This window comes from Amphiura filiformis, chromosome 18 (genome assembly GCF_039555335.1).
Source record: "Amphiura filiformis chromosome 18, Afil_fr2py, whole genome shotgun sequence".
Taxonomy (NCBI): Eukaryota; Metazoa; Echinodermata; class Ophiuroidea; order Amphilepidida; family Amphiuridae; genus Amphiura; species Amphiura filiformis.
The window spans coordinates 9,805,727-9,877,815 of NC_092645.1; the positions used below are offsets into that span (position 1 = coordinate 9,805,727).

A 72,089-nucleotide genomic window follows, 5' to 3' on the forward strand; every position below is an offset into this window, starting at 1 on the left:
AAGACGTCTGCCATGAGTGCCGTCCCTGACTGGGTCGCCCAATCTCGAGTTCAACAGAATGCGTAGAATAATTTTTTGGCGTAGTGATAAAGAACAAACCCTGGGGAACAAACCAATGGGGTTCTTTGGCCAAGAAAATGGTTCTTTGTAGAACTTAAACTTGAAGAATCTTTAAGGAACCCTTAATAAAGAACCCTTCAAGGGTTCTCAATAGAACCGAAAAAGGGCTCCCAAGAAAAATAATGATATTTAGAGCCAACAAGGGTGAGTCCCTGAATTAATGAGTTTAAAAGTTCCTATATAGGCATATAGGTTCTATATAGAACTTTTAAAGGTTCTTTATAGAGCCTTAGGGTGGTACAAGGCAATTGGACAAAGGTTCTAAATTGCGCCTCTTTTCAAAGAGTGTATAAAGGTCATGAAAACATTTGATTACGAGCGAAACACTACAACAATATTTTTATGTTGTCAAAAATTAATGTTATTGCAAAATATCTTCTTGCAAACAGAAATGCGCAATTTTTCTAACACTTGAAAATTATGTTAGAATGTTCTGAAGCAGGTTTTCAAAGATGTTTTTGAACGTTATTAAAATGTATACCCTTTATAGGCCTATAACCCGACATTTAAATGTTTTGGCAACATTTTGTTAACCCTTTTGCGAGTGTTTTTTCGAAAACGCCTGAGTATGTTGGGCGCGCTTGAACATTTTGGTTCAATAAGACCCAGGCGAGTTTTTTTTTTTTGGGGGGGTTAATTATAACTCCATCTATTTACTTTTATACACTAATTTGGTCATTTTTCTCAGTTGCCTTACTTGCATCTACACTTTAATTTCGTACAATTAATATTTTTTCAATAGAATCCCTAATGCATTTATTTTTGATCCCGTAACTTGTCATTTTGATGCGACTGCTCATTTTGATTATGTATATTACCACTATGATCCGACAATCTTATCAAAATGAATAGTTTCCGTTTTATTTTAACAAATAAATATTCAATTTGACAAATTCTCCCACTCATTATTTGACAAGATTAGGCCTACCCATTTCATTTTGACAAGATTCTAATAAGTCCCTCTCTGACGAGACAAACTATTCAAATTTGATTTTTGGAATTATTTTTGACAAGTCAAACTACTCAAAAATTATTTGATGACAAAGAATCTATTCATTTTTTAGAATAACAAGACATTGTTATCAAATTTGATAAGTTTCTTGTTATTTTGATGAAAATATCCGATTTATTTTGACGTGAAATCTGTTATGCCCGCATCTGAATAGTGTGCCTTCTTAAATATGACAAGTGTTTATTCAACAATGAGCAGATCCTTTTATGAGTATGCAAAACCGATCTAACATTGCCTCTGATTGGTCAATTACATGATATCTTCATTTTAATCACCAATCAGAATGGAGCTTCATAAATCATTCACCCAAATTTTTTGTGTGGTGAAATTATTCTAACAATGTTGCTGATTGGTCCAATTGATAATGATAACTTCTTTTTGGCCAATCGGCAGGTAGTTCTCATGGGGTTAAGGTGGTTCAATAAGACCCATGCCCCACCCTTTTACCTCATTGAACAAAGTTTAGATTTTATCATCAAAATACTTGCAATAACTTTTACACACACTAATTTAGCCATAATAAAAGTTTGTTTCATTTTTGAATACCAGGAATGTCCTTAGGCCTATATCAAATAATTTTGATCTTTCAGTGAAATTCGAGATATAGTACACATTTTATGACAAATTATTAAAAAACAATAAGTAAAAAGTAATATGTTTGTCCCTTTTCTTCCTAACCTGCCAATTTCCCGCTTATTTAACAGTATTTTACCTTAAAGTACAATAACACATAATGGGAAATGACTTTAAATTAAAAACACAATAATTGTTATACCAATCTAGTGATTTTTGCTGCTTGCATCTAGCCCTGTCAGCACCAGTCGGTAGCGTGATATACCGCCCTCTCATATTTTCGCGATAAAAGGAATTGGTATTTTAGCTACTCACACTGCTCCGCTCACAAAACTGGCATAGCGCCCTCTTGCCAAGTGAAGTTCAGGATTTGGTGCAAGCGAATTCTCTTCTTTTTTTTTGGATGGCTTTTTGGCCTACCTTTACTGAAACTATTCGTGCTCTTAGTACAGCCTGTTTATATACTCGGGAAACTACAGAAGCGATACCGGTAGTGTACATTGACATTTATAGATCCGATATTTAAAAAGTACAATAAAACCATCGTATCATCATGCAGCAATGCGTGTTCATTAAAATTACTCGGCTGACAAAAACATGAAAAAAAGTTGCATTTTTGACATTTCATGAGTTTAAAATAAATGGGACCCGCTCTGGCAAAACCAGGAACACTGAGTCGCATTTTTGACATTTCATGATTTGAATAAAAATGTAAGCACTATACATGTAGACAAGAAATTATATGAATAGCATCAATACTTTTCAAAATATATAATTTTGTAAACGATATTTTCATATTTTTGCCAAATTGCTATTCTGAGTAATGGGCTAATTAGAGTAGTTTCCTGCCTTACACAGGAGGCATTATCATAGTTCAACTGTTAGTTATTGATTAAATAAACCTCTTTTCAAGGATTTTGAAAGTCCACTTAATCCCACAGTCAAATACAATGAATGAAATTAAGAATTTCAAAATTAGATTTTTTTTCATGGGAATGTCATCTTTAGAAGCATGCTACTCAAAACATGTCTGACGACTTGTTCCTGGTTTTGATGGAGTGGGTCACCGGTATCAAATCTTGCAGCAAAACATTTCCCCCTAGCTACGCCGCTGCTTAGTGCTTTTAGGCCTTTATAAATCATCGGGAGAGCTTCCCCAGCACTCATGTTCATGATTTGTAAAAGAAATGGAATCAAATCTCTGATTTTTGTTGAAAATGAATTTTCAAAGGGATCAGAATTGTAAGGTCCCGCTGGCCTGGTATTAAAATGACTTTACTGAAACAAATGAAGCACGAGGAAAATTCGCATTTTTAATGCTAAAATAAGCCCAAAATGGGGTTAATTCAGGTCAAAAACAGACCAAATATAAATGCTAATCGCAAATGTTTGTAGATTTTGTCTCAGTATTTCGAGCCGGGACGCACCCCCCCCGAGATATAGAAAACACGAAAAACATTCTGCGAAGACTATACTTTTGAGTCAAGCCAAATATTCCTATCAGCTCCAGACTAAATTGGTGACAAAGTTTATAGGAATTACCACAAACCCCAATAATAACATAAAAATGTTGCATAGAGTCCGAAATTTTGTCCCCGAAAAGCTCAAATTCCAGCCTCCCTAAATCCGCCATCTTATGTAAATTTACTACATTATGAGCACCATAATGCACTCCATATTTTGTGCACATGTATAATAATTATGTTGTAAAGTGAGAATTGAGGGATGCATGCGGGGGGGTTGCGTATACAAACGTAGAATATTTGTGGGGTGGGCGTGTTAAGTGTACTAGATGTACTAGTGTTAAATTTAGCTTGTAAATTTTGTTTAAGTGTATTATCCTTTTTACGTAAGACATTTGTATATAAGCATAAGTATGTTTCTTTTTGTTTTTTTATTGATGTTCTATGTAATTGTATTTTTATGTTGGATGCACTGCACATGAGTGCATGTGCCACTGTTACAAAAGTGATTCCAATAAATTGATTGATTGATTGATTGATTGATTGTAAACTCATGGAAAGCACATTAAACAATTATTTTATACCAACTCCCGACACATTCCAATTAATATATTAAGCCCGTGTGGTTTGCGAAAAAACATTCAATATTAATGTCAAGTCTGTATTATTGTTTAAAATATAGGTACTAGATAGGGTGTCCAAGAATGTACCCTTGTGGTACACCTCAACTTTGACAATTTAATAACAATTCATTTACAATTTTCCTTATATGTCGGCGTATCATCGTAAGGACAACATGTTGTTGTTTCTTGAATAGGTTTTCATTTAAAATGTCAATTCACTTGTTGAAAGTACACCTACACACGCCTGGTTCACTAATAACCGGTTAACGGTGTTATGCTTTATGAACTATTAATGAGAAATGTTGTGCTAAACGTTTTCAAAAATGTTTTAGAAAGGTAAACGTAAATTCATTTATTGACTTATCATTATTTTTGATTACCTGCAGCTCGATGAAAGTACACTCCAGGTTCACTAATGTCATTATTCAAGTTCATTGTATTATGTTTATAAGGGTGCAAACACTGCACAATTGCATAAAATGCACACTGGTGAGTGGTGCCTACAATATTGGAGGCATTTTGGAAGTGCTCTGTTCATGTTGTAAACAGATTAATTGAGTAGGGCAAAGCACACTTATCAATATGCCTTTTATATGAAGCTAATCGGACATACGGTTTCTGAAATATATCAATTTATATTTGCTTTGTATCTTATTGTTTTTTTTATCAATAATCAATAAAGTTGATGAGCTAAAATGACTGGAAAAGCTCATTATATGTAATTTTTGCTAATATTTTGCTAAAAATCCATGCATAAATGTTCAGGGTACTTTTATTTTGCATACTATTGCCTTGAAACTTGGTCAAAGTGTTTCTAATATGTTCTAATGTATTATAATTATAGTGATTTATAATAATTTGCATATTTGCATAATTAAGTAGCATTTATGCAAATTAGTTCATTAATTATGCAAATATGCAAATTAGATGGCGGCTTCACTATATTTACATTAGAACATATTACAAACACTTTGACCAAGTTTCAAGGCAAAATTATGCAAACATATTACCTTGAACATTTATGCATGGGTTTTTAGCAAAATATTGGCAAAACTTACATAATATTGAGCCTTTACTGTCATTTTAGCCCATTAACTACATCGATTATTGATAAAACAATAAGATATAGAAAATATAAATTGATATATTTTGAAAATCGTATACCCGATTTGCTTCAAACAAAAGGTATATTGGTCAGTACTTTGCCTTACTCTTTTAAGCTGTTTAAAACATGCTCAGACCATTTTCTAATTTCCAGAAAATGCCTCCAATACCACCTTAATGAAATTGCAATCTGTGTATAATCAGTAAAATAATATAAGATGCCAATCATATAATAGAATGATCGCCTTTTTACAACTCGAAGAAAGTACACAGCTGGTTTACTGAGTTATTAAGTTAAAAGTTAAACGGTATGTTAAAAAAATTATGAAAATGAAAGATGCATACAAACTCTATATTATATGATGCATAAAATGTCCCTACAATATCTTAAAGGTCGCGCATTTTTATAGCGTAAAATTCTCAAAATGTGATTCTGTAAATTTCGCAAAGGTGCATAGTTCAGCAAAGTTGCATACGAATTTCATTACAAAAGATAATTAAACACACTGTTTATGAACTAAACGACTGTATAGTGCTTAAACACAAAGATGTTTAGTTCATAAACAGGGTGTTTATTTTCTACAAACAATATATAAAACTATACGTTTAATACCCAAATGATTTGATGTGTTTATCATAAGTGTTTAGTTTAGCGTTGAAATTGTTTAATTTAGTAGTTACCTCTATGTCTTTACCGTATAAACACCAAGAAGAGTTTAAAAAAGCGTTACAAGTAGCCTAAACATTATTGATGTTTTAAAGTATACACAAATATACTTATTATCAATGAGCCTAAGCCTTCCCCTAGCCCTGGCAAAGTTGGCCATGATTTGCTCACAAATTGCGCGCAATAGCGAGAACAAATCCGGGGAACAAATTTGCTCATTATTGAAGGGAACGTTCATAATGCTTGAAATAGAATTATTTGTTTATTTAATTGTTAAAAATTATTATATATTTATTTATATTTATAACATTCGGCCGAAGCCAGGCTAATCCCAATAGTGCTCAGAGGCTACTAAATTTAAGGGACGCCATCCGGATATGATGGGACAGGGATATGGGAAGAGGTCCGATTTTAGATGCAGGAGGAAAACCGGAGCACCCGGAGAAAAACCTGCGAGGACGAGCATGGATCGGCAACCAAACTCACATGTGGCGCCGCGGGGAATTGAACCCCGGCCACAGTGGTGAGAAGCGAGTGAGAAGACCACTACACTAACCCGCCCGCCCAAGTCTGCAAGCCGTTACAGGCTGTGCCCTTGCTTTTTGACTGTTTCCCCAGTGGCATATCAGGGGTGGGCAGCGATGAAAATGTTCCTGGTGCAAGGTCATAATCTTCCGCCCGTTTTTCTGGATAGTAGGCCTATAATATAGCTTATTATAAAGGTGATATTATGTTGTGTTAATACATTTACATTTACATTTACATTTACAGGCATTTATGGCGCCATTCACAAAGATACCATGGCGCTTACAAAAATATACACAAAAGTCAAATAACAAGAGAACAGTTCAAGAAAACAAATGAGTCTTTAGCATAGACTTGAACGCGGATGTGGTCGCAGCAGATTTTATGTCCACGGGTAGTGAATTCCATGCGGTAGCGGCTGCAATGTGAAATCTGTTTTCGCCAGTTATTCTGTGGCTGCGTCTTGGAATAGCAAGCCGGTTAGTGTCAGAAGACGATCGCAACGTACGAGGAGGAACATAAACGGTAAAGTAGTCTGAAATGTAGTTTACAGGGCAATTTACGGTAAAACACTATTTTGCCCCAAATTAAGGTGTTTAGTGGTCTAAAAAAAGAGGCTCCACAGGGTAATTCAGGTCTATTTGTGTCCGGTAGATGGAGCTGGATAGTCCCGGGTGTTGCCAGGCGTTGTGATGGAGCTGGATAGTCCCGGGTGTTGCCAGGCGTTGTGATGGAGCTGGATAGTCCCGGGTGTTGCCAGGCGTTGTGATGGAGCTGGATAGTCCCGGGTGTTGCCAGGCGTTGTGATGGAGCTGGATAGTCCCGGGTGTTGCCAGGCGTTGTGACTGATTACCACAAACTAGTCCTTTTTTACATAATGGATTTTCCGACTCGATCAGCCTTACTTAAGGGATCTAGAATGAGCGTTTATGGCGTTTCGACAGTATTTTTTGTGGGACATGAGAGCACCTCAGACCTATCGAATTGCATTCTGAATACGAAGCATGTCTTTCTGATATCAAATAATTTTCATTTTTGAAAATCACAATATAATACAAATTTTATGACAAATTATAAAAATTTGATATTTGTCAAATTTTTGATATATAACAGTCCTCGAAGTAAATTATTTAAATCTAATGATATATTCTTAAAGTGTATGTAACTGGGAGGAAAAAGCCGACGGTCAATTGAAAATTTTGACCTTTCATATTGAAGATATGGATTTTTTCCCAAAAAGACCTTTTTTTGTGTGTGTGTTTTTGGAAAAAAAATCCATATATTCAATACGAAAGGTCAAAATTTTCAATTGATCGTCGGCTTTTCATCCCACCTACATACACTTTAAGTATAAATCATCAGATTTATAAAGTTTACTTCAAGTACTGTTAAATATCAAAAATATCAATTTTAATGATTTGCCATAAAATGTGTATTAAATTGCGAATTTCAAAAATCAAAATTATTTGATATCAGAAGGCCATTCTTCGTATTCAGAATGCAATTGATATGCCTGATGTGCTCTAATGTCCCACAATAAATACTGTCCAAACGTTCATACCCCACCCCTTAAAGGCACATATAAAATTAACAGATGTGGAAATAGGAGTATAAACTGACCAGCAGATAACAGTTGTAGTCCTACTAATTCATGGCATATTGGATGGCCTAGGGGAAATTTAGCCCATATTAGCAAGACTATCTTCGCCTTCAAGGTGAAACAAACCTAGTCATGTTACCCTCTGGCCATGGGCTGGCCTGGTGTCAGATCTTACCCAGGGAAAGATGACATTCCAATATACCGTATGCCTTTAAGGAACTTCATTTGTCGGGCTGAAATATGTTAAGCACGGGTTTTTAATTCTCACTACACGGACTTTTATTCTCACTGCACGAACGTGCTATAGGAGGCACATTAAAATAGCCCATGAGCTAGACCCCCGTGGCTAGGGAGGCCCGTGCACGGGTGTGGCACCCGAGAGGTCAGGGGTTCAAAACCGCACCCGAGAAAAAGTTTTCTCTTCTTCTTCTTGGCTGGCTACGCTCCTGGGTGGATAACCCTTTCATTTTCATTGAAATTATCGGAACGACGTATAAATACACCTTAATTTTTACGGTAGAATACCTGGCAACTAAGTTGCCAGCATTCTACCGTAAAAACGACGATTTTACAAGTATTTCACCGTATAATTGGCATATCTACGGTATATTGCCGTAAAAGTACCGCAGAATGCCCATAATCCTGTATGAAATACGGTTAAAGTTAGTGTTAAATCAATTCCCAAGCCTTTCGGCCCATTGGGCGGCGCCTATCTCCGTGTTTTCATACAAAACGTCCTAAAAACATTTCCATGACCTTAGTATAACCCGACATTTAATGTTATTGAACGAAAAACAAAATTTAGCCTGTTAAAACGTTTTAAAAACGTATTGTGTTTGCTGGGTACACATTGTATTTTCCTCTAATAAAACATCTCCCACGTGATTTTCTCAATTCAATGACTTTACTATAGATTTAGTAGAATGTGATTCACTTCGTATTACTATACATGTTTTTCTGCTATCTTCAGTAGACGAAATTAGAGCCTACAACACATTATGCATACTTCTTTTGTTATCAATAGAAACTGCGGCGAATTGGTCTATTCGATTTGTTGTTGTTTAATGTTATCAAACTGGTTAAAACGTTTTACTAAAAAAAACTAAACAAAAAAACCAACTAAACAAACAAAAAACTTAAACCTGTTTAATACGTTTTGTGTTTGCTGGGGACACACTGTATCATCCTATAGTATTTACATCTCCCACACGATTTTCTCAATTCAAAAACTTTACTAGATTTAGTAGAATGCCTCATTTCAAATATATAGTTTTAGTTTTGGTTTTGGTATTGGTCACGTGGTTTCCTATTGTCCTGCCTAACCACTTGAATCACAAGATATCGATCTCTTTGTTTCTACCTTTTGTTTAAAACTAAACATTTGTGACAGGTAGTTTCGGTTTTGGTTTCAGTTTCTTATAAGTGGTGTGACGAATAAAATTACAGGATTTTCGAGTTACCTGATCTAAGTATACAAAAGAAATGTTTAAATTTCGCAGTGCAATATTCACGAGCAGAGAAGTCGAACAAAACAGTCTACATTTGAAAGCATTGATTTAATTTGAAAGCATTGGCTTGAGACTACGAAATAGCCTAAGCTAATTTCACTGTGAAAATATATAGACCATCGAAATATTTGCATTCGACATTACAAAAGGGCCACTACTGTAATTGTATAGGTGCTATAAACAAAATCGATTCATGTCCTTAATCCCATGTACCAGAATCGATGAAAGGCCATTATATGACCTCTAATAACCTAATGACTTTTACTGAAGCAATTTTACTGCAAAAAGTAGAAGATAGAGGGAAGAAGATTAGGGTGTGTGTGTGGGGGGGGGTTGAAGGGCAAGGGGATATGGGCCGGGAGAGAGAGAAACATATGAGAGAGAGCATTGGAAGTGAAAGAGAAGGGGAGGAGAGCTCGAGATGAAGATATCGAATGTAGGGGAGGAGGAGGGGAAAGGGGTAATTTAGGAAAGAGGTGGTTATATAGGGAGGGAGCCCCCTCTTAAAGAGGTATGGGTTGTGCTTCCCGGGGATAATAAACTAATTCATAATCAAATCATCTCCATGCATCGTTTATGTTTCATACAAACAAACAAATTCCCCAACCCCACCCCATCATTCAGTATACGCGCATGTATATGATTTCTAGGCCTAGAACACGTGAGTGTAATATGCCACCTACCTTCGACAGAAAGCATCAACTGTCGTCCGCGGGATAGATTTCCGATATCAATCATGATAATAATTATGTTAGCACAATAGGCTATTGTATACTTCTGGTTATATACCCTATACTGTGTCCTCCCAGCATAATAGTGTTATTTTTGCAGATCAGATCAGCTCTACTTTTTAATCCCTTGATTTTTGGTTTCTGAACAAAAGAGAAACCAAAACTATATATTTGAAATGAGGGAATGTGATAAATGTTTTTCTGCTATCTTCAGTAGACAAAATTACAGCCTACAGCACATTATGTATACTTCTTTTGTTATCAAAAGAAACTGCGCCGGATTAGTCTATTCGATTTGTTGTTGTTCAACAAAAAACAACAACAAAAAGATTAACCTGTTCAAAACGTTTTGTGTTTGCTGGGAACACACTGTAATTTCCTATCGTATTCACACCTCTCACATGAATTCTCAATTCAAAAACTTTACTAGATTTAGTAGAATGTGATTCACTTCGTTATTACATGTATTTCTGCTATATTCAGTAGACAAAATTATAGCCTACAGCACATTAAGCATTCTTCTTTTGTAGAAACTGCGGCGAATTGGTCTGTTCGATTTGTTGTTGCTTAATGTTATTAAACTGGTTAAAAAAACGTTTTATCAAAAACAAAAAGCAAAACTTAACCTGTTTTAAAAACGTTTTGTGTTTGCTGGGGACACACTGTAATTTCCTATAGTATTCACATCTCCCACGTGATTTTCTCAATTCAAAAACTTTACTAGATTTAGTAGAATGTGATTCACTTCGTTATTACTATTACCAATTTACCATGATTACTATACATGTTTTTCTGCTATCTTCAGTAGACGAAATTACATATACAACACATTATGTATACTTTAAATTGTTATCAAATGAAACTGCGCCAGGATATTCGATTTGTTGTTGTTGTTGTTGTTGTTGTTTAATGTTGTTAAACTGGTTAAAACGTTTTACCAAAACAAAACAGAAACAAAAACGTAACCTGTATAAAACGTTTTAAAAACTTTTTGTTTTTGCTGGGGACACAATGTATTTTCTTATAGTATTCACATCTACGATTTTCTCAATTCAAAAACTTTACTAGATTTAGTAGAACGTGATTCACTTCGTTATTACATGTTTTTCTGCTATCTTCAGTAGACAAATTATAGCCTACAACACATTATGCATTCTTCTTTTGTAGAAACTGCGACGAATTGGTCTATTCGATTTGTTGTTGTTTAAGGTGGTACTACACCCCTTGATAAATTTGTGACTATTTTTGCATTTTCTCAAAAAATAATAACACACTGCAAAAGTTATGTATATTATAGGGGCAAGGAATCCAGTTACTACAATGGAATTTCAATGACTCAGGACAAGCGGTAGGCCTACGTTATTAATGATACGAAAAGAGGTAGGCCTGCCGCCATTTCTTAATATAATGAACCACTTGTCTTGAATCGATGAAATTTCAGTGAAGTAATTGGATTCCTTGCCCCTAATATACATAGCTTTTGTTACAAGTGTGTAGTTATTTTTTGAGAAAAATGCAAAATTGTCACAAATTTTATCAGGGGGTGTAGTACCACCTTAATGTCATTAAATTGGTTAAAAAACGTTTTATCAAAAACAAAAAGCAAAACTTAACCTGTTTTAAACACACTATGCATTCTTCTTTTGTAGAAACTACGACGAATTGGACTATTCGATTTGTTGTTGTTTAAGGTGGTACTACACAATAAATTTGTGACTATTTTTGCATTTTTCTCAAAAAATAATAACACACTGGTAACAAAAGTTATGTATATTATAGGGGCAAGGAATGCAGTTACTACAATGGAATTTCAGTGACTCAAGACAAGCGGTACATTATTTATGATAAGAAAAAAGGGACCGCTAGAATGTACCTCATTTCTTAACATATATAATGAACCACTTGTCTTGAATCGATGAAAATTCAGTAAAGTAATTGAATTCCTTGCCCCTATAATATAGGCCCTACATAACTTTTGTTACAGGTGAATAGTTATTTTTTTGAGAAAAATACAAAATTAGTGTAGTACCACCTTAATGTCATTAAATTGGTTGAAATAATGTTTTATCAAAAACAAAAAGCAAAATTTAACCTGTTTTAAAAACGTTTTTTTTTGTGTGTGTTTGATGTGGACACACTGTATTTGTCTATAGTATTCACATCTCGCACAAGATTTTCTAAATTCAAAAACTCAACTACAGGGTGTATCAAAATGATTGGTACCGAAGACTTCTCATTTTTTGCCTAATTTTTTTACTATTTTTTGTGCCAGTTTGGGGTTAATTGTTTAAATATTTGTAATTATAGTAGTTTTATCTTCTCTAAGAATTTTAGATCATAAAGATAGCACATTCTATTCAGAAGTTACATGATTCTAAAGGAAAGTAGCGTTTTTACACTTTTCATCGTAACGCTGGATCAGTAGCGCACCATTTTCAAAGCTCTATTTTACTGCAAATACCTTGTGAGGATGATATGTTGAAAATCATGGAAATATTTAATATTTTCCTTGCCTATTTCTTCATTCATAATATAAATAAATGTTATAATCAATATTTATTGCTTGAGAGTAATATTATTGACTTGAATAATTTAGGTGGGATGAAAGAAGTTTGTGTATCAACACCATCCAGAGCGGTAATTTAAATTGTATTATTGATATTACTAAGTAGATGGTGTGGCAGAATGGCTATAGACTGTAGACAGTATAGGTTAGTTTAGACCTGGTAAAAGTTATTGGAATGGCTCCACAGTATTCCACACTACAGTGTGCATTCATAGTTAAGAATCACTGGTCGACACGAAGCTATGGAGAAGTGCAGAAAAGATTTAGGAGACAGTTTCTAAGAGCAAGGCGTATCCCATGCAAACATGCTATAACTTGCAATGCTTCAAAATTTGATATGGGCAGTTACAGAATGGACCCATCCCAGGTGTTAAGTTCTTTCAAGATAGGGCTTCACCTCACACTGCCAGAGTCGTAAGGCAGGTACATCAGAAACTATCTTTCTAAAAGCATGCGTAAAGCAATTTTATGTTATGTATACTGAGGTGAGATATTGAAGAGTACGTATGCAATAAATGGTTCAAGCAGTGAACCTATTCATCTTGTGTTGTGTAAGTCAAACCATGATTACGTCGATCTTCGTTTAAATGACAATAGCTCCCAGATGCATCAACCTATCAACTTCAGATTAATAGATCAATAAGTTAACATATGCCCCTTTCTATTTATAGTACAAAAACTATATTAATTATCAATTTTATATTTTTGATATATTTTTGAAAATGTCACATAGCCCGGTACCAATCATTTTGATACACCCTGTAGATTTAGTAGAATGTGATTGACTTCGTTATTACTATTACTATACATGTTTTTCTGCTATCTTCAGTAGACGAAATTACATAGCCTACAACACATTATGTATACTTTTGTTATAAAAAAAAAATGCGCCGAATTGGTCTAGATTCGATCTGCCATACCCCTACTGTACCTGTGGAAGAAAAGTCTTCTACAGAGGGAGTATATTTTTCAAATAATTTTCTAGGGTTAATTATAATTGAAATCCATGCCCCCTGTAATATGGTTTTAATTATATCTTCCACAACTGAAGTGAGCATTTCAAATGGAAGTTACCCAATTGTCTATTATATTTGAAAAATTTGACCTTTTATGTTGAAGATATACATCCCCACGACCTATTGTTTTGGTGTTTTGGGGAAAAATCCATATCTTCAATACGAAAGGTCAAAATTTTCAATTGATCGTCGGCTTTTCATCCCAGCTACATACACTTTAAGTATATCATTAGCTTTATAAAGTTTACTCCGAGAACTGTTAAATATCAACAATATCAATTTCAATATCAATCGTCCCATTTTACAGGTTCTTTGTCCGAACACTAATATCTTATAAAACATAATCCTTATCATCACCATGATCATATTTGCCCTAATCCTAACCCTAAAAATAACCCTTTAACCCTAACACGCAACATAACCCTGACTCTAACTCTGACCCTAACCATATCCTATAAGTCCTAACACTAACCCTAATCCTAACCTATACCTAAACCCTAAATTTAACCATTTTTGGACCAATGACCCATTGGACTATAATCGACCTGTATTAAACACATTTTGCAACAAAATGGTCATTCCAAGTGGAATTTTGTTTATATTGGCTAAATAATGTTGGCCTTTGTGTGTTGTATTTCTACCCCCCCAGGTCTGGTCCTTGCGGAAGGACGGGGGAGCATTTTAAGTTTATAATTTATTTTCCATCAACTTGTCATACAAAATACAATAATAGGCAAACAATAGTCAAAATATTTGGCCACCCTAGAACAATGAAAAATTGTAGTGCAAAGAAACAAAGGACAAGTCACTCGAGACAAATATGGCAGCTCATGGCATATGACCTACAATCACAATTTAGTATTTTCGTAAAATCCAAATTGCATTAATTTACCAGTGGATCTAGTAATTGGCTATTATGATAATTAATTTACAGCTCATATATAACCAACTCATTAATTATAAAGATATAACCAACTCATTAACTAGGGGCCTATAAAGAAGTAGGCCTAGACTAAGTAAAGTCATATCCATTTTACTTCATCAAGTTCATGCGAGTCACACATGTGTCCAGTGTATATAATATCGGAAAGAAGGAACCTACTACATCATAGGCCTAAGCTAGACTATACAAGTAGAATATAAATCGCGTTATTTTTGCAACACGCATGACCTCGACCCGGCAACCGATGACACGGCTCGTTTCTACTGCGCAGATTACACGCTTTGACCGGCATGATCCACCTCAAGAGGTGGATCACGAAAGGCGAGCACATGACCCGGCATGACACGGCAACCGATTACCCCAAGTCGTTTCTACTGGGCTCGTTACCCGGCACGGCACGGCACGGCACGGCATGGCCCGGAATTTTACCCTCAGTAGAAACACGCAGTATAACGGTAGAGTTTTAAGTTTGGTAAACAAGGGTGGTATACGTGCAAGGAAATGCAGTACATAAACGAATAATTCTCTTTTGTTTGATATGGATGGAATCCAAATTACAATAATTGTTACGGTCAGCCCAAATTAAATTACAGCATTGAATGTGATGCAAAACTATAGAGGTTATATCAAATTACACTTGTTACGGTCAGCCCAAATTAAATTACAATTACAAAAAACATTTTGCCTGTGAAAATTCGAAATAGTGCAGTTATCGATGACGATGCTAATATCTTGATATTTTACTAAATCTCTTTTTGAAAATGATGAAATTTGATTTATTGACATTGAGAGATAACTTATTAGCTTTAAATCAAACTGAGATCTTTGCAAGTTCATTGTTGACAGCGTTAAGGGCTCGGATAGCAACGTTTGTACAGTAATTTTTTCTGGGACATGAGAGCACATCAGATAGGCCTATATCGAATTGCATTCTGAGTACAAGGAATAGAGGTTATCCACTTCACTCATGTGTGACTTCTAACAAAAGGCGCCGATTCCCGTAGTATTCCTTATTCAAAACAAATCAATTCATGACATCGGAGTTACCTGCATGACTCTTGGCGGGCTATTTTGAAACAGTCATGGTTGCACATGCAGGTACTTCTTTTGAAAGTTGTAAACAAGGTATAGCAGTCGTTGATAGGATATGCAGCTTATAGAACACGGCTAACCTCTATATCCTTCTGATATCAAATAATTCTGATTTTTTGAAATTCGTGATATGATACAAATTTGATATTTTTTTATTGTTGATATTTAATAGTCCTCGAAGTAAACTTAATCAATCTAATGACATCACTGTAAACAACAACGGATAACACTTAATAAACACTATAACGCGTTTATATTTATATTCTATACGTAAAAGTATATACGATTAGCAGCTGATATGGACACCACTGACACCATGATGAAAAAGCGCGCCAAGTTGAACCACGTGTACCAAGTTTCGGACAAAATTTTCTAGAAACTTTTATACTTTTGTTCAAAACGGTTAAGCCCTTAAGGTAAACAATACCATCATTCATTTCTTGCTTGGTGAGTTCTCTTATTTGGTTCGTTGTCATGACATTCTTTCTGATCGCATTTGTCTATATTTTATAATTATCTTTTATTTTATTTATCCTTTTCTGTATTTTCAGTTTTGATTTCGAAATGTGTGACTTTTATATTTGTTTTCAATTCTTTATGTATTATTTAACTTTGTAATTGCTATTCTATTTGTTTGACACGTTATATAACTAATTTTTAATAAATAAAATAAAATAAAATAAAATACATTGCAATAAAATACAATACAATACGGTAAAATAAAATAAAATGAAATAAAAAAAATGAAATGAAATGATATGAAACGAAACGAAACGAAATGAAATGCAACGAAACGAAATGAAATGAAACAATATAAAATAAAATGAAATAATAACAATGACAGCAAACTTTATAGTTTAACAAAGTCAACTGTCATTCACATTACTGAAGTCTCCTAAAAATACCATATCACCTCAAACTTGCCCCTTCCCCTCAAAAATCATTTTTGTTCTAAATATTACATACAAATCACTTAATTATGTAGCAGCTGAAACAGAGGGAACAATGAAAAAATAATGAAAGTAAAGGCAAGTTGGACTAACTTGACAATCGGCAAATTTCGCGCCAAAATTGTGCGCATCACCATTGTGTATCATGCTAGGCAGGGGCGCAGCTGGACCAAGACCATAAACACCCACCCTTCACTCCAAGACCATTGTCCCTTTTTAATGATATGCACAAATTGGGATCATGATGTACAAAATATGAGCTCCAGAATCTGAAAATAAAGACATTTGGTAGGGTTTGTTTGTTTGAACGAAATTTCGGTTATGTTGAGTATGATGTTAAAATTTGAAAGCTAAAATTTATTTAAAATTACGTTACAAGGATATTTTAAGAAAAATAATGGTTAAGAAGCACACATGGAAATAATGAAACCTTAATTAATTTTAGGAACATTAATTTGAAAATAAAAGAATATTATTTGTGTGTGTAACGTTAATTTTAAGTTTCAAGCATGAAAAATAAATAAAAGCTATAACAATAGGAAACAAACGTTAATTGTGTCAAGTTGTCTTAGGCCTATATTTTGTATTTCATCAAAAACCTACATAAATAAAAATACAAATAAAAATACAAAAATGAAATACTTTAGGCCCTCAACAATTTCGATTTTTACCACACAAAAATTTTTTATTTTATTAAAACAGATTTTGGGTTAAAAGTATCAGTCTTAGCTTATTTAGTTAATTTTATTTTGCAAATTATAGGATTTTAATTTTTTTTTGCCATTTTTTCATATTGGTTTACAGGATTAACCTATCACAATATAATATGAAAAATGTCAAAATTAATAATAATCATATATATACATATATTTTACAAAGATCTGTAAAAAAAAATTGGGAGAAAAAATGACAACCGGAACAAAGAAAGGGACATTGTCTTTTTTCCTAAATAAAGATTATTATAGCAAATAGGCTTGTTACAAAAATAAAGCATATACGGCCTACACATTGTTTTTAAACATATTTTAAATTCCATTCAGTTAGTTCTAGAAAAATCCTCGATCACAAATCTCAGTTAGGACCCAGGTTTTCTTGTTGGGGAATATCCCTTAGCCTTTATGTTATTTATAGAACCTATTCACATTACAGATGAGTGGGTTTGAATAAAGTAACCCCTAGTAAACAAAGGGCATCCCCGCTAGCAATAATCATATCATTAAAACAAAGCAGGATTTATTTATCAATTTTTATCCTAAAACTAATTTAAACCCCACAATCCTTCAACATGCAGTCTTGATAATATTTCTTCACATGCATGATATCATCAGACAAATTTTAGGTAAATTTGGAGCTATTTTTGAGTTTAAAACGATAATATATATAGTATGATGCATCGATACCAGGGTCCACATATCCCAGGGGGAGGGGTTCTCTTTGTATTACAATATACAGACCAGAACTACTCATGCATTTCTTTGTAAATTTACACACTTAGAAACGTCAAATTCTATAAAATACAATTGCACTAAATATAAAAAATATATAGATAAAATATCTTACCATTTTAATTCTTTAAAGTGTAAAATATAGCTAAATATCTTGTAAATCCACCATAGTATATAATTCCACATGGTACGGGATTCCGGAGTTGACCGCGACCAAAGATCGGGGAAACCCGGAAGTGCATTGTTACTATCCATAACAATGGAGTCGAAGTCGTCTGCTATATAATTATGATCGTAAACAAAGCACTTTTGTTACAAACTTTGTTAATAAAATCAGCAAATATATCCACTTTTATCCATTTCTGAACAATAATGACATATAGGAAGATGTGGTACCGTACATATATATCCAAGGTAAAGAAATATGTAAAAATTTCACAAAATATGTTATTCCTTCGATGATACGTTTTGAAAACACATCAATCCATGGTGTTCAATGCCTCGTCTTTCAAAACAAATCCATACAAAATATAATCCAAGTTTAAAAATCCACATGTAGTACATAAAAATGTAATATTCCACGTTATAATATCCATAAAGAGTATTTTCCTGCACCAATATTTGTTATAAATCCAGTTAAAATCCACGTCAGTAGCCTTTGATCGTATAGTGGAGGGGTATCCCCAATGCGTGTTTACATGGGAGTGTACTACAGAGAACTCCACGTGCTTTTTGTTGTGTATTGTTGTTAAGTTTCCATAAACCGGTGTTGCTATATTGTTTTGTTACTGAGGTGTGGTTTGAGAGGTTAATAAAAGCGCCCAATTTTCACATTGGTTTTATATTCGAAGAAAGACCTTGTATTTTCCAAAAATGCTTGCCATTTCAAATACTTCATTAACGACATTCTTCGACAACAGTTTTATTTTCTAAACTTTGCAATATTTTGTTCTAAAGGCTCTAAACGTGTTTTGGTTTTTAATTCTTTCAACTCCTAATATGATCACGTTATTTTATTTTTCGCAGACGTTAACATTTTTATGTTTCAACATCCTCATTTGATACTTTAGTAATTCTTATGGATTTATTATTTGTTTGAAATATTTTTCAAGTAAATAAAAATGGTATTCACTGAAAACTTATATTGGTCAGCTTGACTAACGTAAAGTTAGTCCAGATGGTGCCCATCTTGACTAACGTAAGGCTAGTCAAGCCTGCTTGACTAACGTGCTTGACTAACTTTGACGTTAGTCGAGCAGGCTTGACTAACCTGCCTGACTAGCTTGGACGTTAGTCAAGCCTGCTTGACTAGCCTTACGTTAGTCGCTCGACTAGTTTATGACTAACTTTACGTTAGTCCAGATGGTGTCCATTTTGACTAACCTAACGTTAGTCAAGCAGTCCTAAGCTAGTCAGGCAGCTGCTTGACTAGCTTGCTTGACTAGCGTGCTGCAAAGCACGTTACTGGTAAAAAAAGGGGAAAAAAAGAGACAAATGTGGAATTTTATCTTGTCTGGTGGGATTTATTCCCATAATTTTGCGTTTTGAAGCTGATATATTACTTGAAGAAAATCCTCTTACCTGGTTATCATGATTACAACAAATTTATGAAAACTTACCTTCTTTGGGAATTGAACTCGGACCTGGAGATTACAAACCCTCTACACTCACCACTAGACCACGGAGGCACTTACTACTCGTGAAACTTATTATCAGTACTTATCATGTTAAGTATGCTTACCTTAGATTTTAAACTCTGTATCGTTTGTGAATATCCAAAATATCCCTAAATTACATTAAAAACCATCAGAAAACTCTTACAAATAATAAACAGTATAATGTTGTTAAACAATAATGCTAGTGCCAGGTTGTCAATCCTAAACTTTCCATTCCGACAATATTTTTAACTATAACAAGACAACTACGTACAATGGGGCAGTCACTTCAAAGCAATTTCCTATGTGTTGAACATGCATGTTCAAAGCGGTTGCGCAATTTAGTATTGCGAAATGAAAGTTACGAAAGTCATTGGCTTGACCAACCTAAGGTTAGTCAAGCCGGCTTGACTAACCTAAAGCTAGTCAAGCCGGCTTGACTAACCTAAAGCTAGTCAAGCCGGTTTGCATCTTCAAGTTAGTCAAGCCATCGATATTGTAAGTTAGTCAAGCACCGCATTACACGTTAGTCAAGCAGGCTTGACTAGCTTATCAAAATTTCAAGTTAGTCCAGCAGGCTTGACTAGCTTGAGATACGGGCTTGACTAACGTTAGGTTGGTCAGGCGGGCTGGACTAACCTGCTTGACTAGCTTTAAGTTAGTCAAGCAACTGCCTGACTAGTTTAAGTTTTCAGTGTTTATAGGTCTAAGATACTCTCTAAAAGAGAAGGCAAAAAAGAGTGAGAGAGTGAAATGGAGGACAACCCCTTTTTGAGTGGAAAATTTTTACTCTAAAAGGATTGAAAAAAGTATCATCTCAAAAGTGAATAAGTTGCCTATAGCAAATACGTACTTTCTTTCATTTTAGAGTGTTTTCCACTCAAAAACGGGCTGTCCTTCGTTCAACTCCTTGAAAGAGTGGAAATTCACTCTTTTACATTTAGAGACCATTAAAACAATGATAAAACAATAATTTCTTTTCCGATAATCCTACCTACCTCATTGACGATCAATCGTATTGTGATCGTAAACTGACACAGCATTTGTTAGTATATCCTCCAATTCAGCGCTTATCCAACAGTACCGGCAACATTGAGTGAAAAGGGCTTCCCCAAAATCATTCCACAAAGAAACTCCCGCGTTTTTCTCTGTTATCCTTTGTCTCTGTATTTCCCCGCGAAAACTTGCTCGCTGATTGGTTGAACGACTCAATGAAGCTGTACAAAGGCCTTCTGATTGGATAAGTACGATACTATTATTTCGCTACCCTAGTTAAGTATGGTAATTGTTGTAGTAAACCGAATTAAAAGTTTTTATAAACCGGTTGTAGGTGGTGTTTGTCGTTCAACAGACAATGAGAATTAGCTCTTAAATGAAACAATGGGATTCATGTTCATTAACTCTATTTTTTGTTGTTTAAATAATCCATATTATTTTGTTGTCATCGTAGTGTAGGGATTTTGGTGGATAAGGAAACATATCAACTGCATATCATCTTTACCATGTTTAACCTTATTTCCAATTTAGATTGATATGTTGCTGGGTTTAAAAAAGTGTTTAGCCCTATAGAAATTATATTTGTTGTTGTTCTTATTAATTCAGTTTATATTACAACTAACATGGGCGTATGATGATGATGATGATGATGATGATGATGATGATATTAATGATGATGATGATGATGATGATGATGATAATAATAATACTTATAATGAAAGAAATAATAATAATATAATAATAATAATAATAATAATAATAATAATAATAATAATAATAATAATAATAATAATAATAATAATATTAACAATAATAATAATAATAATAATAATAATAATAATAATAATAATAAAAATAATTTCGGGTGAACTATTTTTTCCAAATTCAGAAAATCCAGTTGAATTAATCACGCTCAGGCCCGTAACCAAATCCCGAAATGCCAAAAAAGTCCTCCTTTTTGACCCAAAAAGTCCCATTTGCGAACGTATCAAGCGAAAAAAAGGGGGTTTCAAAAAAGTCAAAAAGGTCCAAATTGTTTTGGGGTTTTTTTTTTTTGGGGAAGTCCACAAGTTTTTCAAAATCCGCCCTAGTCCAAAAAGGTCCACTTTTTCAAAATCAGCCCCCTCAATAAATCCCGGTTACGGGCCTGATCACGCTATACATTTCTATCATCTAGTCTCTTTTACCTGAAGTGAAAATAAAGCCAAAGCTATTTTGGTACAGTCGTGCAAACCCCGGGGTGTATGTAGACATACGCATCATTTATTGGAATCTTGCATTTCTTATCTAAATTATTCTCGAAATTTACATGGCAAGTTTTACAAAAATTCAATGTAATGTTAAACCTTGGTCGGAAACTTACTCCTTTGAAAACTTTATGTAGATCAATCAACCAATCAATGGATGGATCAATCAATCAATCAATCAATATATAAATCAATATATCAATCAACATATTAATTAATCAATCAATATATCAATCAATCAAAATATCAAAATCATTGTCAATCAATCAAGCAACACCAGGTTCTCCCTGCATTTTATGCGCAAATAGTGCCTTCTTGTTTTTCGCAATTTTCTATCAATTTTGGGTCAAGCCTGCGCGGCAGGCGTATCGAATCTAAAAGGCGTTATATAACGCACATCGCCGAGATCGAGGGCGATTACGGGCTCGGAGTACGGGGGTAATGAACACACGGACCCCTTTTTTGCCGAATAGAATTGTTAATTGACCCCAATTTGTTTTCTCCAGGGCGCTCGAGATTGCTTTTACGCTACTACTTTTTCTTATAGCTCTTGTAAGGGCTTCCTTAGACTTTTTTCTATATACGGCCCATTAAGGGTTCCAAAATGAGCGTTTATTGCGTTTCGACAGTATTTTTTGTGGGACATGAGAGCACCTCAGACCTATCGAATTGCATTCTGAATACGAAGCATGTCTTTCTGATATCAAATAATTTTCTTTTTTTGAAAATCACAATATAAGGCAAAATAAAAAAATAAACATGTTTCACGTCCCCTCCCGCTTCCTTTTTTGAGGTTTCCTCAAATATATTTTTATTTTTTGAAATTCAGTTATAACTTTTCAAAAAATATGTCTAGGAAGTTGGAATGCTTTCTATAGCCTTGTTAAGATACAAGAAACATTTTAGGAAGGTTTTGTGATCATTGGAGGGTGTAACTCTCAGAACAACAAATAAAAAAGGGCCTCCTCCTTTTTCCAGGCATTATTGCATACGCTAAAACAGCTCTAAATATGGGTATTTACATCAATTTTGCGATAAAAAATAGAAAATAAAAAGCCCCCTCCTCCTCCTTTTTTTCGAAAACCCGGACGTGAAACATGTTTTATTTTTTACTTGGCCTAATACAAATTTTATGACAAATTATAAAAATTTGATATTTTTCAAATTTTTGATATATAACAGTCCTCGAAGTAAATTATATAAATCTAATGATATATTCTTAAAGTGTATGTAGCAGGGAGGAAAAGCCGACGGTCAAGTGAAAATTTTGACCTTTCATATTGAAGATATGGATTTTTTTCCCAAAAGGACCAATTTTTTGTTTGTGTTTTGGGAAAAAAAATCCATATCTTTAATACGAAAGGTCAAAATTTTCAATTGATCGTCGGCTTTTCATCCCACCTACATACACTTTAAGTATAAATCATCAGATTTATAAAGTTTACTTCAAGTACTGTTAAATATCAAAAATATAAATTTTAATCATTTGCCATAAAATGTGTATTAAATTGCGAATTTCAAAAATCAAAATTATTTGATAACAGAATGACATTCTTCGTATTCAGAATGCAATTCGATATGTCTGATGTGCTCTCATGTCCCAAAATAAATACTGTCCAAACGTTCATACCCCAGCCCTTAAGGGTGGTCTTAACCCTGGAATTATGGAAAATTGATGGAAACCTTTGGGCCTCATAACTTCTAAATTATTGGTCTAAAGTATATAAAAGTATATAGATTTCGAATGAAAAATGACTTGATAACTCCATCTGTGAGGCCGAATTTGGGCAAAAATAATCAGTTTGGGAGAAAAAAAAAAAACCAAAAACCAAAAAACAAAAACATGCGTTTTTTGGCCCAATTGTTTTCGGTCACCGTAAAAAAACTTCTTAAAAACCACATAAAAATATCTAGGACCCGTTGTTTTTATTTATTTATTTTTAAATTTGACCAACTTTGAGAAATTTGCACCAAAAATAGTTTCAAAATGCTCAATTTTGCCCAAAAATCATTAAAAAAAGTCTGATTTTCACCCGGTACCCACCCCCCCAAAAAACGGTCCTAAATATTTTATCTAGTTTTTAAAAATTAATTAACTTAACCGATTTTGTTCTTCAAAACTCTGCATTTTTTTTTTTTTTTTACCTCACAGATGGATTCATCAAGTCATTTCCATTATAAATATGTTTGTTTGTTAAACGGTCGCTCCGCATGGAGACACGCTTGGGTCCTGGTGGGACAGAGGCCTTGAGTAAGTTTTGGGGACCGGGCCCAGGACCAGGATTTTAGGGGTTCCGTAAAGTAAAGAAAAATGAAAAAAGTGGTCTTATGATTCCAGGGTTAAGACCACCCTTAAGGCATTTTTCTTTACTTTTTTTACGAAACCCCTAAAATCCTGGTCCTGGGCCCGGTCCCCAAAACATACTCAAGGCCTCTGTCGGCAGAACCACAGGCACACACAACACGCACGTTATAGGGGAGGGGTAGAACTCTCATTTTGAGATGACCGTATAGCAAAGGCTGGCGGCTGGCACATCAGTTGTAAAAAACTTGAATGATTCCAATGAATCGTTACTTTTACGTTATTTTTGATAAATATTGATGTTTTATCGATAAAGGAAATGTAAATCGACCATTCATGGCATGGCGGATGCACTTGTGAGGGTAAACAATGTCTTAACATCTCATTAATCAAAAATAGCTAATTTTAATTATGAAATAAATTTCATATGCATAGTTTATATATTATTTATCATTATTTTGCTTTATAGTGGCCCAGTTAAATATTATATTAGAACCGACCCTATTGAATACATTTCAATAATATATATGATACAGCTATTAATATTATTATTTATTATTCATCACTTGCTACATACAATACGGTATGCATTCTAACATCAAATTGTACTATGGGGTTGGTATGGGGTGGGTCGTGTATGTGGATGAAATTTGATTAAATAAATTGTAAGATTTCCTTAAGGGCTCGCTCACCCACCTTTGTACATTTCGGGGTGGGGACCTGAGAGCACATCTAACACACCAAATTGCATGCTGAATACGAGGAATGTCATTCTCATAACAAATGATTTTGATTTTGTGAAAATGCAGTTTAATTTGTACATCAAATGAAACCTAAAATTATCTCTGCAGCTGAAATGGGATCGCCCTCGTGAGGTCACGCGATGTTTTCATGGGGAGCCAATTGGGTGCCTTGTTTGGTATCAGGAGGGCCAATCACGGGCATCCTTGCTCGGAGCCGTCGGTCGCCATTTTGTTGGCTAAGGCCATTCTCTGTCAGTTTTTCAGTAAGAACGGATGCAGAATTTTTTTATCCCACCCACCACTCCCCATATGTCATATTTGATATATGTTTAAAATTGATTTCAAGAGTTTGATAGTGTGTCATAAAATTTGAGTCTCGCAGTAGTGAGACAAATACATATAAAGTGTCGGTCTTCAAATTAAAAGGTAATTAGGAATGAGATGAAATACGAAAGAGAAATTAAAATATATTCGATTGAGAGTTCTCCGAATTTGAATAATATTCTAATTACATTGAGGTTTTTGAGTTAGATAGTAGTATGACTATTGTATACGGGTGTGAGAGTGTGCGTGGGTAGATCACTTTTCAATTTCTATCTCAGCAACACATTCTATTCTGTTGCGCAGTTGTATTTTTTAAAATTCTATTTTGTATAGGCGTGTTCACTCTAGTGTGTCTTCAGAAGCATTAACAAAATCGATACAATTGGTACCACTTTCAGTCTTAGGTGGTAATGCCCTTCAGTCTTAGGTCGAGTAATTTTATTTATAGCAGGAAGGAAGGAATTAACACCAGGTTGGCATGGGATAGCTAGACAGGGGCCAAGTACTATGCCCTCAGATTTTCTTGATCATCAAAGTATAAATAAAAATGAAATATTGGGTTCAAGTTTTTATGAGGTTGCGCAGCCGGCTGGTTATCGCGTTAATTTCTGTTAAAGGCTGCCTTTTGTATTAGACATGGTATCCTAGTTATGTATTCGAATTCATAAATGTGCAGAGCATGACACTGTGTTTGCTTGGCGTTGGCAGCGAAAAATAACGGGTTTTGCCATTAACTCTTTCAACATGTTCAAACAAAAAAATCGGGTTAATGGTCCACTGTGGTGAAGAGGCCTCAACCGTAAAATTCAGAGGCTCTTCAAATAATCACAAGTGTGGATCTTGCGGTATTTACTAGCAAAGGAAATGAGGGGATCAGAAATAGCTTATTCCATGGTACAGGGTACGGATGTTAACAAGTAGTCCTTGTGGCAGTTTTTGGATCATTTTTCTAAAATTATCGATTTAATGTACAGAATTATACATGTACTACATTAATAAATTCTATTTAGTAGTTCCAATATCCGTAGGCATCTACCTACTGGGTATTTGGCATGGGTATATTTACCGATGTCCACTATGTAATCTGAATATGAATATAATAGGAAAATGAGAAAGGTATCAGCCATTTAATTTCTTTTGACGCGCTAGATGAATGCCTAGGGAATTCATGTAAGTCCGCGGCTTTTTATATTCTCTCCATTGGTATTATGGAGCTTTTTATTTCCTCCTCCGAGGAGATGATCGTGTAGAGGATTGCCTAGCGAATTATTTGTCCATTGGTATATGGAGCTTTTCCTCCTCGATAAGGAGTTGATCGCTAGATGAGTGCCTAGCGAAATAGTTCCCAGTGTGTTAAGGGGAACTCTTGGGTTATAGGCGCAACTAGCTTCCCAGTAATTGTTGGGATGCTCGGTCGGGTATTTACTTCGGGCGAAAAAGTTGTCCAGAAATCATTATTATTTGGCTGATTCCAGGGAATTTTCTAAAAACATTGCTTGAATAAATTATGCGTTCTTTCTGAATGGCTGACCAGAGGCCCAAATTTTGGTGTAAGTGCTTTCGTCATTTCAGTGTCTGGGGATAATTCGAGATTACAAATTTTAAAGCAAATAAAAAAAAAAATATTTTTGAAATTTAACAGTCCTGGGAGTTTGGACCAGGCGAACTTTTTTTTTTCGCTACCAAAGTCGGCGAATTCTTCATCTTTTTTTATATTTTATTTTATATTATTTTATATTTTATAATTTTTACTCATCAGTGATGCAAAATTGTAACTCCCATGCCCCTGGAAATCAAATGGTACGACCTTAACAAGGCAAGTGTGAGAATTACATTAACATTTCATGAAGAAAAACACATGTATTTTAATTGCTGTGTTCCATGAAACAAAAAGGTGTAAAAACATCTTAATCATTAATAAGAATGAGAATGTGAACCAAACGAATGCAAATTGTTTTTATCACAAAAACTGCAGTGTTTGTGACAAGCATTATACGTGTATTATAGGAAAAGTAGTTGCAGTAGATCAAGACACACTGTTCTTGAATTTTATCGCCTGCTGTTAACAGCAGCTGATTTAGCTGAATTTGTGTGAAGTCACCATGTATAGGCAGTTGCGTGGATTGGTCGTTCTTGTCACATTTTCCTTCACTTATTTTGAAACAACAAAATCAGGTATGTTATTTAAAATGCATTACTCATAATCGTCGTCGCAATCATCATCATCATCATCATCACCATCATCATCATCATCATCATCATCATCATCATCATCATCATCATCATCATCATCATCATCATCATCATCATCATCATTTTCCGGTTATCCCGTAATTAGAACAAATAAGGGATAACCGGAAAATTTGCTGCCAGGAGTTTTCCCGTGATTTTACGGGTACCAGTAAAATTACGGAATTTAAATTTTACTTTTTTAGTGTGTTTAAGCAGGATTAAGGGATCTGGAATGAGCGTTTTGACAGTATTTTTTTGTGGGACATGAGAGCACATCAGACATCATTGAATTGCATTCTGAATACGAAGAATGTCTTTCTGATATCAAATAATTTTCATTTTTGAAATTCACGATATAATACAAATTTTATGACAAATTATTAAAATTTGATATTTTCACATTTTGAAATAACAGTCTCGAAGTAAATTTTATAAATCTAATGACATATTCTTAAAGTGTATGTAGCTGGGAGAGAAAACCGACGATCAATTGAAAATTTTGACCTTTCGTATTGAAGATATGGATTTTCCCCAAAACACCTAAATTTTTTTTGGTGTTTTGGGAAAAAATCCATATCTTCAATACGAAAGGTCAAAATTTTCAATTGATCGTCGGCTTTTCATCCCACCTACATACACTTTAAGTATAAATCATCAGATTTATAAAGTTTACTTCGAGTACTGTTAAATATCAAAAATATAAATTTTTATTGATTTGCCATGTGTATTACATTGCGAATTTCAAAAAAGCAAAATTATTTGAGATCAGAAGGACATTCTTCGTATTCAGAATGCAATTCGATATGTCTGATGTTCTCTAATGTCCCACAATAAAATACTGTCCAAACGTTCATACCCACCCCTTAAGAGGGAGTTATGGATACACATGGATTTGTAGTATTACATGTTGGTGTGTGGGCGAGAGTAGAGGTAGGTAGGTGGTTCTGATCCCAAAAATCAAGTTTTTACGGTAGTCTGTTCGACAGTCTTGATTCTACCTCTGGGTAATGGAGCAATTATACATTGACCTACTATATAAAACTCAAAAGTAACCCTCACTTCTCTCCAATATACGCTAATGCATTATGCAGTCCTAGCAAAATAATATTGAGTTAACGTCTGCACTATATGCTCCTGTATCACTGTGTGGTGACGATAACTCAATTAGTCTACTCGTACTACTTCCAGTAATGACCCGGTAATAGAACTAAAACCTCGCAATATTAGATCAGGAATTCCTTTTTTTCTGAGAACCTATCAATCGTAGAGATACTGGCAACATAATGTTATCTAACCTGTTATGGAAAGCTGTGACTTACAGGGTGCACACCAGTAAATAGCCCCCATTGATTTTCTGTACAAACAGGCTCCGAGAAAATGTCTATTTCGTGACTCCAGAGCTACGCAGTTCTTCAAAACTTACCCTTTTTGCAAGTCGAAGGTCAGATGAAAACATCTATTGTAGAAATTATATACGGAGTCCAGCATTTTTTTCCAGAAAAATGCCGACTAGATCACCCTATAGTCTTTACAGCTTACGACACCTCACAAATAGCTTGGTGTTTCTAAAATGTAACTCATTTTGAAAGCTGAGCCAAATCGTCATTAAGGCGGATCCTGCTCATTTTACACAGACAATCTATTACCCAGGCCTAAATTAGGATTAAATATGAATCAAAAGTTGGGTTTTAAGCCTGTTCTAATGTATTAAATTAAGTCGTGTTGTACGTTTCCTCGTTTGAAACACTGATTTTTTCCTCCCATCAGGGTGTAGGACACTTGTAGGCCTATTTACTAGCGTGCACTCTACAGCTAGTGACACCTTACCTTGGTTTCCAAAAAGAAATACTATTCAAGACCAAAATCTTACTTCTTGGTTTATATGTGATATTCAAAACTATGAACATCTAAGCAAAAAGACTTTTCCAATCATTTCTGTCTTTTTGTAAAGTCTGGTGGCTCTGAAAAGAGCCGTTCATTCTTTGATTTGAAAACCGTTTTCTGTCTCTTTTATAGAAACTGAGTGGCTTTTAAAAGCGCCGTTACAATTGTGGTTAAAATCTATTTAACTTTAAGCAAGGCGAAGAGAATTTGCATAAATATTTACTTATTTATTTACTTTAGATTAAGTTAACTACTTAAAAGGGCCGTGCTGACCTTCTCAACCACAGACATAAGTGAGGTGTTTATACAAAAATAGCCAATTTAAAAAAAAATTGGATAATGACATTTTTTACAATCTAGTATAAAGAATTTGACAATTTGTAAACATGTTTGAATAAAGAAAAAGAAAGAAAAGACCAAAAGGTCGAATTTTATGAGTGTTTTTGGGTTTGCTCTGTATTGGTGACAGAGATTACTCATTAGAGAATGAATTTGGAGAGAATCTTCTGATAATTTCAAACATTCGCTGAGCAGCAAGACCTTCACTCTATGCTTTTAATCCGATAAGCTGATAATCTATTTGTTTTCATGAATTGGAAGACAATCTTTGATGTATTACTGAGCTCAATCGTCTGAAATTACTGGAGCGTTATCCACCCAGGCTGGTGGCTCAGCATAGTATTTTATTAACAGAAGGTTTTCTCCAAATTCATTTCCTAATGTATATACTAATCTGTCACTTTCAAGGAGGTATTTGATGAGGTACCCTGTTCAATTCTAAGCAAAGTAATGCTGTATTGGTGGATCGGAGATTTATTTGCCCTGCAAACACAAAAATGTTTTTAAAACGTTTTAAACAACGTATTTTTTGGGGTTCGGTTTTGGCAAAAACGTTTTAATAACATTAAAATGTCGGGTTACTATATGAAGGTCATGAAAACGTTTTAAAACGTTTTGTATGAAAACACACTATAACAATATTTTCAAAATATTTTCAAAATGTCATTGTAAACTATTTTTTGCAAACATTTTTTGCCAAATATTTTGTCACCTCTTAAATAACATTAGGCCTATGTTAAAATATTTGCAGTAGGTTATCAAAAACGTTTTTAATGTTATGAAAACGTTTTATACCCTTTATATAACCCGCCATTTAAAAAACGTTTTCTTACAAGTTTTTATAACCTTTTGCGAATGATGTCGAAAACGTTTTGTGTTTGCTGGGTGCTCTATTGCGTTCAAACCCACGAACCTCCTCTCACATTGAATGTAATTTGTCCTGCTTGACGTTATTAGGTGTCACCGTAGCTGGAACCAGGGAACTTTTAATTATGGGAAGGGTGACTGGAATTCAAACTTTTGGGCCTCACAACTGCTATATTGTTGGTCTAAAGTATATAAAAGTATACATATTTAGAAAGGCAAAGACTTGTGAGGTCAAATTTGGCCCAAAATCCCCCAAAACGGGTTTTTGGCCCACTTCTTTTTCGTTTAAGGGGAGGGGTATGAACGTTTGGACAGTATTTATTATGGGACATTAGAGCACGTCAGACATATCGAATTGCATTCTGAATACGAAGAATGGCTTTCTGATATCAAAGAAATTTGACATTCGCAATGTAATACACATTTTATGGCAAATCATTAAAATTGATATTTTTGATATTTAACAGTACTCGAAGTAAACTTTATAAATCTGATGATTTCTACCTAAAGTGTATGTAGGTGGGATGAAAAGCCGACGATCAATTGAAAATTTTGACCTTTCGTATTGAAGATATGGATTTTTTCCCAAAACACCAAAAAAAATAGGTCTTTTTGAGAAATAAAATCCATATCTTCAATATGAAAGGTCAAAATTTTCAATTGATCGTCGGCTTTTCCTCCCAGCTACATACCGGTACACTTTAAGACTATGTCATTAAATTTATAAAATTTATTTCGAGAGTTACGCATGTTTACAAAACAATTACAAGAAAGTAATTTATCTGCAGACACTGTTTTTGCAGTGTTTGATTCTATTCACTAGCTAATATAATGATGGTAGTTAAATACATAATTTCAAATTATGGAAAGCAGCTTTTGATTGTTATTTTCATAAAATTACAAATTGATTATTTGAAAAAAGAAGATAAATTCACAATCCTTTTCAAACAAGGTGCATTTCTTTTATCATTGAAATTGGCAACTAAGAAAAGGCAATTTTGTTGGTGGAGGACAAGCAAACAATCTTTTTTCTTTTTTTGCCTAACATGGAGTTAGCGCAAGAAGAGGTCTTCAGCTGCTAGGTCATATTGTTAGATGTCGTCGGCTGTATTCCATAGTGGCATATAGTGGGGCACCGCAAATTAACAACTTTCCGAGAAAAACAGGTTTAATAGAGTTGTGCAAATCAGACTTTCATTACATTTTGTAATTGATGTGAAATTTCTGTAGTAAAATAAATAGATTTTATCTTAAATTTAAAAAAATAAAGGCACATTATTACTGGTGAATTTAAAACAATAAGTACAAAACTATGGAAAACATGCCAAATTCAATACCAACCTTACCCCACCCTGGTCACCGTGTAATCCCTACGACGTTACTTTTTGTCGGCTTCATTCCCGATATGTCAGAGGTCAAAGTGTCCCAAAACTGCTCTCAAAAACCGGAAGTTAGAATGGCGATTGGGCTTATTTTTATCAAGGGTTTTGTGCATAGATTGCCCTATGTGTAATAGCTGCCAGGTGTAGATGTGTACAATATAGAATGACAAATGTCTATAGGGCAGCTATTGCAGATAGGGCCTTCTTGAATCAACCTTTTGTTAATTTTCTACAAACACATGCATTAGCCAAATATACATGCTTTAAATTTAATCAGATATCTTTGTGAATTTTTCCTGCTATTTCTTTATTTTCCTGGACTATATAGGTCATATAATGACACAGCATTGTTTTGATTGGTATTACCATAGTCCCCTTCATAGTAATCAAAGTCATCCTCCTCGCCGTATTCCCCGTTTCTAAGCGCATACCAGAGTCGTTGCATACCAGTTTGAGCATCACCTGTATCGCCTTCTAAATAGTGCTCATCTTCAAGTCTATGCGGTCCTGCTCCTGCTGCTGCTCCGGCTCCACCTGCTGGGTTACCCACTGGTGGGTGTCCTGAAAATGTTTCTTTAATCTTGGGGTTCCAACCTCGTCTGGTACCTTCACCACCATAGTAGGAGTATGCATCGTGGGGCCAGCTTTGATACACTGTACGGAACCAAAGTCTCTGAACTGGACGGAAGTTATTAGTGAGTCGACGGTGCAATTCTGGGCCAGCTCCGGGTCCATATGGGGTGTTTGGAATTTCGACAGTTGACGTAACTTTGCAATTTGAGCGCGGGATATGGGTATTTCATTGTCAAATACAGTCCAGATTACAGTCTCATAGCAACCAGGAGTTGTTAGCGATCCGGCATAACGATAAAATCTTGAGAGATCACTTGGAATAAGCGTGTTCAGTGGAAAAGTGGTGGTGAAAATGTGCGGATTGTTTGCATATTTTACCGCTTGCAAGTTATTAATGATGGGGTCCCAGGCCGCATTATGCCGACCCAACGTAAACCAAAATCCAAGCATAGCTAGTCCGTTTGGTTTTGAAAGGGCCTCGCCAATATTACGATATAACGTGTTATAACTTATGATATGCATCTCAGCTGGATAGGCATTGCCATTTTTGGTATGTTCAGATCCTTTTGAGTTATCACCACCCCAGTGCAGATTAAACTCAACCGCTTTATACTTATTTGGTAAACCTCCACCGGTTATGAAATGGTTCCCTAACGTCACAGATAACGTAGTGCCAGTGTTCTCCATTCGAAGAGCCCCTCCTACGGGCCCTCCTCCACGATTGGCAGCACCTCCTGCACGATTGGCAGCCCCCGGGTTGGCAGCCCCTACTGCACGATTGGCAGCCCCCGGGTTGGCAGCACCTCCTCCTGCATGATTGGCAGAACCACCTGCACGATTGACACCACCTCCTGCATGATTGGCACCACCTCCTGCACGATTGGCACCAAAGCCTTGAAGAACGAAAGGTGCAAAGTTTTGCTGACCTGTTTCAAAAGTGTTAATGTTAATCGGTGATTGCTTTCTACCGAGACATGCTGATGCTCCGGGTATCTTACCCCAGTTGGATGGTCCTGTAGGGCCGCTGTAACTCCAGCTCACCTTTCCTTCAACTTGGCTGGTGAACAATACAATGAAAAGATACACACCAAACACCATCGTGGTGTTGCTTGAGTTGAAATCACCAGTCTTGAAATTCTTCAAGTCCGTTAAACTAAAAACTTTCTCTACTCTCTTTGTATTAAAGAGACACCAACTCGGAGGTCTGAACTTGGTGGTTTCTAATGAAGGAGTGATCATGATCAAGGTAAAAGGGGTTAGTTGCCCGGGGTTTAATAGTTGACACTTTTGTTTTTTCTTATTGATTCATTGATTGATGCCCTTCAACCCTCCAGAGACCTTGGTTGCATTATTGTTTCGTACTATGAAAGACTCATTGTTTTGTCCCAAGTTGACCGGGAAGAAAGGACAAACCTCAAACCTCAAGTCTGATTGCCAATTAATCTTGGTCTGTATTATTGATTTACATTGACTTTGTGGTCAGAGTTGCCAACCCTGTAATTTAGTAGCCCAATTAGGTGGTTTTGAAAATTTGCCCTGTAGTTTTTGCCCATTTTTGGTATTAGAAAAACCAATGGTTTTAAGAAATTGGGTGACTTTTCTAAATTGTCTCCTGGAACTTATAGTAGTTTCCTATCCCGTAGACACTGATGGTGGATCGTGGATAGATAAATTGGGTGACATTTTGATTAGTTCAGCCACGATATGGGATGAAATTGTTTGGGCAACCCTGTATGTTGTTTGTAAGAAACAGGTGAAAAGAGGCAGGCTATTTCGTGTTCTTCAATACAAATTATATTTATATTGTTGGGTTTAATCACAGACCCTAGAAAAAGAGGTTCTAGGGTCTGTGGTTTAATGCTCTGGTTAAAAGGCTTTAATTGATAATAGAAGGTCCACAGTCTCTTTCACTCGGTCAGCTGGTATTATGAACGTTTTGAAGCTAAGGCAAAAAAAATCCCTTTAAAAAGGGATGTGCTGGGACATGGTTGTTCACATTGAGTAACTTTATATCGGCAACCCAGCACAAAAAAAGTGTTTGTTTACCCAGACATGGGTAGAAAGGAGTGGGTGGGTAGGTCGATTTTATTTTTTTTTTAAATATCTGTACACGTGTTGCAGCAAGTGTGGTAAGAGAAAATATACGACATTCAGCCTTACATTTTGTACTTGTGTCTAACTTTAATTATAGGTTAATGAATGTGAGAAACTAAGACAAAAATAATGCAAGGGCGCTGATGCGTTTAATTTCGGGGCGTGCGCATTAGACGCATCAACATCAGCACAAGTGCCTTGTTTTCTCAAGCAACAAGTAATAAAGGTTCATTTAAAATCTATTTCATACACCGAGAAGAAAAAAAAACACCACAAAAAAGTCATACTTTTTGCTGTTTTCATAACAAAATTTATCACTAAAAATGTTAGAAAATAGGACCAAATATAAATGCATCAAAAAATTCAACACCTCTGCTATATATGGTATTTCACGATATAACAAAGAAAAGTGCAAATGTTTTTCGTGTTTCACATCGGGCAAGTGACAAACTCTAATGACGTCACGACGTAAACAATGTACGGGTTATATAATTAATTAGGTATGCCCAAATATGGACGTATGGGAGGTATGCTAATTTAACGTTTAAAGTTTAACGAATCAGAATACGACCCTGGTATCCAAAATTATGCAAATGAGTTGAAGGAGGTTACGTGAATATGTATAGTATTTCTTCTTTTGTTTATTTGACCTCTGTGCTAAGGTCAAACAATGGCGTGTGACCTGGGCACCGACATTGCCCTTATGACCTATCACCCTCCTGCTGAGAACGTATAGTATAAATAAACGACTGTCAGGAAAGTTTTGTTGTCATTTTAAGCCAAACTATTAATTAAGGTGAAAAAAACCCCACTTAGGCCTACTATTTTCCCAGCAAACACACAAACGTTTTAAACATGTTATATTTTGGGCATTGGTTTAGATAAAACGTTTTAATAACGTAAAATGTCGGATTATATAAATGTCATGAAAACGTTTTAAAACATTTTTTTTTGATAATAGACTACAACAATAAGTTTTATGTTAAAATGTTTTGCAAACATTTTTGACAAACATTTTATCATCATAATATTGTATTAGAATATTTGCAGTAGGTTATCAACAAATGTTTTTTAATGTTAAGAAAACGTTTTAGACCTTTTATATGCCCTTTATATAACCCGACATTTCTGACAACCTTTTATAACCTTTTGCGGATGATGTCGAAAAAACGTTTTGTGTTTGCTGAGTTAGCTGAAATGCATGAAATGCACCAACATTTCACTTGCTGCGATATTTGATTACTGAGAAAACTCTGTTTTAGAGAACAACTTTATACGTCTTTTATACGTTTTTTATACGTTTCTTCGTGTAACCTTAACTGTGGTGTTTTATTGGAATTTAAAGTAATTAAGACTTTGATATTAAATAAAACTTGCTCTGTTGCCCTAAATATACAATGTATTTGGCTGACTCCAATTAGCATGATTAGGAGTAAGTTGGGACATGTGCAGACATTGGAAATATGCCAACAAAATTAAGTTTGAAAAAATGACCATAATCATTTGTGACACGATCTGGTCCATGGGGGCCAAAGGCGGTAAATTTGAAACTGAGATAGAGGCAAAAATATGGAGTCAAAAAACAATAAAATACATAAGAAAATAGACATCAAAAAACTTCATAACTTTAGAACCAAGTATGATACTAGACCTTTGGTGTTTTCAGTAAATGATAACCTATTGTATGTATAATGTAATAATTAAATTAATTAAAGGAACTCAATTTCCAAAAATGCCTCCTTTGGCCCCATGGACCAGATCATGTCACATTAAAAAAAATCGTTCAATATGACTTTAAATTTAGGTCGTAGTCATTTTCCATGGAAGATTTAATGCTTATAATAGGCTTCAACATAAAAAGTCCCAGAACCAATACTAGGCTTGTTTGTACTCATTTTAATGCATTTTTGTTCACGGGAGTGAACATTTCCCCCACTTGAACCCATATCTCATATGCACAGTTTATCCCTTACATACATGTACACTGTGTCTTGAATAACTAGCCCATCAACCTTGTGATATCATGCGCGTATTTTTTTGGGGGGCTTTGGGGGCGCCAGCCCCCCGGGGTAAAAGTAGGGGGCGGCAAAAGGGGCGGCGGAAGAAGAAAGGGCGGCAAAATTAGGGGCGGCAAAAACGAGGGGGCGGCAAAACGAATTAGCAAAGAAAAAAGGGCGCAAAAATTTGAAAAAGCATAAACATTTTTTTTTTAAATGTTGCTTTTATGGGCGCTCGCACCTAAAATCCTTTTTTGTTTTTGTTTGCTCTCCACCTATTCAAACGACCGTGAAAAAATTTGGGTCAACCTTTTCGGGCTGTTAAGGAAGGGGTGGCAAAATTGTTTCTTCTTCAGCCCCCGGGGTTGGGGCGGCCACGGTACGCCACTGGATATGAGGCTAGGAAATAATTCCCAACAATGCCTCATACCCAGGTTTGTATCCCTTTATCTAATCCGGCCCCACATGACAAGGACTTTTTAGCACATCTTATCTTGTATTGAGACAATGGCAGCCAGGACTATTTTTCGCCTTTATTCTTACCATGTTTACTATTGGATTGAGCCATCACATGATCATAATAGGCTTTACTGATTGGTGGGTAATGTGCTATTGTTTATTTTGTGATAAGGCTGCGCATATTACTGCATATATGAAAAATACACTGCTATTTTGATACAGGCGATTTACTCAATTCCTTCCAACTGACAAAACTTAATTCCTGTTATCTACCCAGTAATGTTTGCTTATCTTAAGGGCTGGGGTATGAACGTTTGGACAGTATTTATTGTGGGACATTAGAGCACATCAGACATATCGAATTGCATTCAGAATACGAAGAATGTCCTTCTGATATCAAATAATTTTGATTTTTTGAAATTCACAATGTAATACACATTTTATGGCAAATCATTAAAATTGATATTTTTGATATTTAACAGTACTTGAAGTAAACTTTATAAATCTGATGATTTATACTTAAAGTTTATGTAGGTGGGATGAAAAAGCCGACGATCAATTGAAAATTTTGACCTTTCGTATTGAAGATATGGATTTTTTCCCAAAACACCAAAAAAAATTAGGTCTTTTTGGGAAAAAATCCATATCTTCAATATGAAAGGTCAAAATTTTCAATTGACCGTCGGCTTTTCCTCCCTGCTACATACACTTTAAGAATATATCATTAGATTTAGCTAATTTACTTCGAGGACTGTTATATATCAAAATTTGAAAAATATCAAATTTTTATAATTTGTCATAAAATTTGTATTATATTGTGATTTTCAAAAATGAAAATTATTTGATATCAGAAAGACATAATGCTTCGTATTCAGAATGCAATTCGATAGGTCTGAGGTGCTCTCATGTCCCACAAAATACTGTCGAAACGCAATAAACGCTCATTTTAGATCCCTTAATTGGATCCCTAATAATTATTGGACCAAGGGTATTATCTGCATGGTGTATTAATTGAATTTCAATAAGCCTATGATAGTGATAATGAGTTTCTTGCTGGATGGAGAGTTATATAGCCAGAGGATGTAGGAGTCATTATGCCTCAAATCACTAATTTATTGTAAGATCAGTGCAGAGCAGGTTAGATATGAAAATGGAAGAACAAATTTCTATACACCTGATCCGTGAACTGTGTCTTTTTGAAAGACTCTTCCTGTTCATATTGATTCCAAATATTGTCATGAAAATGTACAATTCTGAACATTTTTAATTTTTAAAGAAAGCTTGTTGTTTGCAGTTGACACCTGTGTGAAGAGGATTAATTAACTGTGGCATGTCACCATTCCACACGAATCATTGTACCGTAAAAACTAAATAGTTAGCCTATGTGCTTACCATCGAGCGCTTTTGAAAACATGAAATTGTACCAAAGTCCGGCGCTTTATCAACTAAGCTAATGGGGTTAAAACGCACATTTTGCAGGTTTACTTGTTCGTAACTATGTGTATCGATGATTTGCTCTAAACACTTTTGTGGATGGGGCTGTTCTTGTTTGCATGTATTAAAGGAGTATTTCGTGATCCTAGCATCCTCTTTTTATGACATTTTTCAGTACATATCCACGAAAAAAGCATATTCCCAAAATTTCAGTTGATTCCGATTTTGCGTTTGCGAGTTATGCATGATTATGTGTATTACACTGCTCCATAGACAATACGTTGTAATTTCGTTCTGGTGCACCAGAACGAAATTCAAATTTCGCGATATCTTTGCTAAACGAATTAATCTGCAAGAAATATTTTGTACATAAACATTATGTAGCCAGAGTATTCCAGTGATATAAAAATCTCAACTTTTTTTGAGAAAAGTGGGGATGAGGCTGTGGATCACGAAGTGCCCCTTTAAAAGTGCTCGAAGTGCCCCTTTAAAAGTGCCCCTTTAAAAGTGCTCGATCAGTGGAACTTGAAGGCCTTTATACTTGACTCGGGTTCATGAATTTTCATTTATTTTAAATAATTATTTTTATTTGTTTTTTAATCTATTTATTTATTTTCCTTGGGTGGGGGTGTGTGGGGGGGGCTGAGTGAACAGGTGATGTCTGTATGGGCGTACGTATATATGCGGAGGTATGAAGGACTTGTGTGCATTTTTTGGGTGTGTGTTGAGCCTTGGTTGTGTATGATGAACGTTAGTGGGGTGTCAATGAAGGTGTGTCAGGTATGTCGTGGGGTGTGTATAGCAAAGTGTTGTGTTTGTGTGCGGATATTGTATTTTTTGGCTTAGTGTGTTGTGACAGGGGTGTGTATTTGGTGCTCTGAGGGGGGGTGTGTGGGTGTGTGTAATGTGTGTGGTAGGTGTATATTTGGTGCTCCGTTGTCTTGGGGTTGGAGAGGTTGGTATGTGTCAGGGTGCATGTGTATTTTATCGGGTATGAAGTGAAGAGTGATTGTATCTATTTTTTGTCTGGGTGCTATAATATATTTTTGTTAAATGATTTGTGTATTGGTGTATGATATTTGTATCCCTTTGGTGCTACTTAATTTGTTATGTGCTTTAAAAAAATACTATATCTTTTAATGCCTATTTATAATGTGTTTATAATGTAACTTTGTAACCTTATTTGTACTTGTATTTTCTTGATGTCATGTACAGAGGGCCCTTGTGTAAAGCAGTGCTGGATCACTGATCTTGGCTACCCTCTTTAAATATGTCTGAAATAAAAAATAAAATAAAAGTGGCGTAGCCAGGATTTTTGAACCGAGGGGGCACAACTTGTAAATGTACCGTACCGACGGAAATATTTTTTGCCGACGGAAGTTGTGATTTGTTGACCCAACATTTTTTTGCATGGTTTGAAAAAGTGAAGAGCAAAAAAAAAAAAAAAAAAAAAAAACGGATTATAGGCGGTACCAACATAAAAACACACAATTATTTTTATTTCATTCACAAGTTTTTTTTTTGTTTTCATCAGTTTTTTATAATTCTCCCTTTTTTCAGTCACCCTGGGTAAAAATAGTCTATTGTTAACCCATTTTTTTTTTCAACAACGCCTTGCGTCTACCGACGATCCTATATGAACCGACGGCCATGACGAGCGGGGGTACCGGCCCCCTGCCCCCCCACGCCACTGCGCTCGATAGTAAACATATATGCTAACTTATCGAGTTTTAACGGTATGTTTGAATGTATTTTCTTACCCAAATAAGAATGGCTTACAAGAGGACTAACGACAGCAACCCAGAGTTCCACTCCAGCTGCTGGTTATCATGCTAATAAAGCTCTAGATGAAGAATACAATAGCGGATCACGAACCTATGCAAAAACAGGTTTGTATAATATTATGTGACATACTGCAGTTACTGTCCATTTTCCTATACATAATACAGAGAACTTTCACCATTGACGCGTGACCTCTACAAACAGTGCATGTTATAGCCTATGGGCATTGCCTAGTTAACGTCACTGTGTGAAAAATAACCGGCCAATATTTAAAGTACTCTCTGAAATTCTAGAAAATATAGTTTTGTAACATGTCCTAAATTTTTAGCTAATTTAGGTGTTTGGAAATATTCGTACTTTGGTGTTTTAGGATGGATATGTAAACGACAGATAATACCAAAAATATGAAGAAATTATTTCCAAACCGTGTTAAGTCTGCAACCATTATGTTTCTCATTTTCAAGAATGCTGGTTAACAATATGCAGACTATTGTCTCATTTCGTAAACAAAGGCCCACCGGTATTGTTACCTTGCGTTTGCTTTATATAATCGTTCACCCAACTGAAACTATAATGCCAGCTCATTGCTCATTGCACAGGTAAAACAGAAACAAGTGTAGTGTGGATTTAACCAGAGAAGATCTGATTTAACATAGTTGAGCTGTTTTCAATGAGTGTTATCTTGGTGTAATAGCTTTTAATGGGGTTTAAGTCCTGCAAAGGTCGTGGTGAATTCTACTTTAGACATGACTGCATCATGAAAGCAAAAATTCAAGTCTAGATCTTAGTTAAAACAACAACAAAATCACAGCAACGTATGTTTTGTATTTTTTTTTATTATATTCCATACCAACTATCCCAAAGGTGGTCAAGTGACCCCCTCAGATTTTGATGAAACTCCTTCAAAATGTTCATTATAGAAGTAGAATGAACACACAGAAAAATCGAGCCTAGTACTACAAATCGTTTCAAGATATGGCCGTCACTGATTTTTTACATTTTTGAAGACTCATATTTTCTGAATGCAAGCAAAATTGGTATTTTGTGTAACCTTTTCCCATATTTGTAGAATCTTCAATTGAAAGCTGTATTTTTGCATAGTTTTTGACTTTTTGTGCCACGCGGCAGAACGTTTTCCAATTGTGATATTTAGGCACATATGTTCATTTCTAAGCAATTATAGTCTTAGGAAGCAACAAATAAGGAAATTGTAGGGCCCCAAAGTTAGACCCACAAACTTTTGGTGCCAAAATAGCTTCCACTATCCATAGCTGATTGACCACGTGGACAGTTCACCGATATTTGGTGAATGCATTTTAGATTATATTGATTCCATCTATGATCGTCTTTAAGTGTGAAAAAATCTTTAGTCAAAATGAGAAAGAAATGCATCACAAAGTTGCCATTTGGCTCAGATGTAAATTATATAAACATGTTAATTTGACGTAAGATTCAAATTTCTGGTGAACTGTCCACATTGTCATTCAGCCATGGATAGGGGGCGATATTTTGGGACCAGAAGTCTGTGGGTCCAACTTTAGGGCCCTACCATTTCCTTATTTGTTGGTTCCTAATACTATAATTATTGTTTAGAAATGTATATATGTGCCTGAATATCACATACTTGTAATCAGAGCGTACCGTGAGCCTTTGATTTCGAAAATATGTGACCTTGAAAATTGGAAAAAGTACTGCCGTGTGGCACAAATGTGCATTAAGTGCCATAAGTCAAAAACTACGCAAGAAACACAGTTTGTGATTGAAGATTATGAAAATATGGGGAAAAGTTACCCAGAGTACTAATTCTGAGCCTAGCATCTGCTTGCATCCAGAGCAGGGCAGAAACGTGCGCTCTAAGGAGAGTTGAAAATAAACTTGATGTCAAAGGCAGAGCAACCGTTCACAAAGCTCAAGTTCGCAGTGTGATGGATCACGCCTCACTGTCGTGGATGAGTGCCATTGACATCCCTCTAGGATTACTAGACGCTATCCAGAGGAAAGCCCTTCGAATCATAGGCGTGAGCGAAGAGGAAGCAAAGAGAGAGCTGACCATCACATCAAAGACTAATGCTGGCTAGCAAGATATAGGATGTTTCATTACCATGTACGCACCAAAACATGTCAAGGTCAATGGGTTTCTATGGCCATTGACCTATTTTGATGAGAAATCTAGGTATTGAACTACATCCTACATATTGCTAACTTGCATAACTCAAGATCATTTATTAATAAGGAGATTTTGACACCATCTACATCAAAAATCGGTGCAAGTTTAAAATTTTGACCCTTTAGAGGTCAACGGTGGACTTTTGACCTTTTTGGTAATAACTCAAGAACGGTACATCCTAGATAGGTAAAACTATACATTTTCTGAATCCTTATGACCAGAGGAATACATTAATTATGATGAAGTTTCAAATTTGACCCCATGTAAAGTTCAATGACCTTTCCCCTACCCATGGGACAATATTCTGTTTTGGGAACAACAAAATTTGTGTACTAGGGAATTTAAGGATTACGAAGAAATAGGATAGAAAAATAAAGCATCTGGGTGCATAGCAAAGCCACTTGGTGAATAGACTATAATGGCATAATAATAATGGCTCACTTCAATACTAAGCAATTCTGATTTTAGAATCTGCCAGTTGTTGATCGCGAAAGCCCGAGTAAGAAAAGTCACTTGGTAAGCTAACAAACAGAGGGAGTACGATGACTGAAAAGATCAAGATGTGAAAATCTATCAATTGTGCACAAATTAATACAAATCAGAGTTTTATGCTTAATGTAATTACCAGAGTATGTACATGTACAATGGGCAAGTGGACTATGGAGAAGTCTACGCGACTTTAAGAGTGACACCAGTTTACGTATTCCGACGAGTAGGACCTGTTTGTTTTTCTTAGTTACCACCTATACTCGAACTTTGATCGCTCAAGAAAGATTAAGCACAAATATCCACTAACCGCCCCCCCCCTCTCGCGGTCACTGGACTTTCGCGATTCGTCTTTCTTGCGCCATGTTAGATAGTGATCATAGTGTGAAATGAGTCTAGTCTGGTAACTTGTGCCAAAATATCAACAATATTTTATAAAAATACATGGTACAGTAGTTATTTGGAATAATTATTGCCTTTTGGTAACGTTTTAACAATTCCAAAATGTAATAAACAAGAACCGTTGTCCCATCATTTCAAATATTTCCTTTTGGTTTTTATTTCGAAAATAGCGACAGAACCGTACGCCTGGTGGAAAGTAGACCTGATAGTAGAATGCATTGTGACACAAGTATCCATTGTACGCAGCAATTCTGGTAAGTAACAATGGGCTCTTCCATTTAAAAAACACACTACCCCCGTGGAAGATTTACCTAAAATCTTCTCGTTTTTTTGGTGGCATCGGTATCAATGTAGCTTACATGTTTTTGAAGATAGAAGCCAAAAGGAGGTACATCACTGATGATTTAAATTCACTTCATTTTGGAAAGCTTACTATCAACGGATTTCGTTAAAATTTTGGATATGTGTTGCTAACACATTAGGGAAATAATGTTGATATGTAAAATGGGAATAAGTGGTCCCTGATTTCTTTTATGACTTCATGAACTAACTTGGTGCTCCACAACTATCAAAAAACGAACCGGTTAAAATGCTTCTATTTTCAATGTCGAGCTATATTTTGTATTTTGAACTTGCGACACTATGTCACTGAAACTTAATTAAGCTATAGGTAACAGGTTACCACAACCACACTACAGCAATGTTGAAAAAGATTGTATTTTTTGTCACCTATACCACCATATTAGGTAGTTTTCCGTAAGCTTCATTTTTGTGATTTTGGTAACTATTTTATATTTATTTGCCCAATCCATCTCAACGTTCGTGCACTTGTTACATCTCGCCTGGACTATGGCAACTCACTTTTAACTGGAACTACAGAAACTAATCTTAACAAGCTTCAACGCATTCAAAATCGGGCCGTCCGTCTTATTTGTGGTTTAAAGCGACGTGATCATATTTCTCCTCATCTTACTGAGCTTCATTGGCTTCCAGTTAAAGAACGCATAAAGTTTAAACTTCTCACCATCATATTTCAGTGTGTGCATGGGTTAGCTCCAACTTATTTGCAGGATTATGTTCACCTTTATTCATCTGTTAACACCAGACATCATTTGCTTCGTTCTTCTCTTGATACAACCAAACTCCACATTCCATATACAAACCGCTGCCTAGGGGATCAGGCTTTCCATGTTGCTGGCCCACGGATATGGAATACTCTTCCACAGCATATCCGTGAGGCCCCCACCCTAAACCGGTTCAAAGATCTTCTCAAATCACATTTATTTCCTGTTGCATAATATTGTTTTGTTTATATTCCATGTTTTTTGTAGCGTAAGTCTTAGTTTAAGTGTATTGTAATGCGCCTTGATATTTGATGATAAGGCGCAATATAAATTCGTATATGTATGTATGTATGTATGTATGTATGTAACTAGGCAATCTAAATTGTACTCACCATTTACATCCCAAGGTATTTTAGTATATTCACCTCACACATTTCCATTATATATCCAGTAACAGACAAAATTGATGCCTCATTATGACATGTATGATATCACAGACTATCACATGTATTCCAAATTGATGCCTGAATTTGACCTGAACCAATTGACCTATAACCTGACCTTTGATGACCTTATAGCCTTTTTTAATCTCTTTTCCTAACAACAGATTATAGAAGATACATACATGGTGTAGTATTAAATTGTCTGTGTGGAAGAGATTAGGCCTATTTAATTTATTCAGTGTTATAATCAGTGAGTACATTTCTATAGATAGTATAACAAAGGATTTAATGTATTCTATTCATGTATTCTACTTGGACATGTTCAATAGAATAAATTATGGTTGGTTATGAAACACACATCTCAGTTACCAGGATACAGTAAACAAAAAAATATATAGGGCTAAAATGATTTTCTAAAATGGTTTAAAACCACTTTGTATGTAGAGATATTTTATAAGTTCAGGACATGAGATAATGAAACATATTTTATATAGTTCATAAATTTGCAACAAAAAAAAGAAGATGGGTACTGATGAAAATCAGGGTATTATATCGCCTTAATGCATTAACATCGGCCTTCTAATATCCAAAGCATTGGAGTAACTTAATACTCTGCGAGCCACGCCACTGGTTTCAACAAATAGTCTTGAGATATTGTCTCATAATATCAAGAGCTAACTCAAGAACCACTGAACCAATACTAGGCTTATAATGTACTCATAATGCATTTTTCACCATGTTCACGCTGTTTCAAAATATGGTCATGAAAATGTATATTGTACAATTCTGAAATCTTGAAATTTTGTGAATTAAATTTTTATCGAAAAATTGTAATCTTGTGGTCTGTAGTCGACATCCCAATGGAAAGGGTTAACTCAAAACTTGCAATCATATTATTTTCATGGTATGTCTCCATGTATGTTATAAAATACCATTATCAATCTATTACCCCTATTACAATCTATTATCAAGTTTTCTAACAAAACATTATATATCATTTTCAATTCTAGACCTAAATAATACCAACAGCTATCGTACTAATAAACTGTATATACACGTTATATTTTGTAGCAATTTTTAACATAGATTTTTGTTTTTATATCAAATTATTCATCTTTTTCTGCTTTTTGTGTGGTATATTCTATAAACAGTACATTGTGTGAAAATTGAGGGCGCTATTTATATATATTTTAAATTCAAATTAGTCAAATAATATGAGTTAAATGTCATATTTTATGATAAAAAGTGTTTTGAAAATTCCCTTGTCATATAGTCTTTTTGCTGATGTTCTAATACCATTATACAAGTGTCAACCCCTTGTAAAGATGCAAGCAAGATTTAAGATAAATAGCGCCATCATTGTTCAACATTTCTTTAAAATACCTCTGTTTTACGTGCCATCAAACAACCGTGCCCTTTAATGAATTTGTTAATACAGGAAATTTTGAAGGAGCGGAAATCCGAGTTGGTAATAATTATGACACCTTTACTGCCAATCCACTCTTCGCTATCTTCCCTAGCGGCATCAATACGGGAGATCCGACCATAATTGACGGTGATAGTGCATTACTGGGACGGGTCGTCAGCTTACAGTTCCAGCAAGGAGGTGCAGCTCTTCAAATGTTGCTAGTTGATATGCATGTATTTGGTTATCGAACTAAAGGTAGTTTTAATACATTTGCATTCTTAGAACCACTTAGCACAGTATCGGACCTCTTTTATTTCCTACTTCCATCACAAGTTCATAAACCCATTTTTAGGAAGTTTAGGAAGTTCATAAAGTTTAGGAAGTTCATAAAATGTTTAAGAAGTTTATAGTTCAACCAACCAATTGATGCAGTGGGAGCGGAACCAGTCAAATTTAGGGATGGACGAGAAGATTTTGGGCTGGCTTTAATGGAACAATTGCGAAAATGTTTTAATTCCAGACTATTTTATTCTCAAAGGGAAATTATATTTTAGAATTTACCGAGCCAGTGCGCACAATTTTACTATTACAATTTGATACTTTGTTTGTATGTTATCTTTTTGTTTCTTCTTTTTTTTAAAATTTTTTTGCATACATCATCAGACACGTCAGAATGCTACTTTGATTCACTTGGGCGTGACTATCGTGGTACGGTTAACCAAACCATAGACGCCATGGAATGTCAATCCTGGACAGCACAGGATCCCCACGAACACGACAGAACACCAGAAAACTATCCGGACACTGGTCTTGGCGAACATAACTATTGTCGAAATCCGGATGATGGCCCCAATGGGCCTTGGTGTTACACTACAGATCCGGGAACTCGATGGGCATTCTGTCCCGTGTATGAGTGCAGCAGTAAGTCTGTATTGGGCTATTCCAGTAGAAACCCATACACCCTGTGTCACCCATTCGGGTAATTCCATATGAAATTCCCACTCCCTGTGTTGAAGATTAAGATCGAATCTTTTTTGGGATGTATGGATTTCAACTGAATTTTGAGGGCTCAGTGCAAAAAACACTCATCGCCATTAACTCAATTTGGTAATGTAATGCAATCGTGCTTCATATGAAAAGGGTTGACTACAAAAACAATTCTCTTATAAACGCATCTACGCACCGTTTCCACCTCGATACACACGAACACACAGAGTACAAGCACAGCGAGTCAAGCCTCTGCGCAGCCCGTTTTATACTTACACGGTTGAGTGTATAGCATCATAAAAGCTGTGTGAGATCTAGTGGAAAATAGGCATCTGTGATTGGTGTTTGGTTTCAAATGAACTATGACTTTACTAAAGAGCGCTTACAAAATGATATGATGAATGACATTGCCCAGGAGAGCTAATGGAGATTGGCCTTTTTTGCACTGAGCCCTAGATTTTGTTGCAGATCTCCAGATTTAATTTCACTTATCATCACCTATTGTATCTTATATAATTACCAATTGTATAACCTATTTGTATAACTTCATCAGGTTTGTTCAATAAATAAACATTTTGAATTTTGCTTTTCAAAACCAAGTGAATATTTTTATTTACTTCGATATTTCGTCAATTGAATTGCTATCCTCTCTAGGCTCAAAAGGAAAACCAAATTGATTATGCTCAGTATATAGGCTGTTATACCCCACCACAGCTAATACCCCTAGACTGTATTGTACGACAAAAATTCACAAGCAGGGTTATTCAGTAAGACCGATAGTAGATTACACAGACTCCCTCGGATATGAAACATCTAAAGCGCTAGCCGACCTACTCAACCCGCTCATCGGGAACACTGAGCACCATTAAAAAAATTCTAAAGACCTTGCAGAAGAACTCCGTGGTGTTTCATTGAAGATCATGAGATCTTTAATTCCCACGATGTTGTTCTACTCTTTACAAATACAAAGAAGCCCTTGGTTCAAGTTCAAGTTATTTTATTGACATCACCAAACAAATAGGTACAGTCAAGTTATACAAAAGATACACATATAGAAAATATAAAAGAGAATAAGTAAATTATAAAACTAAACTATTAAACATCTAGGTTACTACGTGCTTCAAAAGCAGAGTTTACAAAAGTAAGAACAGGTTTTATACTATCAAAATCTGTGACACTCATTATTTTATAAATTTAACATCGTCAGTCAGATTATCAAAGTTATCATACATATCAGTTAAAATTTTCAACATATCTCTACGCAAAGTATCATAAAATGGGCATTTAATAATAACATGAAATTCATCCTCAATCATATTTAAAGTACATAGATGACAAATTCTCTTATGAGGATCTAGTTTAGGTATTAAATGACGCCCCTTTTCAATCATCAAAGAGTGAGCACTGAGTCTTAATCTACTGAAATTTGATCTAAATGCGCGATGAAACATAAGAACATAATTCTCACAATGAAAATTTGTTTTGAACAAACAATAAGAACGAAGTTTAGGCTGATGTTGACACATAAAATCTAAACATTGAACTTCATAATTGGATTGAAGATTGGAAAGAATATTAACATGAAAATTGTGCTTAGTTAATATGTTTGGTTTATCCCAAATATCTAATCTATCTATACTAGCAAGAATTTTCTTAATACCAGAAGACCATGAGAATAAACCAGTATCACATAATATTCTATTGTCCAAAAGAGCATCAATGGCTAGGGAATTATTCCCATGTAAACAATGATTATTTAAAGACCACCAATATTTAACAGATAAATTCATCATAAAAAGTAACATTGGAAAGCAACCTAATTCACTTCTTACTGCATTGTTAGTGGTTCATTGTTAGTGGTTCCTTGGCATAATTAAGCAAAGACTGATTGTGGACAAGGACTTAAAAAGACGTACTAAACTTGATGTCGATGACATAATCGAGCTTCTCGAATTCATTTTGACAACAACCGTGACAACCTGTTTTGAATTCCGGGGTACCATCTACAGACAACGCTTTGGCGCCGCGATGGGCATCCCAGTCAGCCCCATCATAGCCAATTTCTTCATTGAATTCTTGGAGCGGAGCAACAGGCCATCGTGAAGGCCCCTTTAGAGTTTAAGCAACGGTATTGGCGGCGTTAACTGACCACCTGAATTCTGTCGACAAAACAGAGAGCATCAAATTCACTTTTGAAGAGGAAAAATGGTCAAATGCCATTTTTAGATACATTGATTGTCAGAAAACCAGACGGATCTATCAAGCTCTTAGTGTATCGTAAACCAACACACACTGATCAGTATCTTAACTTCAAATCAGAACACCCTCTCCACCAAAAAAAGAATGCAATTAGAACACTATTTCACCGCATGAACTCCGTAGTAACGGAAACAGAAGATAAAATCAAAGAAGAAGAGCAAGTGCATGTAGCCTTAAAGAATTGTGGCTACCCGGATTGGGCCATGGACAAAGTAAAAAATCAATTGCATATTTAAACCCAAGATGAGGAAAAACTGAGATCAAAGAAAAGCAAGACCGCCGAGGTAAAGAGCTAAGTCATGGTGGTCATTCCTTATGTCAGCGGCATTTCGGAAGGTATCCAAAGAGTATTAAAAAGAACACAAAGTTGACACAGCAATGAAACCCCACCGCACTCTCAGACAAATACTAGTCCACCCTTAAGACAAGCGTGAGAAAGAAAAAACCCGACAATTGCATTTATGAAATCGGCTGCAAAAACTGTCATCTCTCCTATGTCGGTGAAACCTCACGGATGTTCGGCACAAGACTTGCTGAACATCAAGCAGAAGTCTAAAAGGCTAATGAGAAAAAGTTCATTCGCTCAGAGTGCAGGACATCAGAAATAGAACAGACCAAATCAGCCATATCAGATCACGTAGCAAGGGCTAACCATGTTTATTGGGTAGAATCCAAGATCCTTGGACGGGAGCACGACAAAAGATCTAGAGAAGTTCGGAAGCAACGGAGATTAGAAGACGGGGCACCAACACCCTAAACTTTTAAGAGGTAGATGCCCTCATCTACCTAAAAGACTTAAAAGTCATGTCTACGATCCTCTTCTGAAGTCTGCAAAAGAGACTAAGGAACACCGGAAACTACTCAAACTTGTTTACCAGGAAAATGGATCAGATGACCAAATCAGTCATACATGCCGAATGCCGATTCCTCCGACGTGTAGAACGAAATATTGAAGTGAGTAAAAAATCAAAAAAATCACTTGGTTTTGAAAAATGTCTATTTGTTATTCTATCAGTTTCAAATGTGCAGCAGAATTATTTTTATCAATTGTACAGGGTGTCACATAAATAGCGGGTTGCAACGAATGTGGTGATATTTTCAAATGTACCGGGGGCGGTGGGGTGACGTCCCCTCTAATAATCATGATGGAAGAAAATATCAAAGAATTGTGTATCTTGGCTTTTCACTACGAAAAACACCGTGTTTTGGGACCAAATAGGGTAAGAAGGGGAGAAAGAAAGTTTTATACACAAGTAAAACAAAATGATACATAAGAAAAAATGTCTGTTGGGTTTTCAAATTCTTATTTAGTGACGGTGATTAAATTCATTTATCTTAAGGCTCTTGTGTAGCATTCCACACCCCGAATTATGGAAGCGTAAGAGTACAGAACCACAATTTCCACTATCCATGGGCACCTATTCCGGATGACGTCAGTAGATTAACATTCACTTTGAAAACGAACAGAGACGCTTACATTGCGTTATCACCATCAGATACAACGGAAGATGACTCAGATATAATGCCAAAAATAAGTAAGTATGCTATAGTTTTATAAAAAGGGCATTTGTTAGACAGGTCAGACATGTTCAATCACCTCTGAAAACGAAATTGCTGTATATAATACAACAAAATATTTTGCAAACCAAAGCGTCACCATCATAACTTGCGAGACACAGTCGCAGTAGCAAATATAGTGTAACCTATCTTGCTTGGCGGTTTAAGGGATCGGATAGCAACGTTTGCACAGTATTTTTGGAGCGATTTTTAAAAGTTGATATATTGGGTAACAAACGGGACCAAAAATGGATATAAAATATCTAGAACCAGCACACAACGTGTATACCATTGCCTCATAAAACTCATATACGAACATAGAGTGTTTTTTAAAATTTATTTCTGTGATTCAAGTAATAGTTGTGCGTACTGATTGTGTGACTGTACTCCTTCTGTTTGCTAGTTCTCCAAGTGGACTACCTACTTTCGTTTTTTAAGAAATGGTGAACATGGGCATTTGCCTTTTACCACTAACTACCAGTGGCGGCACCAGGAATTTTTTCTGGGGGGCATGGGGGAGGGGAAGTGGATTTCAGGGGGGGCAAAATTGCCGCAAAAAGTGGAAATTTACGTGATTTTGGGTTTTTTGCCTCAAAAGTGTGGGGGGGGGCAAACCGAGGGGCAAGAAAAATATATATATATATATATATATATCCCCCTTGCCGCCCCCCCCCAGCGCCGCCACTGCTAACTACAGGGTACGCCATTATCTGTGGTATTTGCTGGTGGTGCTTTGTATCATTGGCGCGTAAGGTAAACTATCCCTCGGTTCTCGTGGTAGTCTCCACGGCAGCCAGTTTGGTTCCGCACCCTCCACACAAACAGTCTGCCAATGATAACGAACGAAGTCTTTTTGATTGGCTAACGGTTTTCTGACGACGTCATCCAGCTTGACGTCAAACAAAGCTTTCAATTGGTCAATCGGCTAGACGGCTACTTCATTATTCATGAGCAATTTTGACCTGCCATCTCGCCAGCTGGCTGAGGTCAATGAAGTTCCCGTATGTACAGCTCTGCAGCTACATACGCGTAGCCAATCAGAAACGGCGTTATAAGTGGCCATTGGCAGACTGTTTGTGTGGAGGGAGCGTAACCAAACTGGCTGCGGAGGAGACTATTCTCGTGGTTCCAGTTGCTGTTAGATTGGAATCAACACAAATAGATGCCGTGTATAATCGACAGCCCCTTTTGCAAAGTGTATGCTCAAATCCCAATCGATATTTTACTCGGGTTTCGTGGTCAATAACCCTGTAGATCCCAAACCAGAATTTGTATCAAGTGAGTCCTCATTATAATTATGCCGAGATATGTTGCATAAAAATTAACCACCGACATATTCGTGACCCCCTTCAGATATTGACATCCCCTTTAAACATATTTTTTATTTCTCAAAAATCGGCCATTTCATAGTCCATATTTATTTGTCCAATAAGCGCTAGTCTAATACCGTCAAGGTAACATATAAAGGTTTTCTTACATGTGTAGATCTCGGTGGCTGGACAAACACTCAGTCAGGTCACCTATGTGATTCCACTGATGACTGGCATGATCTGACTTCCACTCCAAGTATCTTCAGTTCCATTGAAGACAGGACCTTCTTCATCGCCTTCTCTAATAGTACAATCGAATTTGGCAATGTAGGAAGAGAACCGACTCTTATATTCCAGTCAGTTTGTGATATTGATGTCAAGTATATAGGAGTTGCGTCAGGTCATGGGAGTACTGCTGATTGGTCATTCTGTGGATATGGTATGTTGACTTGTCCCCTATGTACAAAGCATAGGATAACGTATAAAGCACGGTGCGTACTATAGAACACGTACAAAGCACGGTGCGCACTATAGAACGCATATATTGCACGGTGCGAACTATAGAACACGAATCGCCCTAATCGGCAAGTGATGATTACTAGTAAAGGCACTAAGGAAAATAACATTTCGAAATGTGTCTTCTCAATAAAAAAATTAAAAAAGGGGGAGCTCTCATCATTTCCCTTCTGATGAAAGCGTAATTAGTGTGGCATTTTTTCGGACGAAAATTTATTGTAAGCCGAACAAACCCTAGGGAGCTGATCTTGGCTCGGTTTTTTCCCTTCATGTAGGCTAGGTTGAATATGATATGCAATAAGTGTAATTGGAAATTGAGATACGAGTAATCGTGATTAGCTAACAAGCATATAAGCATCTTATAAAATGTAATGTGCTAATGAACATGATGAATAAAATATCAACCTTTTTAGGAGCGGCTTCAAAACTCGACCGCCGGTGAACCGCGTTCCATTACTTAGAACAATAGAAACTGGATCCGACCGGACGGAACCGCCGGAGCCGGCGGTCGACCACATGTCGTGATTGAATTCATCCTTTAATGCTTGTGTCATTTACAATTTCCTTTTCATTTTATACAGATACATTAACTAATTGCCAAGGGCCCGTGCCGATAGGCTGGAAAGTACGCAATCGAGTGCATACCGATGGCAATGGCTATATCATGGTTGCACCAGAGAAACCAGTTCTATGTGATGGGATCGTGACTGAATGGCACTATTGGGGTAGTAGATCTGAGCCTTTCATAGCCATCATCTGGAGACGTATCTTCGGCGTGGTTAATGAGTACGAGGTTGTAGGAACAAATGAAATTCCAGCGGGTGACTTTGGCAAAGAGGTCATCTATTCTGTTCCGATTGAACATCGTATACAAGTACTTAAAGGAGATGTAATCGGGTTTGGTTTCGTACAAAGTTTGCTGGTGTTTGATGTTGCTGGCGTTGATGGAGTAAAGATTCGATGGTTTGGAGGGGGTGACCCATTTGGGCTTCGTCAAGGACAGAGAATTACATTTGATGGATCTGGTGTTCGCGGATATTCTTTGAAAGCAGTTGTGGATATTTTACACTGTAAGTAGTTATTTAGTTCTGATTGTGTTAGGAGCTTTATGCTCTCGAGGTTGCAGCTTGGAACCCCAGTTGTGCTATCGTGTTGTACACCTTCACCTCTATTGACTCTCTACACCCGGCTATGCTGGACGTAGGCGGGGGGCAAAGGGAAGCTGCCCTTCCTGTGAGATGTCTTTCCCCTCTTGGCCCCCTGTGGGATCCTTTCCGCCAGTTTGCTACCCCCTCCTTTGCGTACCCTCCGAAAAAGTACTGGCTACGCCACTGTATAAAGCACCCCCTGCATCACACAGCAATGAAGCCAACGTTTCGAATGGCACACCGACATGTGAACTCAATCACGATCCTTTTCCTTTGCTTTAGTGAAGTGAAGGTGCTTGATATTCTGTTGATTAATAAATGTTCATAGTAGGAGAGCACATACGAAGGTATAATAAATCTTTCGTTTACTATCAAATATTCTTCTGCATTTCAGCTACAAAGGTTTTGGTACCGAAAGGGTTGTGGCCATTCAACACAAAATATGAGCTATCAGATCTAACAGGCCATAAGAGTCACGGTACATCTACCAATGCTATCTATCAAAGTGGCACAATTAGCGGGATTTTAGACGGCTACATGACCCTCGCCGGGGCAGGTGGATCTTGTGTTGAAGCACCTGTTGTATTGGATATGTATGTCTCGGAATTCACTCTTTTGCTGTACATTGAACGAATCATTGAAGTAGGTGGAGCACCAATCCTATGGTTTGATACTTACCCAGATAGTAGTTTTCTGTCAATGACTGATACTCAGAGAATTGGATTCAAGGTGGTGACAGAAGCTGGTACCCTTCAGATGTTCTCCGGAAGGTTTATGCCCAAAGAAAGATTTACTTTTATAGCAGTGACGTACAGAGCAACGGATGGAATCAATTCGGGAACTTTATCCATTTGGAGCGATGGTCACTTACAAGGGATCTTTCCATGACGTCATTTGATCGCCTGCGCACCGGGAGTGTCATGAAAGTTGGTAACTGCGAGGGTCGGAATGCGTTTCGTGGGAAAATTGCCTGGGTTCAAGTGTACGATAAATGTTTGAACGGTGCCGAAATCAGGAAAGGACAATTGATGGCAAAGGAAGGTAAATCAATATAATACATTTACTAATGTCGTAACACAATGCGTAATCATTTTTGTCACAATTTGTGCATCATGGTAGTTGGTCGTGATGGTGGTAAAGTAAAGAGCGACAATAACGATCACGTTTGCGAAATGCAGATAACGTCGATGATGATGGTCAAGATGATAATGATAATGCTGATGGTGCTGCTGCTGCTGCTGCTGCTGATGATGATGATAATGATGATGGTGCTGATGATGATAATAATAATGATGATGATGACGATAATGATAATGATGATGGTGATGATGATGATGATGATGATAATGCTGCTGCTGGTGATGATGATGATATTGATGATGTTGATGATGATGATGATGATTATAGTGATGATGATGATGGTGATGATGATAATGATAGTGCTGATGTTGCTGCTGATAATGATAATGATGATGATGATGATGATGATGATGGTGATGATGATAATGATGTCAAAGACAAAAAAAGGTGACGATGACGATAGTTAAAATTCTGGACTTTGTCTTTGCTGGATCCTGATACCAACAAAATCAAGAGTGCAAAGGTCAGGGATATACTTGTTTATTTGTTTCAACACTAGTAAACAGGCCGAGGTAAAGTCGAAACAATTTACACTCAAAATATTTTCTTTTCTTTGTTTTAAAAGAACTCACATTTATAGAAAGTATAAAAGTAACAACTTCGACACATTCCCTAAAGTTTCATCAGTTTGAAGATGGCTGCCTTAACGACGACTACTCAGACGCCATTTTGCAATATTCACCTCACGTGGTTACGAAAGCTCAATGTGGCATCGAATGCGTGGCGTTACCCGGATGTGTTTCATGGGATTGGATGGTTACTTCCACTCACAACTGTGAAACTAGTAAAGAAACCACATGTCGTCTGCTGAAGTGGACGCCTGCAGGAAATGAAATTAGCACTGATTCCGATTGCTCGATATATCGTCTTCATCGCCTGAAACCTTTCTACTAGGATCTGCTAGGAACTTTTTAAAGCTGAATTTATACTCCAACTAGCGGTAGTGCGCTTTTCCCAATACAACCGAAATCTCACTGTTTTAAATCCGATCGCTATCGCTCAACGATCCAGTATAAATTTAGTTTTATACTATACACAGGCCTTGCCGTTTAGATTTTAAAGGCGAGTGGTTAATCACTCGCTAGCATGATGCTAGGCGAGTGGTCGAATTTTCACAAATACCATTTATTTGGGTATAATCAAATATAAATTTGGTCTTAAAACAGTATTTATGGATTTGTGTTGAAATGCGCGCGAAGCGCGCAAAAATTTGTGACTTTCTCCGCTTAGAGGGGTACAGAATCGATGAATACTGAATTGGCTGATTCGATGGCTGATTTTGGGGGATTCGCAGCGAGTGATATTTAGTGTCTATGGCGAGTGGAAAATCGCTCGCTAAAAATCGAGTTTGGGCGAGCGGTGGCGAGCGAGAGCGATCGCTCGCCTCAAAGGGCAAGGCCTGATACATTTCATCTTGTTAAATTGTATACTGACCTGACAGATTCGACCATCTTGGGCGATAATAGTCTCGGTCCCAGCCGATTTGTGCTCCTTCGTCACTAAACAAACCGTCTGGCGATAACCTCATAAAACGTCTTTCCTGATTGGCTGAATTAACTCCGTAAAATATTGTATTGCCAAATAAGGCAAGTGGTGGACAGTCATGCGGTGATATAAATTCCCGTATTAAGCAACACAATGTATGTGTACGCGTTGCGAGTCGCTGACATGAAAGGCGATATCAGACGATTGGCGCCTCAGTGGCTGCAAGCTAGCGTACATTTTGCGTTTGCGGTATCTACAAAGTACGATGTTTGTGTCACTTACACAAGTCACGCCCTAATTCATCAGCCATGGCCAATTTAAAACCTTTTTATTTGGAAATTCATTAAACCAATCAGCGATCGTCATTTCGGGGTTGTCGCCAGACGGTTTGTTTAGTGACGGAGGAACACAAACCGGCTGGGACCGAGACAATGGCGATAACTTTCTTGAGAGCGATGTTTGTCGATCGACTTCATTATAAACTATAGGGGTACTATATACTAACGTCCAGAAGAGGATCGTATAAGAGAATATACTGTATCAGAGAATCAATCTGGATAACGAAGAGAACACCGAACACCATGAATAGAGACGAGGGCACATTAAAATTGGCCACGTATACTATCCTCTTCTGGGCGCTAGTGCACCCCCAGCATACACAAAACGTTTTAAACAGGTTTTATTTTGGGTTTTTGCTTTTGGTAAAAGCGTTAAGATCATGAAAACGTTTTAAAAGGTTTTTTATGAAAACACACTACAAATAATTCTTCAAAATGTTATTTTCTGCAAACATTTTTTTCCATTGTTTTATCACCACTTAAATAACGATATGTTAGAATGTTTGCATTAAGTTATCAAAAAATGTTTTCGAATGTTATGAAAACGTTTTCTACCCTTTATATAAACCTTTTCTGACCTTTTGCGAATGATGTCGAAAACGTTTTGTGTTTGCTGGGTAGCTATTGGTGTGTAGAAGTCGGGATACAAACATCACTCTGAAGATGAACCTGTCAGTTTTGGTTTTGACAAGATGAAACGTGTAGTATGATTTTCAAAAGACCTAATGGACGTCTTCAAGAATACGATCTGCATTTGTCATGCAATATCACTGTTTAGTGAATTTTGAGTCACGTATTACCTTTTTTATTGAGGTGTAAATAGAATATAATCCCTGTTAGGCCCTGTATATATGGTCCACGTACTGTGTATTTATGGTATATCCATTGGTAGATAATGAATAAAAAGGCAAACAAAAATAATGACAATTTATAAGTGCAGCAATTAACTTGCACGTTTCTGCATATAATATTATGTATTTCATAGCATCAAAATAGTGTGTCCTTTGACCAGCCATAACTATATACAAATATACTGAAGTCACAGTGATTTAGGTGTCATTTTTTCTCCTTTATATCATATAGACGAATCCAAATACACGCATTCCGACACCTGACTAGCAGCCTTTAGTTGGGTAGCCATCAGCTACAATGCACTCAAAATGTGAAATGATTCGGCCTCGGTGGAAATTTTAAACTGCATTCCATCACCCGTTTTACACCTTCCGCGAAAACACAGGCAGTCAAAAGAATAACACAATACAGTTCCCTTCGACAAAACGCACAGCATGGTCTATTCGCTGTTGAAGTGACATAATAATCGGATTAACTACACGCGGTATCTATGCATTGATGTACTTGCGAACAAAAGGACTATGTATGAATAGATGCGACGGGATTACCTGCGGAATTATCTCCATTATATTATTAGCTATTATTCTATATATTAACCCTCCTCGTCCTTGCATCTTCTCTAGGTGTTAGGCGGTTTTTATTTGCACAATTGGACGCTCAAAACACCAGGTTGGTGCTAGCGGCTACCCAAAGATGTCCGACCAAATCCTGACCATGACTTGGCTCCTTGGATTCGTCTATACGATAACTTCGATTTTCGAAATAAACCATAGTTTCCATATTACAAGAAATAAAGAAATACGAATTCTATAAGGTTGACAAAAATTTCATAAAAAATAGCCGAAGAAAACTTATTTATTGTTATTTGCATGCCGCTTAACTTTGCTTTAAAATGTATTTTATATTAAATACAAGGTAAATAACAGCCCATAGGAATTATTATGTCAAGCACAGATAGAGGCAATGGAACACTACATGTATAATATTATATATGAGTATGAGCCATTCAGTGGTTGACCACAGTTTTATAGGACAAGAGCCATCTGCTACATGTAGCAGATGTATGTATATCATGATTCTAAAATGTGTTGATGTTTTTGAAGGACTTTTTAGCTATATATAATCAGTGATCCCTCCAAACTACAAAGTCTGACAGTCTATTCCAAACATTCATAACTCCATGGTCAAATGCGATTATCTTGACGAATGCACTTCTGCGAAGTAATTATCCTGCATAAATCTGTCGAGTACATAAGATATAAAAAAACAATTGGCAATTAATTGCTGCATTGATATTTTAGTTTGAAAATTTAGGAAATAATTATCTTAAATTAAAATGCGGTCAGTTCAGTGACTTGTAAAGGAAAGTCACTGCATAAGTTAACTACCACTCGATAAATGCTAACCTCATCGTGACATCAACCAAGCAGCAAAGTTCATTTCCCATTGAACTACTGTTCCGAACTACTGGTATTGATATAATCGATTGCATTTCAAGTATTATGACGCAACGCGGCATTCGAATCCATGAATGTAGTGGGAGAAGAATACATAACGGTGAATAGAAGTAGGCACTAGAAGTTTATCTATGTATTAGTTGAAAGGACACAATCAGGTTACACTATACCCTCCCCACCCCTATCTTTCAATGTTGGGAGACCACAATGTAGAAATGATGACGATGTTGTCCAAATCAACATTGTAATAGGGGAGTGGGGAAGGGTGTTGGACAATTACCCAGCAAACACAAAACGTTTTCGACATCATTCGCAAAAGGGTATAAAAGGTTGTCAGAAAACGTTTAAATGTCGGGTTATATAAAGGGTATATTAAGAGTATAAAACGTTTTCATAAACTTAAAAATCATTTTTGATAATCTACTGCTCAGCAAACAAAAATGTTTTACAGAAAACGTTTAAATGTCGGGTTATATAAAGGGTATAAAAACGTTTTAATAACATTCCAAAAACATTCTTGAAAACTTGATACAAAACATTCTAAACAGAATGTTATTTTGGGGTTGAAAAATATTTTGCGAAAAATGTTTGCCCAAAATATTTTCAATAACGTTTTAAAAACGTTTTCATGACCTTTATATAACCCGACATTTAAATGTTATTAAAAGGTCTTGAAAAAAACATTTTAAGAATATTTCTGTGTTTGCTGGGTTCAAATATTTTAACATAATGTTATTTAAGTATTGACACAATATTTGGCAAAAATGTTTGCAAAAATAGTTTACAATAACATTTTTTGAAAACATTTAAAAATATTGTTGTAGTGTGTTTTCATACAAAACATTTTAAAACGTTGTCCTGACCTTTATATAACCCGACATTTTAATGTTATTAAAACGTTTTTACCTAAACCAAAAGCCAAAATATAACTTATTTAAAACGTTTTTAAAACGTTTTTGTGTTTGCTGGGTAATGCTTTGGTGTGGCAACCTTTTTCGACAGGATTGTCTGAATCAGATGGCTCATCTGGTAATGGCGGGGCAGATGACCCATGACAAAAGACCTCATTACAGTCGGTTCCGATCAGGGTGATAAGCCCGATTGTTGGATACACTTGACTGTCCTGCAAAAATTCCCCGACCAGCTATCTACGGCGACCCCCTTCGTTCACCAGGTCACTTGTGCCTGGCCGAATAATTTGTAATAAATGATCACATCAAACAACCGTTGACAACAGCTGATGCAGCACTGGTAAATATTGATTCACCTCAATCGTCACCATGGTATTCGTAATGCCAAGGAGTGTTGCTTTTAGAAAATTGATAACGTATTGACGTTTTGTGATAAAGGAAATACAAATGGACCATTCATGTCTTGAAATTTCATAAATTTAAAATAACCCATTTTATTATTAATGAATGAATAATTTTCATATACGAGTAGTTTATATATCATTTGCTACAGTAAGTAAAAGATTTAAGGTACCAAGTTATGTTCACCCCTGTATATCCTAAACAAACAGCGCTATGTCACAATCTTTGACTTTGAGCTCGAATTTAAGACCTCATTCGTTGAAATCGTTCAAAATATAATATAAAGACACGACAATCCCCAAAAAAACCCAGAAGACGCAAATTTGAACGTTGCTGTTTGTTCCATTGCATGCCCTATTGATTTGTACACAAAGCATTCTCGACCAAGAGAACTATCGCCGCCGTTCTTCCATTGATTAGCACTTTAAACTAATGTCCTGCTGTCCTAATGTCCATTGATTAGAATACAACATTGCAACTTTTGGTTTCCTTTCTTCCTTTATAGGTTTTAGATCACCGTTCTTAACTTCTCAACCAATTTAAACAAATAAGGCTTAAATTAGAGCTAAAGAGCACAGGTATTGGCTGCTTGTCTTAATTTTGTTGACATATTTGTAGAGTAATTATACAGGGTTGAACATAATTGTGACATATTTGTAGGGTAATTATACAGGGTTGAACATAATTGTGACATATTTGTAGGGTAATTATACAGGGTTGAACATAATTGTGACATATTTGTAGGGTAATTATACAGGGTTGAACATAATTGTGACATATTTGTAGGGTAATTATACAGGGTTGAACATAATTGAGACATATTTGTAGGGTAATTATACAGGGTTGAACATAATTGTGACATATTTGTAGGGTAATTATACAGGGTTGAACATAATTGAGACATATTTGTAGGGTAATTATACAGGGTTGAACATAATTGTGACATATTTGTAGGGTAATTATACAGGGTTGAACATAATTGTGACATATTTGTTGGGTAATTATACAGGGTTGAACATAATTGTGACATATTTGTAGGGTAATTATACAGGGTTGAACATAATTGTGACATATTTGTAGGGTAATTATACAGGGTTGAACATAATTGTGACATATTTGTAGGGTAATTATACAGGGTTGAACATAATTGTGACATATTTGTAGGGTAATTATACAGGGTTGAACATAATTGTGACATATTTGTAGGGTAATTATACAGGGTTGAACATAATTATGACATATTTGTAGGGTAATTATACAGGGTTGAACATAATTGAGACATATAGGTAATTATACAGGGTTGAACATAATTGTGACATATTTGTAGGGTAATTATACAGGGTTGAACATAATTGTGACATATTTGTAGGGTAATTATACAGGGTTGAACATAATTGTGACATATTTGTAGGGTAATTATACAGGGTTGAACATAATTGTGACATATTTGTAGGGTAATTATACAGGGTTGAACATAATTGTGACATATTTGTAGGGTAATTATACAGGGTTGAACATAATTGTGACATATTTGTAGGGTAATTATACAGGGTTGAACATAATTGTGACATATTTGTAGGGTAATTATACAGGGTTGAACATAATTGTGACATATTTGTAGGGTAATTATACAGGGTTGAACATAATTGAGACATATTTGTAGGGTAATTATACAGGGTTGAACATAATTGTGACATATTTGTAGGGTAATTATACAGGGTTGAACATAATTGTGACATATTTGTAGGGTAATTATACAGGGTTGAACATAATTGTGACATATTTGTAGGGTAATTATACAGGGTTGAACATAATTGTGACATATTTGTAGGGTAATTATACAGGGTTGAACATAATTGTGACATATTTGTAGGGTAATTATACAGGGTTGAACATAATTGTGACATATTTGTAGGGTAATTATACAGGGTTGAACATAATTGTGACATATTTGTAGGGTAATTATACAGGGTTGAACATAATTGTGACATATTTGTAGGGTAATTATACAGGGTTGAACATAATTGTGACATATTTGTAGGGTAATTATACAGGGTTGAACATAATTGTGACATATTTGTAGGGTAATTATACAGGGTTGAACATAATTGTGACATATTTGTAGGGTAATTATACAGGGTTGAACATAATTGTGACATATTTGTAGGGTAATTATACAGGGTTGAACATAATTGTAACATATTTGTAGGGTAATTATACAGGGTTGAACATAATTGAGACATATTTGTAGGGTAATTATACAGGGTTGAACATAATTGTGACATATTTGTAGGGTAATTATACAGGGTTGAACATAATTGTGACATATTTGTAGGGTAATTATACAGGGTTGAACATAATTGTGACATATTTGTAGGGTAATTATACAGGGTTGAACATAATTGTGACATATTTGTAGGGTAATTATACAGGGTTGAACATAATTGTGACATATTTGTAGGGTAATTATACAGGGTTGAACATAATTGTGACATATTTGTAGGGTAATTATACAGGGTTGAACATAATTGTGACATATTTGTAGGGTAATTATACAGGGTTGAACATAATTGTGACATATTTGTAGGGTAATTATACAGGGTTGAACATAATTGTGACATATTTGTAGGGTAATTATACAGGGTTGAACATAATTGTGACATATTTTTAGGGTAATTATACAGGGTTGAACATAATTGGTACCTAAATAGCTCTTTTTCTTTTGCTTACTGTTGTTCTGTAAAGTGACGCCCGAAGAGTAATAAGGTGCTAACATCCGAGCTGTAGGAGCCCAACAAAGTATATTTGTACCATACTTGGTGATTTTACTGCCTAGTACCACTCTGTCTAGAGTGGAGTCCATACCATGTACCACTCCCATGTCCCACTCCAGACATAACTAGTCACATGGGAGATTACTTGTCCCACCTCTAGTATATACTTCAAAAAGTAAACAGAGCCACCCAAAGAGATGACCTGCTCCAGACATAACACATGACATGGTAGACTACTTGTACCATCCTCATAAACAGGTGTGCCCAGAGAGTGGTCCTTTTTTTCAATTAAAATTTTCCAGACAACATTATGTAACCTCACAACAAGGGTGTATACTTTTAGGACACAACCATGACCTCAGCATGTTTGTAAACATAGAGATTGTCAACATACAGCATTTAGTGTAATAAATAACATGTTTTGGCCAGACAGTGGTCTCTTTTGCCATGTATCACTCTGGGCTGGTACAAGTAACTTATTCCACTCGTGGCCTGAAGGCCACTCGTGGAATAACTATTACATGTTTACACCGCAAAATTAGCTCATCTTCTTTTCTGTCGTCCATATGACACCATTTGTTGGTTTAGTCATAATAACTGAGATAATTGCGCCTCCGTTTTTATTTTATTTTTTTCTACCCAAAACACTAAAATCTGGTGTATTGTGACCCTTTTGAAGCCTATAATTGGTCCAGATAGAATTCATTATTAGAATAGTGTTCTTGTAATTCAAAGAGTAAATAAGACTTCCAATTAGTGAGCGTATCTTTATAATGATTTGCTTGAATGGTTGATCAGTATTTTGCTTTTAGCTAAGGACACAAAAATCTCTCTTTTTTCTCTCCTTTCTCTAGTTCTCCCCCTATCTCATATATAATTTATATTATATCATTTCATTATTGTATTTTGTGTTTCTTTAAAATGAATATCAGCAATTAGGCCTAGCTGTTCATTAAAATATGATTGATTTATCATTTTTGCTACTTTTGGTACTCTAAAGAGGTACACTAATCGCGTCTGGCTGTAAAAAAGGCCATTTTACTTGTACGCGGATGATAAATTACTTGAAATACAGGTTGTTCAGGAAGTTGTCAGACGAAATATGAATGTCAAATCGTACAAACAACCCTATACTTCAGCAGTGATTGTCAAGATTTTCCACATTGTAGCCGCTGTTTAAAAAGCATTCATATTCTGCTTTGAATGCAGACTGCTTTTTGGGATACCAGCTTTGCAGTACAGAAGGTTGAATACATATACCAACCTCAACTTCACAAAGGCAGTTGTAATATCATTGTTATGGCTGTAAAATCATTGCGGGCCGGTTGATGCATCGATCAGCTGCAGCATTACACAACAGTATTCAACAATTCTTTTCACAGCTTATAGTTGCCTTTAACATTTCTCCATCCCTGAAAATACCAGTTTACAAGTACAGACCAACATATTGACAGAGAAGGAAGCATTTTGACCACAGTATTTGAATAAGTTATATATGAATATGAATATTACCACCTGTTTCAGTAAACTTCTGGTAAAATAAGACTTATTTATCCAGGCGTGTGAAGCGTAAAGGGTTGGCGGTGCCCATAGAGTTTGTCCACTTTGAAGTACGAAGTGAGGAACGCACATTTTGCGTAAGCGTATCGTGCGTCGCGTATTAAGACGCCTAGCAGCGTGTTAATTCCTTTTTTACATTACGGCGAGCGGAAACTGTGTAATTTACTGCGTACTTTACTTTTTACTTCAAAGTGGACAAACTGTAAAATTATTGTACTTAATAGCAACATTACAAGATAAGTTATTTTTGATTTTAATTAATTAGTTAATTAATTAATTAATTAATTAATTTATTTATTTATGTTCACAATTGGTACTCGGGAAATCTCAATTAAAGTCCGTATGATAATTCTCTCACTGTGTCTAAGCGACACAGTGTCTAGGCGACACAGTGTCTAATGTCTAAGCGACACAGTGTCTAAGTGACACAATGTCTAAGCGAGACAGTGTTTAAGCAACATAGTGTCTAAGCGACACAATGTTTAAGCGATATAGTGAGAGAGTTATCATACAATTCTAATGGCGCCACCCATTCAGGTAACCCGATTTACAATTAAGATTCCCTGCGTGGAAAACTAAGGTCATATCTCACAAAAGGGGTGTATGGATTTCAACTGGAATAGCTTTTGTCATGATAATAATAGATGGATGATGATAATAATGGAATATCCCATGGGCTGTTCCAGTTGAAATCCATAGCCCCCTATGGAAGACAGGACCTTAATCTTGAAGACAGGGAGCGGGAAATTCAAACTTGGTTTCCTGAATGTTTTACTACATTTGAAATCTCCAACCCCCTGTGTGGGAATTTATGATCATGTCTTTCATGGTGATCCTATGGACTTCACCTTAGCTCATTTTAATTGCACAATAAATTCAACATTTATTTCGATAATGTCTCTCACAAACTTACTTTGCACAAAATCCTTTGGTATTCTGTATATCAGAGTAAATTACTTAGCATTACTAGTTTGAAATGCACTTTTATTAGAATTTCCCAGTATTTTCCCGCCTTTTTCTTCAGTCAAAATTCACTTGGTGGTAGTTTGTAAATACCAGTATTAAACTCTTTGATATTTTATCTCAGAGCATTGACATGATCTTGATAATTATGTCTTCTTTAAATACATGCCAAAATCCTAACAAATTTACAGAGCTTATAAATAATACAGAATTTGAAAAATCAACAGCTATATAATAATGGCAAATGTGTCCGAACATTTATATAATTAGTAACAATACCCTAACTTTTCCCAAGTTTGTGAACTATTACATTTGCCAAAGTCAAGGTCCATTTTTTTTGAGGAGATATGTGACCCGGCAGCACAAATGAGCCGTAAATTCCCTAAATTGTATTCTGAGTTATGGTGTAAAATGTGTACGAAGGTCATATTCATCGGTAACTTAAGCTGGCCCGACATCCGTCTCATTTCGATAGTCAAAAACTAATCAATAATCCTATTGTTGAAGTGGATAATAAGCTTCTACCTTAGATGTCTATAGAACTTTTAATAGCTCTGGTCTTTGTTTGCTTATATTGCTAAATCCTGTTCAAGTGGTGGGTTACCAGGCATTGTATTTTGTACAGGTATGCATAACCAACAATTAACAATGAGAGAACTTTCTTAAACCTCGTTGACTTGGGGATGATTTGAAATGACCGCCAATTATGACTGTTTGATATTTATTGCCAACAATGTGGAAAAAGAGACACATGTAAAAACGTAAAAAGCTATAATTTTGTTGAAGGAGCAAAGTTTAACAAACCATAACCCCGCTTCTGGATATCGTTTGAAGTCAAATGATATACCATTTTAAAGTTTATGTTTATTTTTTAAACACGAAATAAAACAAAATTGACCGGGGGAGGAATTTACGGCTCATTCGCCGTGGACGGTCACATATGATAAAAAGAATCAAGCAGTGGCGTAGATTTCTTTTTGACATGGGGGGGGGGGGTGGAGTTGGCTAAAATTCTTGAAGTATAGTCAATCCAGCACCTTTTGTCGACAGAATAAGTTTATGGTACAAATGCGCGCGAAGCGTGCGAAAATTTTTGCTATTTTGAAGATAAAGTGATGAAATATGGAGCACAAGTAGAATAACTGCCCGCGAACGCACGCAAATTTGCAATTTTGGGGCTAAAACGGGAAAAATATGAGGTTAATTTGGTCAGAAACCCATTATCAGGACTCAACATTGGGGGGGGGGGGATTGTATGGACCATCCCCCCCTGGCAAAATATTGGGGGGGGTTATCCTCCCGGATCTACGCCTATAGAATCAATCATCAAAAGTCCACGGGGGCGGCAAAGTTCACTTTTTACAATAAAGTTGATTTCTTTGCCAAAGATGGTCCGCATTTTGGAAAATCCACAAATTAATCCATTACAGCTGCCGACTCAGTAAATTATTTTGCCTGATTTGAGAGCAAAAATAAATTAAATTGCCCACCCAGTAAATTTTCCTTATCTCCCTCTCTGGTGAAGATAATCACTGAACGTGACTTCAAAAAAGTTCAAGTAATATACCTGCAAAGCAGTGTTGTGTTTCTCAGAATAGCACCAGGTGTGAAAAGTGAAAAATACAAGAAAACTACTTTCTATTAGTACAATTATATTATGAAATTGATTGAATGACTGTCGTACGGTTACGTGTTTGAAAGCATGTGCCATAATGAAATGACGTTAGTTAATTATTAACTAATAATAAGACTTATAGATCAAATTACTTACTACGTATATGACTATACAAAGAAGTTATAATATAACATGTAATAAAGACCCGGTGATAAAGACTGAAAGCACAGGTAGGACATAAACAAGGTAAAAATTAGAAAATTCACAAATCTTGTTAAATGATGTACCAAATTATTCGTCTAATCAAAAGGATTTCAAAATATATAGTTTGTGCTATCTACGACCTATCGTTACCGAGTTATTATACCAAAACCTCATTATGGGGTAAAAACAACACATTTTTAGTTGTACAGGGGTAAAAATTTCAACTTGCTCCGATTTTGGTGAAAATAGTGGCATAATGTTTGTCTTGACATGCGAATCAAGAAAAGGTAGAGTACTTGCCATCTAAAATGTACTCTTTACTTGTTATAAGCAAATACGTTAACGATCAACAGTAGCCTATGGTCAGCCAATGGCCTATGACCTTTTTGTTCACGGAGTGAACATTTCCCCCACTTGAACCCATATCTCATATGCACAGTTTATCCCTTACATACACTGTGTCTTGAATAGCTATTGTTGCCCATCAACCCTGTGGTTAAGAGGCTAGGAAATAATTCCTAATGCCTCACACCCAGGTTTGTATCCCTTTATCTAATCCTGCCCCACATGACAAGGACTTTTTAGCACATCTTATCTTGTATTGAGACAATGGCAGTCAGGACTATTTTTTTTGCCTTTTTTTTAAGCATGTTTACTATTGGATTGAGTCATCACATGATTATAATAGGCTTTACTGATTGGTGGGTAAGGTCAATGCTAAAAAAAGAAAAAAAAAGTAATAGTCTCTGTTTGCTCAATGGCCATGTGTCTCATACTTCGAGTATTGAAATATACTCGGAAGTATGAGATACATTAAGGCCATTTGGTGAGGAGGAAGTTTGCAACCAAATATGGTGTATTGATACATTTATATTCATTGATATCTTATTATTTTATATACCTTACTATAATTATTGTACATATCATATTTTACCTGTATTATATTTACAGCAATTACTACATGTATATAGTTGTATAGTGTGTTGGTACTATATTAAAATGGTAACAATAAAAGTGTAAATATTGTATACATGTTGTCCGAGTTCTTTATTTACACCTTTTGTTTTTAAATAATAAAATTGTATTATTAGTAGTATTCTTGTAATATTATACTTGTTATGTTTTATCATAAAAGTGTCTAATGTTAATCTATACTATGTAAATAATGTACACAAGCGTTATAATAATAAATATTCTATTCTTGTTAACGATGTTCATTTTGTAGTTTGTTGAAAAGAATAGAATATTATTATATATTATCATTAGTATTCTTGTAATATTATACTTGTTATGTTTTATCGTAAATGTGTCTAATGTAAGTCTATACTATATAAACAAGTACACAAGCGTTATAATAATACTTGTTAACGATGTATATTGTGTAGTTGGTTGAAAAGTAAAAAATGAACTTATAAAAGATTTCTGTGTTTCTGTGTATGTTTCTTAGTGTCGGAAGTAATGCAGCGACCATATACTCAAAGGAATCTTAACACGCAAGAACCGCCAGATCCATTAGTACTTAAAAATCTACAATGATCTGCTGACACTTGACCACCCATCGGGTGGTCGTGTGACCGGAGGATTGTAAACACTACGCTGAATGAAGACGCCGTGATGGTGTCGCAAGCTACGTCGCTGCTAACCAAGACTCTGAAAAATGCTTTATTACGTACTAACGCGTATACTGTACTGTTAACCCTTAAACGTCCGAACCACCAAAAAAGAAAACAAATATATAAAAAGTGAGGGGCACAGACGGTACCTGCTTTCAGTAGTAACCTTGTTCATCATCATCATCATCAGCCCATGTCATCCCACTGCTGGGTAAAAGCCTCTCCCAAATTCTGCCAATTTCTCCTGTCTCCTGCAATTCCTGTCCAGGCTGTTGTTCCCAGGTAGCTGACCAGCTCGTCTCTCCATCTAGCTCGAGGTCTTCCTCTTTTCCTTACTCCATACAATGGTTGCCACTCTGTTGTGAGCTGACTCCATCTTTCATCTGTTATCCTACTCAGATGTCCAACCCACCTCCATTTAATTCTTTTTACTGTTGTTAACACATCCTTTACTCTTGTTTGTTCCCTAATCCAGCTGTTCTTTTTCCGGTCTCTCCTTGTATACCCCAGCATCATCCTTTCCATACTTCGTTGTGTAGTCTGAAGTTTCCTTTCCATATCTTTGTTTAATGTCCAAGTTTCACTTCCATATGTTATGGCAGGTAAGATGCATTGATGGAAAAGTTTCCTTTTCAGACAATTTGGCATGTGTTTGTCTGTTAGTATATCTTTGTGTCGGCTGAAAGCTGCCCATCCTGCTTGCGTTTTTCTCTTTATTTCCTGCGGCCGATTCCCATCTGGCCAAATCTCTTGTCCTAGGTAAGTGTATTTGGATACATGTTCCAGTGTTTCATTTCCAATTTTGATTTCCTTATTATCTGCATACATGTTGAACATGACCTTTGTTTTTGACATGTTCATTTTTAGCCCCACTTTCCTACTCTCATTGCTCAAATCAGTTAACATTTCTTCCAACTCTGCTGCATCTCCAGATATGATTACAATGTCATCTGCAAACCTTAGATGGTTTAATTTCTTTCCATTTACATTGATGCCTTTATCAGCCCAGTTCCATCTTTTGAAGATTTCTTCTAGGGTTGCTACAAACAGCTTGGGTGACATGGTATCTCCCTGACGAACTCCCCTTCTGATGAAAATTGGTTCACTGTCCTTATGAAGTGTTAGTGTAGCTGTGGCATTGGTATATATTTCCTGTATGGTCTTTATGTAGATTTTGTTTATGCCTTGGTTTTTGAGTGCTTGGATGACTGCATTTGTTTCCACCGAATCAAAAGCTTTTTCATAATCCACAAAAGCAAGGCATAAGGGCAGCTGGTATTCCCTAGACTTTTCAACAAGTTGATTCACTGCCTGTAAGTGGTCAATTGTGGAGAAATTGCTCCTGAATCCAGCTTGTTCTGCAGGTTGATTTTCGTCCAGTTGAGTGGTCAATCTGTTTGTGATCACTTTGGTAAAGAGTTTATATGTGTGCGAGAGAAGGCTAATTGGCCGGTAGTTTTTAAGATCTTTTGTATCGCCTTTTTTGTGCAGGATAATAACATTAGCGCTCTTCCAACTTGATGGTATGGTGTTGGTTCTTAGACATTTCGTAAAGAGAGTTTTGCCAATGCTTGGATGACTGTGTCTCCTCCACACTTTAGCATTTCTGCCACGATATCATCTGGCCCTGGAGATTTTCCATTATTCATTGACTTCAAAGCTGCTTCCACCTCATCTGCTCCCACATCAAGTTATTAAACTTAAACCTTGCTCTATTAAAATAGGAATTCTTCCGCTGAGAAATTCTTAATTATATACTGATAGTCTTTATAGTGAAACCTTATCTTGGTTTCTAAAGAGAAGTATTTATACATAACCAAAACCAAAGTTTCTCTTTGCGAACGGCAAAACTTAACACCCCTCTCGGAAGGCTGTAGATAAAGCGATCTCCAGGTAACATGGGTAAGGTCGAACGACATTGAGATGCAATAACTTAAGAAGATTTCCCTGCTGAAGGAGAGGGCGGATGTATTCTTGCTAAAAAGTCACTCGGTCATCTTAGTATGTTTTTGATCTCATACCTGACTTTGGGCCAAGTCTGCTTGTCAGCATTTTACAGCTTCAAAAATGGGTGGTTTTAATCAAATTTGTATAACTCATGTTAAAAGCAAAATATAACTCTACTCTTTCAAATGAGGTTTTCATTTACAGTTGATTCCTTATATATTGTGTACAAAAGCACCACAAACAACAGTGAACTTCATTTTGACGCAGCCTGTATAGACTGGATCCTTCAGTCTTTCAACAACTACGCACGGTCATCGGATGGTGCTGTTGGTAGGCAACGTGAAGGACTGTGGGTATGATGCAAATGGATTTGATAGAAAGTGATAAAAATTCAAAGGTTTTGTGTATAGTTGCAGAAAGAAGCAGAATGCACATTCACGTCAATGAACTATTGTATTCCGTCTCAATTTCCGTCGGAAGTTTCTGTACTTTCATTTCCTGATTAAATTTAAAAAAGTAAAATGAAATCATAAAATTATGCAACTCTTTTTTTTGAATAGTTTAACATAGTAGAGTATTTAATTTACAACTTTTTATTTAATTTACAATTTGTTATGTAAGTCACAACTTCGTATTATATAAATGTTTGAACAGTCTGCTGATAGGAAGTGAACACTTTATAAAGGACGTATTTTGATAATAGTGTCAGTTGATACTGTTAGGCTTTCATTCCCTTGATGTTGTGTCTTTTAACACATTCGAAAAAAGGCTACAATTCAGTAGTATTACTGCTAATATAAAAAGAGGCGAATTGATAGGGCATAGGTGTAAGA

The 72,089-nt window shown here is 35.8% G+C and overlaps 2 protein-coding genes across 2 annotated transcripts; one reads left to right on the top strand and one right to left on the bottom strand.

The window, feature by feature from the left end:
* Nucleotides 1–31,930: 31,930 nt before the first annotated feature.
* Nucleotides 31,931–33,700, bottom strand: LOC140139824 (carbonic anhydrase 14-like). Its single transcript, XM_072161561.1, has one exon. The coding sequence runs from the start codon at nt 33,578–33,580 to the stop codon at nt 32,384–32,386; it is 1,197 nt and encodes a 398-aa protein (XP_072017662.1). The 5' UTR covers nt 33,581–33,700; the 3' UTR covers nt 31,931–32,383.
* A 1,378-nt stretch (nt 33,701–35,078) lies between these two features.
* LOC140138953 (uncharacterized) lies at nt 35,079–55,030 on the top strand. The gene is made up of 9 exons (XM_072160733.1): nt 35,079–35,103; nt 40,236–40,355; nt 43,474–43,557; nt 46,249–46,473; nt 46,882–47,139; nt 50,805–50,999; nt 52,507–52,770; nt 53,429–53,917; nt 54,390–55,030. Exons 1-9 carry the CDS (start codon nt 35,079–35,081, stop codon nt 54,881–54,883), a joined length of 2,154 nt encoding a protein of 717 aa, XP_072016834.1. The 3' UTR covers nt 54,884–55,030.
* The last annotated feature ends 17,059 nt before the right edge of the window (nt 55,031–72,089 follow it).

What these genes read in the sequence shown, in the direction of transcription:
- LOC140139824 (XM_072161561.1), bottom strand. Translation starts at nt 33,580, where the DNA reads ATGGTGTTTGGTGTGTATCTTTTCATTGTATTGTTCACCAGCCAAGTT.
- LOC140138953 (XM_072160733.1), top strand. Translation starts at nt 35,079, where the DNA reads ATGCCCAAATATGGACGTATGGGAG. An exon ending in CATTGTACGCAGCAATTCTG is followed by an intron (nt 43,558 to 46,248) that starts GTAAGTAACAAT and finishes TTGTTAATACAG; the next exon opens with GAAATTTTGAAGGAGCGGAA. An exon ending in ATTTGGTTATCGAACTAAAG is followed by an intron (nt 46,474 to 46,881) that starts GTAGTTTTAATA and finishes ATACATCATCAG; the next exon opens with ACACGTCAGAATGCTACTTT.